Genomic DNA, 72,089 nt, shown 5'->3' with positions numbered 1-72,089 from the left:
GTCACAAAAGACCACATATTGTACGATTCTATTTGCAGGAAATGTCCAGAATAGGGCAGTCAAGAGATTAGAGCCAGAAAATGGATTAGTGTTTGCCTAGGGATTGGAAGGGGTTGGGAGAAATGGAGACTGACTACTAATGAGTATGGGATTTCTTTTAGGATGATAAAAATGTTCTAAAATTGATTGTGGTGATGGTTGCACAACTCTGTGAATATACTAGAAACCATTGAAGTGTATTCATTAAGTTCATGAATTGTAAATTATGTGAATTATATCTCAAAAAGATGTTATGAAAAAGAAATAAAAACTTATTCTAACAGAAAAATAGGCTCAAATGGCTGTTTTGCTTTTCCTCACCTGGTCAATAATCAATTGAATGGCCACACCCCTGTGTCCTGTATCAAGTCACACTGTTGATTGAAGACAATTTTAAAATTTATATATATATATATATAAAATCATCATATTGTACACTTTAAACTTACACAATGTCTTATGTCAACTGTCTCTCAGTAAAGCTGGAACAAAAATAAATTCCAGAGTGGGGGGATTACTGGATTTTTTCAGTGGTAAACTATGCATTGCTTAGAGAACGTCTTTCTGGGTTATTTGATTATGTGGGATTTGTGCCTTTCACTTTCTTTGAGCTATTTTTTCAAACTCTGTAACTTGTAGAAAACTAATAAGGCAAATAATTCTTGCTCATGGAAATGCAAATTTTGTATGGTGGAAAGTAATTTATTACTGCCCTCTGGTCATTTACCAGTTTTGTCATTTTTGCATTTATTAGTAAATTCATGTCAACTTTCCTGATGGGCTTATATATATGTCTGGTCTTTGATTCTCCTTTGAACTGGTAATATCTTTCTGGTTCTCTCATTAATTACCGAGTTAAGTAAAATCTTTGACAAATGTTTTTACACCTGTATGAGAGTCATGAATTTACTATTTAAAAATTATCCTTTAACAGCAGTTATATGACTACACGCAATTGCCAAAACTCATCAGATTGTACACTTAAAATGGCTGCATTTTATTTTATGTAGACTATACCCCAATAAAGCTGGAGATACACTGACTTCAGAGAAATCCTGTGGAAAGATGAATTGTTCAGGGCTTGCCTTGGCATCTCTATAGCATTTGCTGGCTATTAAAACAGCTGGTTGTCATGACTCTGGCCTCTGCAATATTTTCCCCTGCTTCTGAACATTCCTCGTTAGTAGTCTCTTCATGTGACCTGACTTCCATCACGCATTCCTTTAATATCAGAATTATTCAAGATCTCTCTTAGGTCATTTTCTTACTCTAGACCCTTTCCCTGGATGATCTCATTCCTTCTTCAATATATTGAAGTTGACTATTCTCAAACTCAAATGAAGTCATCCTGCTAGTAATGGATGCTAACTGAGGATTTTTATGTTCCGTATACTCTCCTATGAATTTTATAGGAGATTATGGAATTAACTCACCATGACCTGAATAACTCAAAGGAACATCTATCATTCACTGCCACTTTATCAGTGAGGAATCTGAGACCTAGAATGTTTAAGTAGCCCCTTTAAAGTCACAGAGCAAATGACTGAGGAAGTCTCAGTTTAAATACAGGTAGTTTTGTGCCCAGATGTCTAACCACTATGCCATACTGCGTCCCTTCACCTTTCCTGGAATCCCAACCTACTCTTGTACTATTTTCAAGTATCTTTAACATAGCTGTTATCTTGGTTTTATTTAAATTCAGCTAAATTAGTCAACTATAGAAATACAAAACTTCTGTAATATTTCCCAATTGTAGAATGTATCTTTTTCCAGTGAAAAAAATTATTTTCCAAAGGATGGCTTATTTCTGTGGCAACAGATTTTTTTTCATTGAAGTATAGAAATAAACTATCAAACCAAGTTCTTGATCTTTGTTTAGTTACCCAGACTCTTTCTCTATTGTATTTTGTACAAATTAACTTACAGAAATATAACGATCATGGTTGTAGACACATCATTTACACTGACCCCAATTTCAATCATGTTTTGCTCCTTAATCCAACAGGATGATAAAAACTGTAACTTTTATGACAATGAGGATTTTATGAACTGTTACTAATTATTTGTGTCAGAAGTGCATTATGCACTAAAATTTCCAGGGAAATACAAATTAGACCCTACTACTTAACACTTGTACAGTGTAGTATGATAGTTCCTTTTATTGCATTCAGAAGCTTCATGTCACCTAGCTTCCATGTCTCAGTGCCATCTGTTGAGGTTTTTGCAGAATTATGTAGTGAACACTTCAGGCCAGAAGAACTAAGCAAAAGTTCTGGCACTACCATTTCCTCGATATTGGAAGGAGGCAAATTATTTAGCATATCTCAGCTTGGTGTTGTTACGAAACCAAGCTTGAGTCTGCTCACCTGATGTGCGGCGAAGCCGATCTACTGACACCACAACTGTGGTGAAGAAAAGTACAGCATTTATTTCAAGGCACCAAGCAAGGTCGCTTGTGCTCAAAAGACCTGAAGTCCCCAAATGGCTTTTAGGGAAGGGTTTTTAAAGACAGTATGAGGAAGAGGGTCACAAAGTGTGTGATCAGCTCATGCACATTTGATTCTCTGATTTGTTGATGGTGAGGTAACAGAGTGATGTTTCAGGAATCTCAATCATCAAACTTATGGTTCCAACTGGTCTGGGGTCTACATGCTGGTGGTCAGCATGCAGTTAACTTCTTCCACCTGGTGGGGGGTTTTAGTGTCTGCAAAACAACTCAAGGATATGGCTCAGGGTATTATCTACAGCCGTTGAGGAGAAACTAAAAGTCCTTGACTTTGTTTTATGGCTGAACTATTATTATTTTGCCTTGCTTGACTGTTTTCTTTTGTTTCTGCATTTTTTCACTTTTCGGATGAAAGTTTTCTTTTTGGAACTCAGGGAAGGCCTAGAAGGCTAATGCTTTTTTACAAACAAGAGGCGGGGGTACATGAGATGGGGGTGTCTCTCCCTGGTGCCCTGCAGGGTCCTGCTGGGTTTCAGTGTCATAACTATTGACTAGGAACTTTATCTTTTCTGTTCTTTCACTGGAGTCAAGATTAGGAGCAGGTGACATTCAGACATGAAAGCTGTAAAGGGCAGCCACTAATTTAGGTATTCGAACCAGTCCTCTCTGTTATTTTTTAACTGAGTGAGACTGATGGAAATATAATTTAACAAATAGGGACAATGGGAGGAATTTTGTATATCATCAAATTGCAAATTATTAAGACAACTAATATTATTGACTTTCTACTCTGCCAAGCCCTTTTGTCTTGAGTGTTTTAGATATACTTTCTCATTTAAACCTTAGAAAAAGTTTTTGAAAACTTACCACTAACTCCATTTTGAACTCTGAGAGAGGTGATATATAGTAGTGTTGAGCATGTAGATTCTGGAATCATACTTCCTGAGTTCAAATCCTGGATATGCCATGTACAGCTGTGTGACCATATCCAAATTACTCACCCTTCAGATTCTTCATCTGTGAGATTTTAATAATTATAACTTATAAAGTTTTAATGAGAATCAAATAAATTAATACATGAAAAGTGCTTAGGACAGAGTCTGGCATGAAGTACCCAGTCAAGTTATCCATTTATTATTATTATTATTATTTATTAATTAATGAATTCACTGTGTCACAGAGAAGTGAAATGACTTGTCACTTTGTTGGCACTTGGTTAGAACATGTTTTAAACCCAGATTCACTGATTCCAAGTATGTATTATTTCCATAATCTCATAATTCATTGTTGTTATCTTACAGTGGTATTTACTATATATAGTATAGTGGGAAGAAAATGTAGAAATGGATGAGTTTGTTTTTAGCATTACCCTTTTTCTGACCCCCCAAAAGTGTTCCAAATAGTTAAAAGAATGAAAATGTTTCATGGGCTGAAACAGTTGGAAAATGCTGCTCATGAAGAGAAATGTCTATTGTGCTAAGAATTGGTAAAATGACTTAATGACCTTATATGAGATTTAAATCATGTGGTGCAAGGATGGAACCCAATGACAGCTTATTTTGTGTGCTCTACATGCAGCGTGCATGTTTACTGCATACCTTGATTAAATTAAAAGCATATGAGTAACCCAGAATATTTGGTTACTAGGATTCCTGAACCCACAGTGGTGATGATTCATCCAGATTCTGCATCTTAGTACTTTCTCCTGAAACAATATATTTCACCCTCCTACAAGAGGTCTAGTATCCAGGGGAAACATTTTCTTTAGTATGTCACGGGCTTGACTGGAGGAGAGAATTACACAGGTTAAGAACTGACTGTCTTTGAAGGTGGTATGAATAGAAAATTAGCATTGCTGACTGAATGTTAGGAGAATGTAGGGGCAACAAAGAAACATGAGGGAAGGAAACTTCCATTAATAAAAAAGATATTATCTTCTATGATAATATACCTCATAATCCTCTTAGAAAGACAGGAGTTTGGTGGAAAGAATAAGATAGTCAGAATACTCACAGTAAATTCAGTACCAAGGGATGGAGATATGACATCCAAGAGAAGTACATGCTGAATATTTTCAGATTTGTTTCCAGGCAACATGATAATGTGTAATGTAAGCACAGCTTCATCAGATCTGATGAAAATATTCAATTCCTTGCCACCCTTTCTATGAACAAAATATATCTCCAGATAGATATTTATCTCTAAATTAAATTCTTTGCCCCCCCCCCTTTCCATGAACAAGATCTTGGATCTATGTCTTCACAAATGTGGCATCTCAAATGACCTTCTTTGAAGGAGAGTAGGTCAGCATTTAGTTAGTTAGAGTGAGCCTCGGTGATGGAGTGTAGAAATTGATCCTTCATAGGGTGGGCTATGGGTGTTAAGGGGAGATTGGACTTTGTATATTTCAAGTGGCTTCAGGGTAGCAGTTGTCTCTAATGGACCCACTGGACTTCTTCTAGTGAATGTGATTGATGTGGCATTTAGATGCTTGTATATTTGGGAGCTTTCAGAACAAATCAGCATGACCGGTTGCCAACCTGACTTTGGAGATTTCATCAATAATTACATTCTTATGAAGGGCTGATGCTTCCTATACAACTGGGCAATTGCATCATCAAATCTAGTGCTCATTAATATATTTGACTTGCCAAATATGTCGGAGGGATTTCTTGAAGCATAACTGAATAATTACACGTTGGAATTTGGCTTGTGGTGTTTCCATTTCTCTAGTCATTGGTAATAATCCACTCTCTGGGCTATAAGGCACTGCCCACAGGTAGGAGGTACTAAAAATGATATAAGCAATAGGCTCACTTGAAGTGGTAACTAAAGAGGGTGAGCACTGCTGATGGAATAAATAAGCCACAGTCATTCTATATTGTAGGTGCATGTTTTTAATGAAATTTAGATCTTTGGAAAGCTCTATTTATATTTGCTATATCACATTAGATATTTTCCTAGGCATTTTCAGATTATTTTCCCTAGGGATTTCTGTTTGGCTCACAGTTTTTGCCATTTTTCAACTCCAGAGAGTTAGCCATCGTTAGGAGGTTGGTATGATTCTTCCTAAACTTTGCTCTGTAGATAATCACACGTGTGCACACACACATACACACATACACATGTACTGTTTTGTTTTCACATAAATGGGCCCATGCCTTACCCACTGTTCTGATATTTGCTTTCCTCACTAACATATTTTGGACATATTTCCATTTCAATGTATGTGTGTTTATAGTATAATCTGATAGATGCATAGTACTGCATTGCAGGGAGATACACATTTTAAAACAGGGCTCATTTTACTTAGAGTTAGAAAAATACATTTTGAGCCAACTGATGCAAAAGTATCAATATAATATAAGAAAACAACACTGTTTCACATAATCAAGAACAGGGGAACAGTGCTGTGGTCCTAAGAGCAAGCTGGATGCAAGGACTTGAGTAATATTGTACTCCACACTCATGGCTTTTATCTTCTTCATAATCCTCTCCCCACCCCATTTCCCTGCAGAATGGCTCACTTTGACTATATAGCCCACAGGGCAGAAAGTACTTATAATAATAGAACTCAAATATGCATACTATAATTGCACATGCACAGACTTTGACTTTTTACTCTCAGTTATGATTCTAAATTCCAAAGGAAAGCTCCAGTTTGGGCCAAGTGGGGCCACCCCTGGTCCAATCAACTTAGATGAAGGAGGGTACCGTCACTGTGTGAAGTGGCTGCTAGAATTCTTTTGCTATTTCCAGGTAGATGAGTAAAGAATTGGTCCTAGGAAATAAAATGATGGACAAGCGACTCAGCGAGAGATTAATATAATATTTATTTATCCAATTCACAATTGTTAGGCATTTAGGTTCAAATATTTTTTATTATAAATAATGCTACAATAAGTATCTGTAAATATAACTTTGCACATTTATGTAACTCAATATTTAAGATAAGTTTTGGAAATTGAAATAATAAGTCAATGGCATGCATATTTTACAATTTTATAGTGACAAAGTTTAGACCAGTTTAGATTCCCATCAATAGTAAATGAATATGAATTAGGGGGTTTCTCTGCAAGCTCATCAATATCGAGCATTATCAATCTTCAAAAAGTGTTTGCCTACTTAGGTGGTAAAGATATCTTGGTAAAAGTAAAATAAATCTTGTTTTAATCAAATGTTGTTAGCTATTAAACATTGTGAAGTTTATGTATTTCAGTGCTGAAATAGGGTCTCTCAATATAAAAGTATTTAAAGTCAGCCCTTCCATCTATTCAACTCTCCTGCTTTATATCCCAGTGGAATCAGCCTACACTTCCCAAGACTGAATTTCCTTGGAAACCATGACTAATTCCTAATTTGGAAGCTTACACACTAAACATAGCAGCCCCTCTTCTATCAGCACTCCTCCCGCCCTAAGCTTTGCTAACTCCCTTGTACATTTACCTTTCTCATTAAATTGTTTGCTCCTTTTAAGACAGAAATTACATTTCATTCACCTTTATAACTTTTTCAAACCCAGTGTCTAGCCCAATGACAATATGTATTTGTTATGTAAACTGATTGCCTACGTGCCTCGGGCTGGTGGACTTTCAGGAGATCTGGGTCTTTACTTTGGCCACTGTACCAAGCTCTATGGCAGGCTTCTTCTCAGGACCATAGTTTTCCTACACACACAATCACAAAGTTCAACTAGATAATCACCAAAGTTTTTTTTTTTTTTTTAACCTAAGATTCTATAATAATACTTTGCTTTTTTAATTACATGCAAAAATTTTCTGTATTTACAAAATAACAGAATTTATGTAATATGTTGTCTAACCTCAAATTTCCATCTAACAAATCTACAGAATTTAATTCAAAGGTGTATTACTTACAAAATGGAATATTTTAGTTAGTTGTCACTCTCTGCAGTGTGTTAGCCCCATCTAGTGAATGGTTAATGAATTCTCAAAAGCCAGTAGCATGTGAACATTTTTAAAGCTGCTGCTGAATCATTTGTCATCTTGTTTCCAGTCTTCGAGCCTTTGCTATTTCAGATCTAACTAAGGTTGGAAGAGGAATTGATTGTGAGAATAGTTTGGGAAATGTTTCAATGCCTTTGTAGAACAGATTTATTTTAAGACTGAAGCAATATAAAGAGTTGTAATCTATTTCTCAATCCCCAACTTCCTTTCAATGCTGGTTTTAATTTTTACCAGATAAATAAATGTACATAGTTTAAATAGTTGTATAATTGTATAAGATTAGATACAGAAAACAGAAATTGCCTGCTGCTTTTTCCCTAAAGCAATTGCACATACCTAATTTTAGTTGATTTTTAATATTTACTTCCATGCCTTAAATAACATATTTATTGCGACTCCTCGATTTTTTTTGTTTTTGCATTAGAGAAGAAGAGGAGTTAACTCTCTTTCCTTTCCGAGGACATATCACATATGCCAAAACAGATAATATATGCTGAGACAATTAACCCTGGATAATTTTCCTTTTCTGCTCACCTTTTTTTCCCAGGAGTAGTCATGTTTTATCATTTGCATGGTTTTCTATGTATTTGTCACAAATTCAGCCTCAAATGTGTTGCCTATTAAAAATCAAGGCTGTGGACACATTATTTTATTTATTCTATCTTCCTGAAAAGGACTTTCCCGGGGCCTTCGGACTTGCTCAACCTGGTTTGGTTTCTTCTTCTTGCCCATGTTGGGGCTCCTGTTTCCTGTATCATATGTTTCCTCTCTCTTGCTTAACTCATATTTTGATGAAACATACCCCTCAAGTGCCTGGGAAATGTATTTTTGAGACTTTGTGTGGTGGATATAGTGAATTGTCATTCAGCATTAATTTTTAACTTTTTTTGGTGTGGCTTCAGTCTGGAAAGCTAGAAACTACATTGCCCAAATTTCCTCATAGTAGGGTCCCAGAAGCGCTGTAGTTTGTGCCAGTGAGATATTCACACATGTTCTGAAGGTGTAAGTGAGGAAGGTGCCAGGCTTTGCTGGCAAGCATCCCTGTGGACAGGTGTCTTTTGATCATGGAAGCTCCTCAGTGTGCTGGCTTTTGGGTACCAGAGGAATCAGCAGTCTCTTTGGTGCCCTGGATTGGCCGCAAAGCTCTCAAACTCACTCCTGAATGCCCAACCTAGAGTCTGTTTCCTCAGTCATTTAACACACCCTGCAATATGGCTTAAAACTAACTGGGGTGGATTCTGCTTTTTGCATTGTACCTTCAATAATAAATCTTACATGTACTAGCTTGGTTAGATATAGAATTCTAAATTTGCAATAATCTTTGTTTACATTTCTAGTGTTTCTGCTATGAAATATAAAGTCATCTTAGTCCCTGATCTAAAAAAGAGTATGTGACTTTTTCTCCCCTTTCTCTGGAAGCTAAGGGAAATTATTCTTTGTCTCTAGTGTTTTGAAAATTCAAGATAATATAACCAAGGTTGTCTATTTCCATCCATCATGTGTGCTCTTGTTAGGTCCTTTCAATGTGGAAACTTATGTCTTTATTTGCTGGAAAATCTCTTAATTGCTTTAGTAATTATTTTCTTTCTCTGGTGTTCCTCTGTTCTTTTATTTTGGAACTGCTATTTTTTTTTTTTTTTTTTGGTTATTGAACTCTTTGGACTGGTCCTCTAACTTAGTTTTATCTTTTTCTCTCTCATTTTCCATCTCCCCTTTAAAATTTTTCTTCATAGGAGACACCCTAAATTTTACCTTGTAACTCACGTTATTAAGATTTTTAAAATGTCTATTATGTTTTTTAATTTTAAGAGCACTTTTTAAAAATGATCACATCGTTCCATTTTGATAGCATCCTGTTCTAATTTTATTACTATAATATTTTCTTTTCTCTTTAATATATACATATGATCTCTGCACAGTCCCTGTTGCACTTAAATTGCTTTTCTTCTGCCTTTTGATTTTGCCTCGATCTTTTAGTAGCGGTTTCCCTTATGTGTCTGGTAATCTTTGGTGGCTGCTCGTAAGTAACGCCGAGGAGCTTAAAGGTCACACTGAGAATACGGTTGGGTTTGTCCACTGTGAGCGTCGCCGCAGGATGCTCTCTGGCAGGGCTGCTTAGCCACAATGTGTATATTCCTCAAAGCAGAAGCTTCCTATTTCCCTCTTAGAGGGCAAAGGCCTAAGCGTCAGCGTTCTGGGATATACAAGAAGCAAGTGGGTCAGAGTTCCAGTACCCTGCATGTGTTCTGAAATAAGGAGATTAAAACAGCAACCCTGTCCTGAAAGACCCCATGTGTTCCCTAATACACAGGAACTCTCTATTTTACTATTGCAAAGGGTAAAACTTTAGTTTTTGCTTCTGTGAGGGAAGGAATCTGGAGATTGGTTTCTTAAGCAGACTTTCAATTAACCCTCCTTATTAATCACTCCTTTTCACCCCAACTTCCAGAAAAATTGGCTGCCAATTCCAGAGCTCTTTGGTGATTCTGTAGTGTAAATTGAGTTGCTTCTTGGATTTCCTCATTGTAGTTTAAGATTTTACTTTCTCAAATGCGCCTGCTTTTCAATTTCCAAAAGATTCGTTGCTGCTTTGTCCCCTCTCTTGTCCTCTCCTACCTTGTGGATTTGTCATTTAAAACAACTTCCTTTTTGTAGGGATTTGGGAAGGAGAAAATAGATGTGTGTCTTTTTTTTTTTTTTAAAGATTTATTTATTATTAATTAATTTAATTTTTTTTGGCTATGTCAGGTCTTAGTTGCAGCACGTGGGATCTTCGTTGAAGCATGCGGGATCTTTTGTTGCCGTGTGCGGGCTCTTCGTTGTGGTATGTGGGCTTCTCTCTAGTTGTGGCGTGCGGGTTTTCTCTTCTCTAGTTGCGGTGCACAGGCTCCAGGGCACGTGGGCTCTGTAGTTTGCGGCAAGTGGGCCCTAGTTGAGGTGCGCAAGCTCAGTAGTTGTGGCACACGGGCTTAGTTGAACCGTGGCATGTGGAATCTTAGTTCCCTGACCAAGGATCGAACCCGTGTCCCCTACATTGTAAGGAGGATTCTTTACCACTGGACCACTAGGAAAGTCCCTAGACGTGTGTCCTTAATACTGCATGATCCTTTGATTTAAGTTATACTAATATGATTCTTGAGACAGTACATCATTTCATAGATGAATGTATACGTATCCATGTGTGTATAGGCATGTGCATGCACATATGTATATTTAGGTGATCAATTGTGATCTTGGATGTCAGTGAACACAGATGGGGGAAGTAGTTTGGGGAAAGGGGTTTATTATGCTGAGTAGTGAAAATAAAATAAACACTAGGGAACAAGAAGAAATATATCTACTCCCTGTCCTAGCTACTCTCTTTTAGGGGCTTAAGCAGTTTTGAAAGAAAAAAAAATTTTTTTTTAATTTCCACAATGGCACATTTTTGTAAGTTAGTCCTTTGAAGTATTTAAGTACTGAACCTATACAAATTTACTAAAGGAATAATTTATTAAATAATACTCAGGTTGTTTTGAAAGTTAGTGTTGGAACTTCCCTGGTGGCACAGAGGTTAAGAATCTGCCTGCCAATGCAGGGGACACGGGTTCGATCTCTGATCTGGGAAGATCCCACATGCTGCAGAGCAACTAAGCCTGTAAGCCACAACTACTGAGCCCACGTGCCACAACTACTGAAGCCCGCACGCCCTAAAGCCCATGCTATGCAACAAGAGAAGCCACCGTAATGGGAAGCCCACGCACCGCAATGAAGAGTAGCCCCCGCTCGCTGCAACTAAAAAAAAAGAAAGTTAGTGTAGCTTCTTAGAAACAGACTAGACATCAAGGTGAATCTACTACAAAGAAACTGTATTTAGGCAGAAATTCTAAGTGGGAAAATTAAAATCATTATCTATTTAAGTCTGGTCATAAGAATATTTCTATATTAAACATATAGATAGGGATCTTGTGGATCTAGGGAACAAGTAGAATTACGGAGGACAAAATGTGGCCATAGTAGAGAAAAATCATACATTTATTCATCCATTCACATATTCAACAAATATACATTGACACTTATACTAGACATGGGAGATGTGGCAGTAAACTAAACTCTCCAAGAACTTACTTTCTAGAGGGTCATGACAAACAACAAGCACAGACTTATTTATGCAGGAAATGCAGGAATAAAGAAGGTGCATCAGGGGTGGCCAGGTGATTATTATTACTCAGAAATTGAAAAGAGGTGTTGGAGAGAGCCTTGCAGCTCTATGGGGGAAGGGGATTCTGGAAGAAAGACACTTTTGTTTGTAAGCCAACTGAAACTAGCTCCAGCAAAGCAAAACAAAACAAATAAACAGACAAAAAAACTCCAATCCTACTCAAAACTAGGCACTTCAAAGATTAAGTGGGACACAGTGAAAGTCCATTGATATCATCAGACCTCTCTGCCCATCTCTTGAGCTTGTTCTTTTCCTTAGCTCTGTTCTTTTTATGCTGTTTTCCTTTTTGGGCAGGTCTTCTCTGTGTGGCAATAGGATAGTCACTGGTAGGTCAATATGTAAAACATCCTCACTAGGTGTAGTAACCTAGAGAAAAGAACACAACCCTCTTTGGACCACAATCTATGTCAATCCCCCAGAAGGATTCTGGCTGGCTTGTTTAGGTCTGGTGTCCGTCTCTGGACCAGTCATGTTCCTGACATAGTAATGTACTCAGATTTGCCAGCCTGAGTAACATATATATTCCTATAATGGTGAAAGTTGAAAGATATCTGATTGACAGCTAAAATCTTTTAGAGTTAGTGGAGGACCCATTCTTAAAAGTTCCCAAAATTAAGAGATGCAAGGAAGGATTAAAAAAAATCATATAGATAATCAATTTAAGTATGGAAACATTAGAAGAGAATTATTTGTGAGATCAACTTAAATTTTTTATACATATTTTTTTAAATGGCTGCTACCAGGGTAATTAAAATAGGATTGACTGTATTGACTCCTTAGGAAGTGACTTTAGCCTAAGAGGCAATGCTAGGAAAAGATTACATTCAGAAAAATAATATAATGGAGGACTGCATGGACCTGGTCCTGGTCTTAATTACAAGGGAGATGGGAAAAGAAGTGATTATGAGGTTTTTACCATGTGAAGCTTTACTAGATTAAGATTTGTGGTGGAGGCCCTAGGAGAGAATTAAAAGTGCAGTTGGTGCACTGGAACATGTCTGAAACAGGATAGGCTAGATTATGCTGCAACAATAAACAGCCCAATTATGATTAGCTGAAACTAGGATGATTACTTTCTTTCTCAAGCTATATGTTTGTCATAGGCCAGCATGTGAGCTCTGCTCATAGTGGTCACTCAGAGACCCTGGCAGACAGAGTAGCCTTCACCTTGAATCTTTCCAGTCACCCTGGCAGAAATAAAGGTAGCTCTAGATGGTTTCACGTACATAATTATATGCTCTGGTCTGAGAGGGACACATGTCACTTTTGCCTACAACTCATTGGCTAGAACTAGTCTCATGACCTCATCCTTCCTCAAAGGGACCACAAAGTACAATCCTTCTATGTGCCTGGAAAGAAAAAACCTGGAAGATTTTGGTAAACATCATGAACTACTAACACAATAAGTACTTATGGTTCTTATTCATTGGAAACCATGCCAAAGGACTATGGGGTAGAAGGAATAGTTTCAGCAGAAAGAAGAAAAAAACCTTGACATCTAGTATAATCACTGGGTAGAACAAAAATTTGTGGAAAACACTAAAGACATCATATTAAGCAAGGCACATGAATTTCAGTGTTAACACTTTTTAAAATATTAAATTCTAAAAATGTTTTAGAAATTATTCAGACTGGATACTAGAAATTACTTATGCTAGGATAAATTTGTATATGATATATTTTGGAGAAATTTTAACTCTACAAACAATTTGTGATAAATAACTCCTGAATTCTGGATTGAATTTATTTTCCAGATATCAAAAAATAAATTAAATATAATTCAGAATAAAATATTCTTAGAATGTTCTTAAACTGAATAAATATTAATAAATGATAATCAATTTTTAAACTTTCATTTGCTTATAAATTAAAATGAATGAATTGAAACTGTATCAGTTGTAAGATAAGAGGCTTCTGCAGTATTCTTTCTGTGGCATCTCCTATTTTCTAATAAGATTCCATTCTTATCACTTTAAACCACTATTGCCATTGACTTCAGTAGGGATTACAGACAAGTGAAGGGCAGACAATTTGCTCTAAGGTGTGCAGTTTGTGGTAATATGGAGTAGATCATATCTCTTTGAACACCTTACATTTGCTGAGCACCAGATCCAGGGCACTTCTTGGGCTTATTCCTGCAAAATTCAACCTAGTTTAGTATGCTGGGAGCCCACTGCAGACATAGAATAAAGAAAGAGGAGTGGATAAGCATTGATTATCAGGAGGTCCAGCATTAGTTAGGTCTGAGTGGTTGAAGGGTTCACAATCCTGTTTGTATTTTCTGCATGATCATTTAAAATAATTTGGTATAAACAATGTGTTGTAGATGTGTACAAGTTAACTAAAGTCTCTAGTGGAAAGCTTATTAATTAGTATTTGAAGAACCCTAAACAAAAATCAATCTTTTGTTATTCATGATTTGGGCTTCTAACACACAATCTGCTGCTTCTCAGTATCCTTCACTAATATTCCTCTTCCTGGTTTCTAAACTGTTTAGAATGCTCTGGGGCTCTGTACTCAGATCTCCTATTTTCTCTCTCTGGGGTGATTTCATTCAAGCCCATGGCTTAAAATAAGAGCCACATTGCTGCCCTTTCATCTCTATCAAACTCAAGGTATATATCCAAATGATCTAAATGTTTATGTGTTAGTTCCACCTGGCTATTAAATAAGTATTTAAAACTTAACATGTCTAAAACGGGCTGTAATTTCTTTCTCCTCCCCTCACAATGAAGAAGTCTTTCCCATTATTTAGCCCAGACCCAAAATGTTGGGTCATCTTTGATTCTCTACATCAAATCTATCTGTAGATCTGTTATCTGTTGGCTTTTCCATTGAAATTGATGTTGAGACTTATCTACTCTATTACGGCCAACCTTGGTGAAGCCACCATCATCTCTTATCTGACTCACTATATAGTATGTCTCCTTCTCCAGCAACAGCTTCACTGACTCCACTGTTGGTGGCCTCAAGTCTATCCTTCATCCTCAAAGCCTCACAGCAGCCAGAGTGATACCGTCAATCCTCTGCTCAAAACAAACATATTTGCAATATATCATAAGTCCTGATAGCATATGTTTTATGTAAATGAAAACCACAGCCACATACAATATAGCATTATATGCTTTACAAGGAGTGATCTATCCAACCCCTTATAGTGGTGAGGAAGGGGATGTGAGTGAAGGGTGGGAATGAAAGAGAAAGTAAAACAGAAGTGGGATCTTACATAGACCCACCAGGAAAATGTTACATGACCTAAGATATATATTAACTCATTTTGGTACTTGATATTCAAAAGAGAAAATCAATCAATCAATAAAATATTGTATTTTTGAGTGACTAGTCTGTGACATTTAAGATTTTACTTGAAAACATTTTACCCAAGTAGGCAAATGTTAGCTTTGCTGTTTTTCTTAACCTCCAAATCTAATTGCTCTCTTTCAAACCAGATGTCCATTGACCCATGTCCATGTCCATTGGAATAAGCCAGTGGAGAGATGTTTTTGCAACTCTTTCTCACAATTAAAACTTTTGGAATCTCACATATTAGCTACATGCCAGATATAGAAGCTTACCCCTTTCCCATTCAATTTTGCTTAAATACTAAAAATTTTAAAGGTCAGCATGTACTTTCAATAAATTAGAGTATAATAGTAGAATATTACATTGAAAAAAATTAAGTTTTAAAACCTTGCTGCTTACAGCCTTTGAAGAAACTATTGGCACAGAATGAAATACTGGATATTACTATGTGTAAGTATTGTATCAGTTAATCCAAGTGAGAAAAAGATAAAGTGCTATTAGCGTACCACCCATGCAGCTAATATAAGAGCTAAATTCTTAAATTCTGCAATAAAAATGTATAAAAACTTTAGCCTATGTATTTAGGGCAGGGAAAGGTGCATTTTAGTCATTTTAGAAATTGCTAAGTATTATCATCACAAAATGCTATTAAGACATCGAATCCATTTTGTTTCAAAGTAAATGTGGGAGCTGGAGTTATTGGCTTCAAGGGGAAATTAAATCCCCTTTTCTATCAGCAATTTGGTATCTATTAAAGAGATGTTTCTGTGTTTATAGGCACTCCTATGCCTATTACCTTACGAGTGGAACTTTAATAAATAAAAGTTCATGAGTTGAAGGAGATTTCACAGGCTATTAGGCTTTTAAAAGGGAAGTTTGACTCATGTAGGTTAAGGCTCCTAGCTTGCTAAATGTGGCTTAGCTTAAGATGAACCTGATCTGTGACAATCTTGTGCTTCATTGTGGGATATTGTATACAAATTGAAGATAACTTCAGGACGGAAAACACTAGCTGTCATTTATTGAGTACCTAGTATGTGATAGCTGTGATATTAGGCACTTAATTCTACCATCATTTAAAATTTATATGTATATCGCTATTTTACAGAAGAACCTGGTGCTTGGAGAGTTTTAGGGTGTTTCTCAATTTCAAACTGTTAGAAAAAACTGAGGTGAAGTTTGAACTCAGGTGTTTTTGGTGCTCCAGTAAATCACTAAATCATCCACACTTGCATCTCTGGACATTCTAATTTACCTTTGTTGGACACATAAGATTTTATCTTGCACAAAAGTAGCCATGGAATGAAAGTGAAGGGCTGAGACAAAGATCATATCACAGATGCCAAACATTTAAATAAAAGTGAAAAGTTTAGTTTGTCATTTGAATATTTTGTCAGTATTGTTTATAAATATTCAGACATTTCCAAGTGCCTTATGTGGTAGAATATAGACAAACATGAATGCTGGACTGAATTTAGTATTTTTGTTCAGTTATATTTTATTGTGTTATATAACCTAAGATACATATTAATAAGTAATTTTTTTTAACAAATATGTTAGCTTTTTTTTTTTAATTTTTATTTATTTATTTATATTTATTTTTGGCTGTGTTGGGTCTTCATTTCTGTGCGAGGGCTTTCTCTAGTTGTGGCGAGCGGGGGCCACTCTTCATCGCGGTGCGCGGGCCTCTCACTGTCGCAGCCTCTCTTGTTGCGGAGCGCAAGCTCCAGACGCGCAGGCTCAGTAGTTGTGGCTCACAGGCCTAGTTGCTCCGCGGCATGTGGGATCTTCCCAGACCAGGGCTCGAACCCGTGTCCCCTGCATTGGCAGGCAGACTCTCAACCACTGCGCCACCAGGGAAGCCCTAATAAGTAATTTTGACATGCATATTAACTAACTTTATTGTAGTAATCATTTTGCAACATATACACATATCAAATCATTGTGCTGCACACTTTAAACTTACACAATACTATATGTCAACTATATCTCAGTAAAACTGGAAAAATAGTTTTGACTGACAAAACAAATGAATATTAATTTTATAATTTTGTTTCTTTACTGAACTATGAACACATAAAAGAGACTCTTGCTAGCTTTGCTTTTTCTGAGTAAAGATAATGCCTAATTTGTACAGTTTATGGAGTGATACAGCCTTATATAAAATCCAATTATTGTGAGTCTCCAGAAGAATGGGAAATACATTGTGTTCGTAAAAGTTATCTTCCAACCAAAATATAAAGAAAGTCTCTATTACACTAGACAATGCTCTAAAGTTAGTCTACCGAGAAGAAAAAGGAGGAAGGCCATCAGCCACAAAGATGCTGGTGGCGACAGGAAAGGAGGAAATGGCCCAGAGAAGCAGGGAAGGGTTAATCAGGCAATTTGACCAAGGAAAACAGGATGGTCAGAACTCACAATGATCCAGTTAGAAATGGGGTTGCAGGGAGGGAGAACAAGGGAGAAATCTAGAGTCTCGGGGAGTTTGGAAGGGATTGGGGCTGTAGGTGCACGGCTACGTGTAACACTGTAACAAAAAAGGGCTAGAGAATAGAATTGAGTTTACTACTCATTGTGAAATCCAAGTTGGAAGTGCGATAAGTTGAAAGTGTGATGCTTCCTAGAGTCTGGTTAAAAAAAAAAAAAATACATGGTTGCTATGGCCTGTTAGAAGGTAGCAGTATGATTACTGACATTATGTTTGTAACATAGTAGAATTGCACTATGACTCATAGAATTAGTCGAGGAGATACGTATAAACTGCTCTCAAGGCTTACTTGTGTGTATTCTCTGTGTGTGCTAATAGAATTCATTCTCATAATTCTTCAAAGATGGAAAAGAACAGAATGAAGTGAAACTCGTATTTTAGAATGTTTCTGATCGTATTAAGTAGAAGAGATTAATTTGGTGAGGGAGCTGAGCTTTCAAGAGCTCCCCAGAAGGGGAAGTCTAGGAGCAAGACTGTTTTGCTTTAACAGTACCAGTACATTCTTGCTGGAGGGAACCACATGCAACTCAGTGGCTAAGAGTCAAGGGGGAAGTAGTTGCTTACACAGCCTTGGACTCATGCAGAATGAGATTTTCCTTTCTGGGCTCCTCTCTGCAGCAAGCGGTTCCTGGGATACATCTTTTAACCCAAATCTTCTCTTCCATTATGGTCCACAACAAAGACTTAAATGCCTCCTTTTTCTGGACGTTGGTTGAGCGTCTGGTCACTTGCTTTAATCCCTTTTCTGCTTTGAGCACTTGGGACTGGAAGTGAAAGTCAAAGAATCCAATGTTTTAATTTTTTATCATGTTCTGAATGACAGAGGGAAGAACCCTAGGAGGTATTTAGGTAAGGTTCAGATTTGTGGGTGAATGCTCACATGATAAGTGACAAAAGTGTCCTGGCAACAACACGGGGTTGGGCATTGGGAGGTCTGGTCCTGCTGTCACTTGCTGTTCAGTCTTGGATCAGGAAGAACTGTATCCGGGACTCTCCTTGCTTATTTGCACAATAACTGGGCTCACACAGCACAAGTGATTATTCACATATCTAAAATTGTAAATATATTACAATAAAGCAAAGATCCTTATAGCAACCACAATAGATGATAAAGATTTTTTGCTAGCATAGATATTTTACTCTAGAAATTCTAAACAATATAAGGTAGTCTTTCTTAACAAAATACATATAATATTTTAATGATCTTTTAGGAATCAACCCCACAAAGATGACCTTCCTTCTTGCAATCATGATCAGGTAAAAATTCTGATAAGACCTACCAATGAAAAAGAGATAATTACAACATAGAATAAAATTAAAAAAATTACTTTGAAGGTGTGACATGAAATTCCAAGAAATCGAGCAAAAATTCAAAGGAATAATATATCACAGTTGTTCCCATATTGTCTGTGGACCATGTGCATCAGAATCTCCTGGGGTAGCTGGAGGAAGAAAGTGAGTCCAAATGCAGATTCCTAGGTCCTAGATCAGAATCATTGAGCCAAGACCTCTGAGAGTGGAACCCAAGAATCTGCATTTTCACAAGCCTTGGAGATGATCCTTATGGTCTCTAATGTTTGATTGTCAATGCATTCGGCTTTGAGATTAATCTACCCTAGTTGCATATGTTTCTTTTCTTTCCTTCCAGTATTATTGAGATACAGTTGACATATAGCACTGTATAAGTTTAAGGGGTACAGCATAATGATTTGACTTACATACATCATGAAATGATCACCACAATATGTTTAATGAACGTCATCATCTCAAATAGATACAAAATTAAAGAAGTAGAAAAAAAATTTTCCTTGTGATGAGAACTCTTAGGATCTACTCTCAACTTTCATATACCATGTTCAACAGCGTTAATTATATTAATCATGCTGTATATTACATCACTAGCACTTATTGGTCAATGTATTTGGCTTTGAGATTAATCTACCCCAGTTCCATACATTTCTGTGTATTAATTGCATACATTTAGAATGCAATATGGTGAGAGAAGGCTCTCATTCTTAAAAAAAAGAAAAAAAGAAAGGAATGAGCATCTTTAGTTTACCTCCTGTGAAGAATTTTAATTTGATCTTAAAAAGAGTGATTACTTTTTGCAGGTAAACAGAATTAGAATGACATCTTGGCTGTATAACACTGATGTATTATGCATATATGTATTTCCTATGTAGTTCAATAAATACAGAGGAAAGAAAATGGCTTTGGAGGCAAACAAAGGATTCAGAATTCCTCTTAGTGTCTTAGTTTTTTCCCCCTGCAAAACAGAACAATTAATAACAGCTTGAGAGTTTTGTAAATGTTAACTGAAATGGTATATGTGAAATTCCTAGTCTAGTGCCAACACATAGCAGACATTAATAATGCTAGCTATCCTTATCTTATTATGCTTTGTATTCAATGATAACATCAATGAAATAGTATTAGCCACAGAGAGCAGTTTTTTGTCTGCCCAATGCACACAGGTGGGCATTTTTGGATCTGTAGCTATAGTGACTACCTGAGGACCGTGCTGCTATTTGCATCATTTATTTGGTTTTCAACATTCCACAGATATTTAACCAAACCTATATATCCCATGTCAGGTTGATATCTTTCCCCCACCTTGATTTCCTTATAATCATATCACATTTCCCATTGTCATATTGTCTGAAATTATGCGTCAGAGCTATATAAACTTTAGACTCTTTTCTGCTAGAATCACCCACACTATTAAAAAAATTGTTTGGGTTATCTGATTGTATGTCTTATTATTAATACTTTAAAAATGTTATGTCTAGGATTTCAGCTTTACTGATCTTTACTTTGCTGTAATTATTATTTGATTGACTTGTAGGTGGATGTAATAGCAATGCTTAGAAACAAGGATATTTTCGTTTAGAGTGTGCTAATGTCTTATATTCAATATGTATACAATCAAATCTCAGTCAACAGAAATCAGCATGTACCTTATGTACATTATCATAAGTCGCAGACAAGGCTCAAGAGATTCTGCGTTTGTCCTTTCTCACTGCCCTTTCTCTCTCTCAATCAGTAAGGGCTACAGCCATTCAATATTTTCAATTAAGTTTTTCAACAACAAAAAATGAAACAAAAGCAATTTTCAAATTTATCTTTGGTCAATGCAAGAATATACAAAACTAAAATGAACCATCTTGAATCATCTTTCACACTCCCTCTGTAATTTCATTAACAATTTTAAGAAATGTTTCAATAAAATTTTAAATAATAGAGAATCTAGTTATGCATAGTGTAAGTTGTTATTCATATAAAGTATCAATCTTTGGTATTTATCTGTTATTATTATCAAACATCCATCATTCTGGAAGATTTCAGGATTAATTAATAATAAATCAATTCTCAGATGAGAGAAGGCAATTTGAGCGTTTAACAAAAGCTGATGTGATCCTGACTCAAGATTTGTCCTAACAATCACAGCATTTCTGAAATGTTCTAATTAGATGTATGTCTGTATAAATCCCTTTAAAGTAAGCACATACAATTGTTATTTTTATTCTATTTGGAGATACAAAGGGTTTTACCTGGGGTGCCAATTTTCTGCATCCTTGGCTTCCTTAGAATTATTGCTTTGTTGTTAAAATGTGCCTCATTGATAAAAGACTCTTTCAAGTTCATAGGGAAAAAAAGCCTGTCCAATTCCGTTTGAAAACTTTAACAGATATTTTCCAATTTAAAGAAATTGACTTTTTGAGCCTAATTCAGTTGGGCAAAATATAAGAATTTAAAAGTGGAATCCAATTATCTCTAACTTGTTCACTTTGCTGAAGAGTTTTAAATTGGAAAATTTTTGAGCTTTTTCAGAAGGCACATTTAAGCTTTCTGATGACAATAAATGCAAAATAAAAATAAGTTAAAAAGGAAAACCTTGATAGATTAATCGTATCTCCTTTACAATTGAGGTCTTCTATATATACAAAACTAGTCTCTGGTCCTGACATAGTCATTTATAATATCTTTCAGTCTGTGATTTTTTTTTTTCCTGTTTATTACAAATACAATAATCCATTAACAGAATTCTGTCACTAGGTGGCTCCATTTAGCTTTTTAAAAGCAGTCTTCTATGAATACCTCTGTTTTTGGAGCATTTCTTTTTCCTTACTTTATCTTGTATTATTATTATTTTTTTGCCTTTGTATCACATACAGTCTGTGTAGCTTGGTTGCAAACCATTAGCTGTATGAAATTAGAGCCTATGTGCAATGTGCTGCCAACTCCTCTGTGGAGTCAACAAATAATGAAAGGTGACAGATGACAATTCTACAGGACTATGGTTATTGGCAGGATGCCATTGCTCAGTGCCTGGAACCTTAGCAAAATTATTTCCAGCCTTATTTTCTCACTTCAGAGCTCCATTTGAGCATCAAGTCAGAGTCCCTGTAATGAAAGAAAGTCCCAAAAATTTATGGAAAGAAGGATGGATTTCTTTTTAAGTCCCTGAGAAGTTCCTGATCTGAGAGGAATGGTGTAATCCAGTGGAAAATGGCCCAGACTAGGAGTTGGAACCCGTGAAGTCTTGTTTGGGTTTTGGAAGGTAGTTAATTCAACTATCTTCCCTGAATTTCAGTTTCCCCATCAATAAAATGGAGGGGTTGGACTAAATGATTTTTGTAATTTCTTCTAGTTTTAAGATTTTAAGATATCTGATATGCCCAAAGGGATTCCTTAAGCAGCAGTGGTCTTGTTACGTAGATACTATTTTCTTTCTTAGGTCATAAACTCCTGAGGAAGGGGAAATGTCATAATTACTATAGCTCCAGTGCCCAAAACTGTGCCTGGCACATAGAAGAAACTCAATATATACATTTAATTGAATAAATAAACTGCCTAGAAGTACTGAATGATGGAGATGACAGGGAAGTGTTGGCTCTCCAAAGTCCTACTGCATCTTATTCTCTCTTTGACTGGGTCTGGCCTCCACTTTCTATTGTTAAAGTTACAGGTGTCCATTGATGAAGGCAAGTCACTTGAGAATGCATTTGTTCTTTCTGGCAAGAAAGTGAAATTTTCTAGGCTTTCTCTGTTAACATCAGTTTGTTATTTAGATGGAATGGTTGCCATTGTAGATGTTTTAGAAGGCAAAGCCCATCTATAGCAATATATTTAAAGTTCTAGAGCATGGCAATGATAGTCTATGGACAGAGGACACTACTTAAGTCTGTTGACTCTGAAGCTGTAGGGCGCAACATGAAGGAAGGGGTCTCGAAAACAAGGTCCTAAGTGAAAGTGAGGTATTGAGAGAAGGGTTGAAAATTGGTAGAGAAGTGAAAGGATGCTTAGTGAATTTTAATAGAATGGTCAAATAGGGCATAGATAAATGCAAAAGATTCAGCATGCACAGAAGAAAGTATTGTTAAAATAGCAATTTTGTGAGGAGTGTAAGAACCTTGACAGCATGCATTTAAGGCTAAATTGAGCCAAATATCTAATTCTGAAACCATCTGAAGGGGACTTCTTGATAACAACAAAATGATTAAGTCAGAATCTTCAAACTCTATGGAAAGAGAACAATGTACCATTCACAATACAATTATCTTAAAATATATATACAAGAAGTTAAAATGCTATCCAATGTGGTTCTGATATTTTTCAATTACTGTCATATCTCAGTCATTAGCTATCTGGAAATGGAAGTGTTTATGTGACATTGCAACCTTCTACTTGGTCTCTGTCTGAGATTCTCTGTGTTCTACTATGTTATAGTGAATTGGAATGGTTTTATCCTGCTTGATATTTCATGAAGAGGAAAAATTTCCACTAGGTTTGATGCCCCAGATGCTTAGGAGTCTATAGCTTTTACTGGAAAACACTAACCAATATTCTGTTGTAACCTATATGGGAAAAGAATCTGAAAAAGAATAGATATACGTATATGTATAACTGAATCACTTTGCTGTGCACCTGAAACTATCACAACATTGTAAATCAACTAGACTCCAATATAAAATAAAAATTAAAAAAAACCTTGTTGACTGCAGCGGCCCCACAAGGACTCACCATTGAACAATGCTCCCTGAAATGTAGGTCATGATGGAAGTATAATAAAAGGTACTGTTAAGGGTATTGATAATTTTTTAATGGGAAAATATTCATGCTTTGACAGAATTCTGGGAATTTTGCTTAAATATATCTCAATATAGAGCATTTGGGAAATTTTAATCTTGTGTCAACCAAGTATCTTCTTTTGATGCAAAGATATTTCTCTTTGACTCATGCTATTTTTATATGTCTTCTGACTGAAGTGCTTTGCTATGGTTGGAGAGGATAGCACAGAAGACACCCCCCCACCCCCCTTAATGATGAGGAATAAACGGTTTTTGTCCTATTTGTAAAACTGTGTTGTCAATATGCAACAAAATAGGAAATGTATGTACTATATAATGTTAATATAAAATATAGAGCATACAATTGTATCTATGATACTATAAACATGTAAAAGTTGAATATGCCACAAGGATAGGAAGTAGATGATGTGGACAAAATTTTAACTTTGTTCGTTTGCTTGGGACTATGAGTGATTTTCTACTTGGATTTCTGTTATTTCAATATAATCTTTATGATAGTTATTTAAAGCCATAGTCTCATCTTAAAGGCAGGAAATTTTATGGAGCATAATACTTTATTGCATTAACTGATAAACACGTTATTCTCATATCATAACATTTAAGGGGTACTCAAGGTTTACCCCATTTCCATTTCTTCTCTGAAGAGAAGAAACTTTGATATGGCACAATGGAAACAATGAAGTAAAGGGTAGAGCTTCAGTGAAGGTGAATGTGAGATGCTGATAGAACTGGAGAGGGATAAGTTCTCTCTTGACTCAACTTCCCATTGTCTATTGTGGACCATCATCTCATCCATTGGCTGTGAAATGAGCGGTTTGAAATAATTTTCAAATTGGACTTAGTAACTTAGACTTTGGAATTCATGCATGATTTGAATGCCTGGGTTCAGATGAAAGAAGGCAAGAAGAAGCTATGTCCAGCTTCTAGAGTAGGTGATTAGCGAAGGGCAGGAGTAAATGAGTCTCTGGGTTTGTTATATGACTCAGTCTAGTTCACCCGGGCAGGGAGTAGTATGGGAATCTTTCTCTCTCTCTCTTTCTCATTCACACAACTACCCACTCACATGCTAAACGCACATTTCGGTAATCCAGCCAGAGTGGCAGTGGTTATAAAGTTCCCTAATCAAGGACTTGGAGATTTGGGATCCCAGCCATCTTTTACCATTACCTTCCTATTGAAATGGAATCTTCTTATGCATATTACACTGATCTTTTTGATCCCTCTTACACATTGCAGAACTCCCCTTAATAGTGATACTTTTGACTGCAATGAAGCTACCACATATGTTTACTATAATTATATGAGAAGTGACAAACATCTTACTATAAAAACAGTTAAGCTACTTGATTTTTTTCTAAAGAGAATTATTAGAAAAACAGCATAACATGGAAAGGGCAAAGGACTGGGAGATAGGAAAGGCTGATTCTAGTCTAATCACTGTTATGACCAGCATGACCACTTTCACTTGAATGACTCAAGCTCTCTCATGGACTAGTTGATCTCTAGGTAGGGTGATCACACAGGCTCTTTTGCCTGAGACAGTCCTGGTTTACACCTGTTATCCCAATGTAATTATTAATAGCACCCTTTTCACTTTCAAAAGTGCCCTGGTTTGAATGATAAAGTACATGGTTACCTTATCTCTAAAGGTCCTTTCAACTTGACTATTCTTTGATGTTGCCTGGAGATGAGATGTGGAATCAATTGTCCGAGAGCAAGTCATTGAAATTCTAGTTCTTTATTTTGAGCAGTGGTGAGAGATGAAGGTATTGAGTTTGATATGGCCCAGATCATGAAGGCCTGATATTCAAAGACTTTTAATTTTATCCTGAAGTCTATGGGGATATATTTTAATCAGGAAAGAAACTGAGACATCACTTTGGCTGCATTTTAGAGAATGAATTTTAAGAGACTGTTGCTGGAAATAGCAACCTTGTTAAGAGATTATTACAATAGTTCAATAAGAAATTATGGAGGTCTTAACCAAGATTATGACAGTAGAGGAAAGAAAAATACTAATTAAAGAGATATTCAGATGGTAATATCTGTAGGATATGGGGTATGGTGACTGAATAGGGTGATTATGGGATAGGCTACAGTCTAGGGTGCCCTCCCCCTGATCCTAACTATTTGTTAAATGATTGGATGAATAGTGATACCATTCATGGAAAGGGAAACCATCAGAGTTCTGAACTAAAGATTTGATGAGCTCATTGCTAGAGTTGTGGAATCTGGTACATTTGTGGGACATAAAATGGAAATATCCAGTAGACATTTAGATATAGGATAAGAACATTAGAATACTGGATTCTGGTTTGGTGATGTAGATTTGGGAGTGATTAACACATTCAAAGAGCCTGGAAAACATCCAAGGGAATATGGAGTGAGACAAAATTGAACCAATGAAAGAAACATGGGGTCCCCTAGCATGAAAGGAAAGAGCAAATAAAGAGAAATACCTGAACAGGAGACTGATAAGGAGGTCCAGAGAAGTAGGAAAAAAATCCATGAGAATGATGTCATATAACCACAGAAGTTAAAGACGCCTTTTTTAGAGCACAATTTAGAGCTTCAATTTAGTAGTGCTCAAAATGTTTGGTCTCAGGATTCCTTCTTCTTAAAAATCTTTGAGGATCCCAAAGAATTTGTAGACTACAGCTATTGATGTTTATTATATTAGACATAACATTGAGAAAGTTGAAAACATTTATCAATTATCTAACCACAACAATAATAGATTCATTTAATGTTAACAAAGTACATGATTTCTGTGAAAATAACTACATTTTCAAAAAAATTTCAGTGAGATGAGTCAAATTGTTTTATACAAATCTCTTTAATGTACAGATTAATATAAGGCAGATGAATTCTCGTATCTGCTTTTGCATTTATTCTGCTGCAATATGTTGTTTGAGTTCAGGTATATGAAGAAAACCTGGCCACACATAGATATTTTGCTGGAGAAGAGTTGAGTATTTTCATAGCTTTTTATGATAATTGTAAATATTCTTCTTTGATATTACACCAGAACTTGACTGGTGATAGTTTCCTGAAGGTTAGTTACAATGTGACATCTAAAACCATACCAAATAACTTCTTGTACTGTATTGCATTAAAATTCCTTGGTCTATCTTGAACTTTAAAAGAATCTTTAACTTTGCATCAGTTTGTATCATCTTTGTAGGTCATTTGGAAAATACTAGCTTACTAGTTATGTAGATCTTTCAAATGTTGACATATTTTGATATATAATATTTAAAAATTACGTTTATCAATATCACTGCTGTTCTCATTAGAAAAGTACTGGGAAGCTGTCAAGTGCATGGTGGCAGATACCAGTTTTCCAATATTCTGATTTTCTCTTGAAAGCTCAAATTTTATCATTGGCAAAACATGCTGTCAGTTGTCTTCATTGAAGAAACAGGTTCACTACATTTGTTTTCAACAAAATGTCTGACAAATACTCAAATCCAAATCACCATGGTCTACCTGTTAGTTGTTTTTTCAAGTAAAAATTGTGTTCCATGAATAAAACAGCTAATCCAGAAGCTTACAATTCAATTGCACAAGAGTTTTCCTTTAGTATCCAGGAAAGGATACCAAATTGCTTAATATGCACTTTCTATTTTGTCATATAGAATGTTAAAGTCGCATGTGCTCTAGAGTTGGGATTTAATAAAATTAATATTTCTTACTATTTCACGAAGGGTGTTATTCAGTGAAATGACTTGATTTTGTATTAACTGTATGTTGTAGTGAAAAACTGTGGTACAGTTTGGGGCCTCTGCCTTGGTTGGTGATAAGGTGCTGATGGTTCCATCAACATTGATTTTACACAATCAGTACAAATATGAACACAGTGAAAAGTGCCAAAAATGTTTTCATAATATTGTGAAAATAGTTTTGATTTTGCAGATGCTCAGAATGGGTCTTGGAACCCCAGGGGTGCTCAGACCACACACTGAGAACCACTGTCTTTAAATGAACTCTGAGAAGGCTACACCATCGAATGCTGGAGAAAAGTTAAAAACAAAACAAAACAAAATACTACCTAAAATCAACTAAAGGGCTCCACTTGATTTTGCAACAAGGGCCTCATGGACAGTTTTCTTGAGAAAAGTTCTAGGGTTCATGTTTTCCAGATTAATGTATCTTCATTAAGTACCACGTGAAGTGATGTAAAGAAAAAATATACTTTCTCCCACTTCAATGAATGTATTGTATCCATTTTAAATAGAAATGCTTAAATGTATGAAGGTATTAATTATGGTGGTCATCAAACCTGGAAGAGCATATCAATTTCTCTGACTAGGAACTAAATGTCTTTTCCTTCTTTGAATTATGGATCTAGCGTGTAGAACAATTTGGCATGCCATTTATAACAACCGGGGGTAAAAAGCAAATCCCAAGAAAGGGATAGTCAGAAACTCTATACCCAGTGGCTACAATGTACAGAAGTCACATGCAATGGTTCAATATATTAAGAACCTACTTTAAAATGATTTGAATAAAAGGATATAAGGTTATTTGGCAGATTGTAGGACATATGGGCCTTTTTACACATATGAAGGGCAGGCAGTGTGTTAAGAAAGTGACATTTCTTGAGCATCTTCTCTGGGCCTTTCTCTGAGTCAGAAATATTATTCATCTCATCTTATATAAAAGATGAACCCTTTCAAAGCCCTTAAAGCCAGGTACTATTAACTCTTCCATAAAGACCATTAACCCTATCTAACCCCATAAACTTTATCTTAAACTCTATCTAAAAGTGAATTTCATCTAGGTTAAACAACTTGCAAAGTTAATGAGATTTTGTTTCTTGATTAATGTTATCTGAGTGAAATCAATTTCTTTATGAAGTATGATTTCTTCTTCACTCAAAATAGTTGTTAAGCTTTGGATTCTATATACAGCATACTGTTCTATAACTGGATTACATACTGTTCTATAACTGGATTACATTGTTCCAATTTATAAAGCACTTTTGCAAATGTAATTGTAGGGAAACGGAGGTTATGTCAGGTAACCTTTCCATCATCTCACAGGTATTGAGCCCTGACTCAGCAGCTCCAGAAGCCAAGGGATCTGCAATGTCATGAGATGTTTAGTAAGTTACTAAAGACAGTAACTTTGCTGTCCTCGGGTTAATATTTCTAGTATTCACTCATAAGGCAATAGTGATTCCTATATTGTTACACCCAATCAGTACTGAATAGATTCGGATATGTGTATCAGCATTTATCTTATCATCTGGTATCTGTCTGATTTACTTCTAATTTTTGTTTGGCTTTAGACTGGATATTATGTTTCATTTCATTATGGAACGTTTCCCATCAATGTTAAATAAATGCTCTCAGGGTTATATAACATCAAAATTCAATGATGCTTGGCAGCATTAACCCTCTGTTAGCCTTTATGATATCTAAAAATAACTGCTTACCTTTACTGTTGCCAGCAACTAAAGTGTCATCTAGGTGTTTACATTAAATTTTTGCTTTTGGATTAACCTTCAATCCTTTTTTTCCTCTGCATGACCTAGTGTTTCCTTTAAGTCCAGGTTTTTTTCTAAAATCACTTTCCTACATGGAACATTATCATATTGGTTTCTTTTTTTCAACTTCATTTCCAGCTTTTCCAATCAGTCCAACATGATTTTGAGACATGTCTATTTTTGCCTTGTCTCCTTCCATTCATTTACCTGTTAGCTATGCCTCCTTTCATGTTTATGTTTCAATGAGCCCATGATCATCTTACTCTTCTGTAGCCAAATTCATATCTTCAAACAGATACCACAGCATATGCCAACAAATATATAGCATTTTCGGAGGAATGGAGTATAAAGAGAAAGTGATTGGCATTTCAGGCAGCTGGGGAGGAGTGAACGAAGTCACAGAGACAGGAAAGTCTGGGACAGGTACAGAGACTGGGAATTCATTTAAAATTTGATGAAGTATATGTGATTGAAATTAGTATAATATTCTGAAAGAGAATCTTTAACCTTAGTTTTTTTTTTTGTATTTTCCCCTTTGCTTATCAAATATTTACAGGCAATCAGTTATAGGGCATTTGGGTCTTCAAGAAAGCAGAACACATAAATTTAAATAGCATGTTTTGATTATTTATTCTCATACTGAAAAATGAACACCCACATACACATGCGCCAGATAATTTCTTCCCAAAATATTCATCTGTCTTTCTTGGAGTATAAAGAAGTAAAAAAATGAAATACCACAAATATAAGATAGATGGATAAACTTTAGCCATATAAAAGTACAGGAGAGAGGACTTCCCTGGTGGCGCAGTGGTTAAGAATCCGCCTGCCAATGCAGGGGACACGGGTTCGAGCCCTGGTCCACGAAGATCCCACATGCCGTGGAGCAACTAAGCCCATGGGCCACAACTACTGAGCCTGCGCTCTAGAGCCCATGAGCCACAACTATTGAGCCCAAGTGCCACAGCTACTGAAGCCCGCATGCCTAGAGCCAGTGCTCCACAACAAGAGAAGCCACCGCAATGAGAAGCCCGCGCACCGTAACAAAGAGTAGCCCCCGCTCACCACAACTAGAAAAAACCCGCGTGCAGCAATGAAGACCCAATGCAGCCAAATAAATAAATAAGTAAGTAAATTGAAAAAAACCCTTACATTAAAAAAAGAAAAGTACAGGAGAAAATATTTGAGAAATCAATGCAGTTTATAAACTGTATGTTCTTGATGTGAGTTTGCTTCATTAAGAGCGGAAGAAAAAATAAGTGCATTAGCATTGTTCAAGCCCTAATTAAAACCCTGTTGAGAATTTAAATGTGGGCTCCACAATATTCAAATATTGTGCACTGTGGCACCTTAGAAGTAGTCTAAGGAAGTACTTTCCGGAATAAAAGATTGCTTGATGTTGAAATAATTTCTGCTAAAGGCAATGATTAAGATAGCTAGGATTCTATATTGAACCACTGATGAACAGTGGAGGGTAGAAATAAGAATTTAAAATAGTGTCAGTAGGTTTCTTTAATTTTTACATTTATGGCTGTAACAAAAAGTACACGAAAATGGAACTATGATGACATGCAGTAGCCATTTATTACAAAAGAAAATGAGACAAAAATTACTTTGTGTAAGGTTGCTCTTGAAAATTCTTGTTATTCATAAACTGTCACTTTAAATAAGGGACTGATTCCATAAAGTGAGGAGACTATTACTCGTAAAGCATTAAGACACACAGCTAAATGTCAATCAGTCACCACAAATTTTCACCTTTATCTAGAGTTTGACACATGTTGACAATTTCTTTTATTGCAATTCAATTCACAAGTCAAGATACTGACCAGAAAATGTTTTAGGTCAATAATATTGAATATTTTATTATAAAAGGAAAATGTTTTCCACAACAATCCTAGATGGGGAAAGGAATGATATTTCTTTACTAATGTGAAAAATTTCGTGAATGATTATAGACTCTGGATTAATAGCACCAGATAGGAACCATCAAAATTGAATTTAGCACTTTTTCATTTCATGTCCAATATACCTGTGAAATTTTAAATCAAAGGTAAAAATGTTCTGTAATCATTGCTCAGATGACTTATTGTGGGGAAGAATTTTATCTACATGACAAACATCATTTGCTGAATACTTACTATGTGCTATTATGTTATATGCACAATATGATATTGCCGATCCTCAAAATAATCCTGCAAGGTAGGTATTATTATTTAAATTTTACATATAAGAATATTGAGACCGGGAACTTTCCAGAACGCTTGATGAAAAGGCGGAGGAGCGGCAGCTGCCCGAGCTGAGCACAGCAACGCGCTCCTTCCCGCTCCCCTACACCGGAATCAGCCCGCTCACCAGCTGTAGGAAATACTGAAAGAAACCACTTATTATGATGTTTTGGGGGTCAAACCCAATGCCACCCAAGAAGAATTGAAAAAGGCTTACAGGAAACTCGCCTTGAAGTACCACCCTGATAGGAATCCAAATGAAGGAGAGAAGTTTAAACAGATTTCTCAAGCTTACGAAGTGCTCTCAGATGCAAAGAAAAGGGAATTATATGACAAAGGAGAGCAGGCAATTAAAGAAGGTGGAGCTGGTGGTGGTTTTGGCTCCTCCATGGACCTCTTTGATATGTTTTTTGGAGGAAGAGGCAGGATGCAGAGAGAAAGAAGAGGTAAAAATGTTGTGCATCAACTCACAGTAACCTTAGAAGATTTATATAATGGTGCAACAAGAAAACTAGCTCTGCAAAAAAATGTGATTTGTGACAAATGTGAAGGCCGAGGTGGTAAGAAAGGAGTGGTAGTGCTGTCCCAATAGCCGAGGTACTGGAATGCAAATAAGAATTCATCAAATAGGACCTGGAATGGTTCAGCAAATTCAGTCTGTCTGGGTGCAGTGCCAGGGCCATGGGGAGTGGATCAGTCCTAAAGATAGACGTAAAAGCTGCAATGGAAGGAAGATAGTTTGAGAGAAGAAAATTCTAGAAGTTCATATTGACAAAGGCATGAAAGATGCCCAGAAGATAACATTCCATGGTGAAGGAGACCAAGAACCAGGACTGGAGCCAGGAGATATTATCATTGTTTTAGATTAGAAGGACCATGCTGTTTTTACTTGACGAGGAGAAGACCTTTTCATGTGTATGGACATACAGCTGGTTGAGGCATTGTGTGGCTTCCAAAAGCCAATATCTACTCTTGACAACCGAACTATAGTCATCACTTCTCATCCAGGTCAGATTGTCAAGCATGGAGATATCAAGTGTGTCCTAAATGAAGGCATGCTGATTTATCGTAGTCTATATGAAAAGGATCGCCTAATCATTGAATTTAAGGTAAACCTTCCTGAGAATGGCTTTCTCTCCCCTGATAAACTCTCTTTGCTGGAAAAACTCCTACCTGAGAGGAAGGAAGTAGAAGAGACTGATGAAATGGACCAGGTAGAACTAGTGGACTTTGATCCAAATCAGGAAAGATGGCGCCATTACAATGGAGAAGCATACGAGCATGATGAACATCATTCTCCGGGTGGTTCAGTGTCAGATCTCCTAATGGGGCCAGTGAATAACACTCACTGCCGGCATTTTATTTGCAGTAGTGATTGAGTGAAGGACTATAATCATAATATGCTCACTACTTTCTATTGTTTGTTTTAATATTCAACTATAGTAGTGTTTTAAAAGTTAAATGAAGAATAAACTCAAATATAAAAGCTCTGACTTTGCCCTGTATGTATGATGACTTCAGTGCACAAGATAAGTTTAATACTTGTAAAAACTCCTTAAAAAAATTTCCCCTAGCATTTGTTAGACCATACTTTGTAATTGATTCCAGCTATGTACATGGAATAGCTTAGACTGAAATGCCAGGTGTATGTACTGACTTCAGTGTATGACCCTTAATTGTTAAGCTATGAAGTTAAAACTGTATTTAACTGGCAGTCAAAGAATTTGTAGAAAAGTGTTGGTCTGTATAGTGGTATTAAGTGGGATTCATTGTGATGCCTCTGCATTTATTCTATTGCCTCAACTGTTACTTGAAGATGGCATGCTATATAATTTAATTTAGCCTGTGGTATCAGTGAAAGAAATGATACCTTTCTAAAGAAGGGGTTTATCATATAACATGCTGCTTCTTGAGGGCTTGCACTTGTAGAATTGCATTCCCTTCTGCTGTGCCATCTTTTTTTTAATATATCTAGCTATTGGTCCTGGTTACTTTTTTTTTTTTCTCCTTCTCTTTGGACCACAGTAAGCCTTGGAGTAGTGACTTCTGGAGCAGGGTAACTTAGAGGTTAGAGTGATGAGACCTTTACATGGAGAAGCAATTTGCATGTATGAGTTAGGAAGGTGTTTTGCAGGTATGTTATAGGCTTACTTTAAACCATTTAACTTATGCTCCAAAGTAACTGTAATTTAATGTCAATAGTATAGCAAATTATGAATAGCTTTAATTGTATGTTTAAAGTCATATGTTCACAAGCTTAAATCTGAATATCAGAATTCAAGCAATTCTTGAAATGTATGAATGTCTCCTTAATAGGCTGATGACAAAGCATGAAAAAAAAAAAAAAAAAGAATACTGAGACCCAAAGAGTTTCACTAACTTGTCCAGGTTAACACTAGTAGGACAGACAAAGCTGAGATTCACATCGAGTCTGGTGTGAAGTTTGCAGGCATGATTTCTTTTTTCCCTAAACCTCATACTGCCTTTTAAAGTTGGCTCTATAATTTAAAACCACTAATGTTTACAATTAAATCTATTAAACTCCATTAACTATATTCACAATTGGTTAAGATGTCTTTGCCTTGGAATTTAATCAATCACAAAAGGTATTTTTTATATTGAGTGGGAAAGTAAACAAGATTATTACTCAATTAAGCCATTATTACCCAGAAGCAACAAAGAGCAACTGCACTGTAAATTTCTTAAGGATTAACAGTGTCTTGACTGTCGTACATTAAATAACTATTTGAAGTTTGTGTACATATGTCTGTATAAGTGAAATTTCAAAGACCTTGTCCTATTACTTTACTGGAAAGAAGATAAGCTTAGGTACAGGTCAAAATTACATCATGGCTCCTAAGTAGGAAACAATAATGCAAAATATACTTGGAATTATTGACTAACTATATCCAAGAAAATCACACGTGGTAGGGCGTCTCATGCAACAGCAAGGTGGTGGGAAGGAATTATACATCCTGGAGGGAGCACAAACACCAAAGTATGTATAGGTTTCTACTTTGTAATTCATCTGGAGTTTTTTTCCTTAATCTTTGTATAACTTTCATCAGTGGTGAAGTAGAGGGCTATTGACTGAGGTAGTATGCTACACCAACTTAAAAAATATTTATAAAATCACTTCTTTTGGAAAACGTAGAAAAGATGTTTCCTGAAATGGAGAAACAAGCTCCTCTTATAAGGCTGATTAGCATATGTACAGAACTGTGGGTCAGACATGGGGAGACATTCTTTCTGTCCTTTCTAAAGCTCTGTTCTTCTGTGATGAAAGGCACACTGCATTTGGGAACTGAATAAAAATTCTAATTTTTCTTCACTTCAAGCTTTATTTTATTCAGTTTTGCCTTGTAGAGTTAGAGGGCAATGTGCCTGCTGTTATGAGCCTCATTTTCTACACAGAAGTGAATCCCTACATCATAATGTAAACAGTCACAGGTTCAATGGTATTTTATAAAGATGGGATATTAGCATAAGTGTGATAACACCAAAATTAATCAAGGCAGTTATAACTGAGACAAAATAGAGAGTGGAATTTCATTATGCAATGAGAATGGTGAAGGGCTTTTTCAAATAATAAAATATTTTAATTAACAAATGTCTCTGAAAGGAGACATTACTCTCCCACTCTGGCCTGAAATGATGGGAACATTATCAATGTCTTCATTTGTTTCCACTCTCAATACCAAATCAGTCACCAAGTTTTGCTGATTCTTCATAATATTTTCTTCTTTTCAATTCTCACCATGTATTAAGGTTTTAAACAACACAAATTTATCATCTTACAGTTGTGGATGTCAGAAGTCTGCAGTGGGTCTTACTGGGCTAAAATAGAGGTGTCAGAAGGGCTACGTTCCTTCTGGAGGCTCTAGGGAAGAGTCAGCTTTCTTTAATTTTCCCCTTTCTAGTGGCTGTTTAGAGTCTTTGGCTCATGGCTCATTCTTCTCTCTTAAAGCCAGCAAGTAAGATATTTAAATCTCTCTCCTGACCTTGATAGTCCTACCTCCTTTCACTTTTATAAGGAACCCTGTAGGGCGACCCAAATTATCCAGAATAATCTCCCTATCTCAAGATGTGTAATTTAAACATCTGCAAAGTTCTTTTTGCCACATAAGGTAACACATCCATTAGACATGGACATCATTGGGGGCCTTTATCCTACCTATCAGAGTCCCCCATCTGACCCCAAAATTTCACATTTTTACCACACGCAAAATGCATTCACTCTATTGCAACATCCCTAAAAGTCTCAACTCATTACAGCATCAACTCAAAGTTCAACATCTTATCTAAATTATCAGATGAGAAGTTCCAAAGCTCGTTACCTAAAGCATCTGAATCAGGTAGAGGTCTGTTTATGATGATTTAAGCATTCTCTAAGAAAGCATACTCTTTTCCTCAGTGCTCTTATCAGCAGTTGTTAACATTCATATTTCTACTAACAGTCTGTTCAAGGCAAACTAGGCTTTTAAAATCATGCTCCTCAGAATTCTTCCAGCTTCTTCCCATTGCTTAATTGTAAAGGCACTTCCACATTTGTAGGTACTTTCTACCGCAGCATCCCACTTCTGGATATCAACATCTATATTAGTTTCCTATTGTTGTCATAGCAAATTACTACTAATTTAGTGGATTAAAACAACACATCTTTATTATCTTACAGTCACCACTATTACTTTACCTCATAATCTTACTACATCCTTCTTAGATTACTGAATAAATGTTCTTCCAACTACTCTTTTTGCCTCTGCATTTTAAAAAAAAATTTTCACTGCCACCATCAACAAAAACAGCAGCAGTAATAATAAAAACTGTTGAAACTATTGGGAGCTCATAATGTGCCAGACAGCCTTCTAAGTGTTTTATAAAGATTTTCTAATCTGTTCCATACAATGGCCTTATATAGTACATAATATTCATATATCACTTTATAGTTAAAGAAATTGAAACAAAGCAAGATCAAGGAATTTGCCCAAATCATCTGCTTTGTAGGTGTGTGAAAGACAAAACGTTCCCTGCCTTATCAGAAAACAAAGGATGCTGAGGTCACCAAGCCATCAGTCACTACCACCAATGGTGCACCACCCCCAGCAGTGCACCCTGAGGGAAGGAACAGGATACTGGACCTAGATAGTTAAGGTGCATGTCAAAGGAATGATTTCAATGAGCCCAGACTCTTGTATCTTCCCTTATACATAGACAAGAAATAAATTCATTCACTCACGGTATCTGGTTTTCTTTAATTAACAATAATCTTTTGACGTTCCAACTACCTTGGTCTTTGTTGCAAAAACCCTATATATCCTGGCCTCTCCCTTACCTCTTTGGAGCAGTCCCTCAGAGCTATTTGAGAGGCTGTCTTCTGGGCTTAAGGTCTCAGAACATCCGCCAAATTTTAGGTTGTGCATTTTTTTCAGTCGACAGGTGGATGAATATCTAGTTCCCTACAAAAAGAATTGTCTTCCTGAAACACAGCTTTCAACTCTCAACTCAAATATTATTATTGCTTTCCTTTAAAATAAAATCCAAATTAAGCTATAATATTGACCAAATTTTGGTCATTACGCTCAACTCCAGTCCTATATAATTGCTGTTCTCTAAACATCCTACTCTTCCACCTCTGTGTTTTTGTCTTTTTGTATTTCTTACTTCGGAAGATACTCCTTAAGCTTTCTTTACCTTCAGTCTCCGTTTAAACCCCCTCTCCTTGTGACCTATTCTATCAGGTCCCACAACGGTTTATACCTCTACCATTCACTTGGCCAACAGCTATACCTATTTTGTGATTTAAAAAAATACACCATAGGTTTATTTCTTCCTTTTATTGCCATATAAATATTACAAGTCTTTTATTTTTCCCAATAGAGTATATATTTGTTAAGGATTAACAGAGTGTACTACCTAACAAACATTAAATTACCATTTGGAGTTGGTGTGTGCGTGTGTAGGTAAAAATTCAAAAACCTTGTTTTAGAATACAACCAAAGGATACAACATGACGGTTCTACAGCACTAAGTAATTTGTGTATTCATTTTCTGTAGTTTATTTTTATAGATGCCATACACTGAATCGTTGTAAGAGTCTTGTAAATTGAAGTTGACTGTTGCCATCTCTAACATTATTTTCTCCATCACAGAACTGTTCTGATTTGTCTTTCATAACAGCATGCAGTTCAGTAAAGCTCATAGGGTATCAATAGGAAAATAAAAATATGTTTGGCATTAGAGAAAGTCATTTAAATTAATCTTCCACAGAATATAACATGAAATTTCATTCAGTGCCCTTTAGAGCAGTGATTCTCTAATCATGGCCATGACCTTTCATTAAACGTTTTCTGCATTCACCAATAGCTGACATAATTCCATCAATGTATAAAGGTGATTTAAGAAAGAGAATAAATTGCGTATGTAAAGTCTGTAAGCTGATAAATGTTAGACTCCAAAGTGCGGGTTTGAACTTTTGTTCTTAATCTTTGTGTGAAAGAATAATATGCGCTAGAAGATACAAATTCATGTAATATTTCTTTCAAGGAACATACTTTTGTAGAGAGATACATGTTTACCTAAATTATTTAAAATATGTTATAGTTTTTTAAGCATTATTATACAGATACAAATAAATGATCCTCAGGGTTCCAGCAAGAAAGCAGAAGGGAATGAAAATTGGATATTCAAAAGAGTTTAATAAAGGATGATTCACAAAGTTGTGAGTGGTATGTAGAGAAAGGGCAAGGTAGAACTGTTACCACCTTTGGCTTAAAGAGACGGAGGGAGGAATTGGTCAGTGGAACTCAGAGGAGTTTTAAATTTAACTTTAAAGAAAATTTTCTCTTAATATTGACACAGATAGACTCCAGCAAAGCAGCTGGGGGAATAAATATACCGACTTCTCCTCCCCCTTCCCTCTGTTCTCCTACCATTATTTCATGTTGGCTGACCCCAACTGCATTCAGAGGCAAGAGAGTCCATCCAGGTGGCTCTGGTGCATAGGCACAGTAGAGAAGGAAGGGGAGCAGGTCTGGAGGAACATATGGAAGACAGTCTGCACAAATTCTACAAAAGCATAAAGGGAACAAATGATTAGTTGCTGCTGGATGATAGGAGAAAATAGGACCTTAAGAGATGAACAGTATTTTATCTAAGAAAAGGATGTTACGAGAATTACATGTAAAAGGAACTATGCAAGGAAAGACATCAGAGTGTATAAATATATAGAGTATTGGGGGATTCGAAGGGCTGTTACTGTAAAATTTCAAATGTTTGTATAAGTAACAGGATGGAGATCTGGCAATCCAAGATTTTGTTACTTTAGGAAAGACAACATACAAATTAACAACTTCACTTCCTACAGTTTTAAAGGTCTTTCATGGATGTAAATAAACCAGTTTAATTTTTTGGAAGATATAAGGTAAAGCAATGTTTCAGGTAACTTTTGTAGATTTATTTTATACAAAAATTTTCCCCCTGGTCTTAGAAATCATTTAAAACTGTCCTTTAAGATTCTTCTCATTGTTGCAGGGTTTTTTTTTTTTTTTTTTTTTAATCTGTTTTTCTGCTTCATCCCCAAATCTTCTTGTTCTGGGGAATTCTGGAGGTAGAGGAAAGATAGTTGGGAAGATTTTGTGTAGGAAGGGATAAGACAAAAGGGATATGAGAGGTGGGGAGGGAAAAGGAAGAGGATGAGGAGAAGGAGAAAAATGGAGAAGAAGAGAAGAAGGAGAGAGGAGACAAGGAGACCGAGACAGAAGAGGAAGAGAAGGAGGTGGAAGAGGTGCTGGTGCTTTGGAGTAAAAAGATCAGGACTTTGGAGTAAGGTACGTTTTAGGATCAAATCAGGAATTGCCATTTACCAGTTGTTTGACCTTGAAGAATTTTCATTATAAAAATGGAAAGCATGATAATCAAAATCCAAGATACTATGAAAAGTAAATGTGATTTCATATATGATAGGTCTGAGCATATGAAAGGCACTAGATAGCTGCTAATTTCCCTTCCCTTTACTTACTTTTTTTTTTTTTGAACCACCTCATGGAATTATTGATTCTGAATTTAGCCCTGACATTGTTACTGATCTGATGTGGAACACACTATAACATCCATGTCAATTGCAAAACCTGTAAGACACCCAGCATTTACAATTTAATTCAGGCTCCTTTTTTGTGTTTGAGTCTAAGGTTGAGGGAAATGAAACCCCAGCATCAGAATCAACAAAGGATCATTTTAAATATTAACAACCCCTAAGCTATCATCAAGTAGTTAATAGAGTTTACTACAAAAATTAAATTCAAGGAAGACAGAGGTTATTATTAAAAGGTACACTACCTTGTCTGAAAAAGAAAGAAAAACAAGCAAGAATGACTGATGTTTTGTAGAACACTTTGTGCTAAAGTTCACCATCTCAGGCTTCCCTGGTGGCACAGCGGTTAAGAATCTGCCTGCCAGTGCAGGGGACAAGGGTTCGAGCCCTGGTCAGGGAAGATCCCACATGCCACGGGGCAACTAAGCCAGTGCACCACAACTACTGAGCCTGCACTCTAGAGCCCGTGAGCCACAACTACTGAGCCCGTGTGCCACAACTACTGAAGCCCGTGCGCCTAGAGTCTGTGCTACACAAGAGAAGCCACTGCAATGAGAAGCCCGTGCACTGCAACGAAGAGTAGCCCCCACTCACTGCAACTAGACAAAAACCACATGCAGCAACAAAGACCCAACACAGCTCAAAATAAATAAATAAATAAATTAAAATAAATAAATAAATAAAAATAATTCTCTGTCTCAATTCATAAACCATGATGAACACAACATCAGTGGGCAGACCCTGATGACTCCTTGGATGATGTTCTGTAGTTGCTCTGGATACTGCCTTCTAAGGGCACACAAGGGAAAGAGTTGTAGTCCTACTGTGCTCTCACTTTCTTTTGAGCAGTTAGCTGAATTTTAAGTAGGGCACATTCAACGTGTTGTCATGATCTGGCGTTTTTGCAGTTCACCTGACTCACCAAAGACTGATTTTCTAAAGAAAAAGTGTCATTATAAAATATAGTCATTACCTCTATTTTCTTAGCTACCAATAGATTTTATGCAGTAAATACTTTATAATATATTTTTAGAGACACATTTTTTTTTGTAGATGAAATGTCTCAAATTTGATATTAAATTCATTTGGCTAGAAGCTGCACAAGGCAGTGTTATTTTTAAAGATGGTTAATTTTTAACTTTTCCTGCTGAGAAAAAAAGTACTTAAATATGTTTATAGTAGTTGTATTTTGCATCAAGTGTTTTAAATATACTATCAAATTTTTAATTTTGTGTAATAGACTATTTCTATGTGTGTTCTAAATACTATCTTCCTCTTTGAGAAATGATAGCTTTGTGTTAACTAAAAATACGGGCTATCTGGCTTGATTATTATTCTTTGTTTAATCAAGAAATGAATTTAAGGTATCCATGTCCTCTTACATTTAAATAATCACTGAGAAACTGACTAGACCTAAAAATTTAAATTATATTTTCCATGGCCTTATGCTTACATGTCCCCTCTCTTGGAGAGTGTCACAAACTAACAAGTCTGCTATTTGTGGGTCCATCATCTTAAAATGTTTGCAGGAAGATATGATTTTAACCCTATTTTATTGCTTTGGATTTTTATAAACATACTCCATGTTCATGTTTTGTGCCATTTGTAATGCCTTAAGCTTATTTAGGCATTTATAGTTTGAGAGAATACACTGAATACAAGTTGACTTCTAAACTGCCTTCATTCTAACAAAAAGACAAAGAACATACAGTAGAGAAGGTCAGTATTGCTATTCCATGTGAAGTGTTTTTCTAGTCAAAGTCATGTTTTTGAAATTAAATGCTACTTCAGGCTTCACAGCTCACCGGATATTTCTGTGAACAAAACAGGCAATTACAAGCTGCTATTAGGGCAGTGTAAGGCTGCATCAATACAACTTTTTAAGAGAAAGTGACACAGGTCAAAGACCCTGGTGGCAAATGCATGTTAGTGGTATTGACTTCTTGGTTAGTACTGTCCTATATAGATTTGAAATGAGTAACCCAGATGCAATAGACTATGACAAATTCTCAAGTCTCACAGACACCTCATTCCATAATTTGTGTCTGTCAACTCTGATGGTCCTTGATGTTTCTTTCATAAGAACCCTCTGATGTCAACGTAGTAGATAAGACTTTGAGAATTAGAGTATTAGGATGTAAGCTATTCAGGACCTGGGATGATGTGCTTGGAAGATGAAATACTTCAATTTCACAAGAATCATAAACTGGGACTCATAAACAGAAAGAGAACAGGTATAGATCAAGTCCAAATGAATAAACATCCATATAAAGAGGAAACAGGGAAAAACATGAGGGCTGCTGCCCTTCTTAGCCATTTGCTCTAAAGCTTCTGAAAACTTCATCTTTAATGAAGAATTTAAAATTCTATATAATTATTAAAATTGTAATATTTAACTAGATAATTATATATGGGTTTTATAGTGCAAGTCCAAAGTGGTTTGCTCCTGAAGAATGAAAAAAAATGTACACGTGTTGTTGAAGACCTAAACTAAAGTAGTGTTCACTTTATAAAATTCTCTACTTTAGAATTGTACTTACTTCTGATATATCTTCTTATTTTCTAAAATGCTCTTCAGATTCTTTTTCTGTGTTCTTCTTCCTCAGCTGACCCTTTGCATTATGTGATTTTCCATAATTTAAACTAATGCAATGGCTTGTTTAAAGGAGGCTATTTGTTATGAAACAATTCAAAAATACTTAAAAACATAATAAATGGTAGAATAAGCTTGATATACCCATCACCTATATCCAAAAATATTCTTAATATTTTGATATTTGTCATATATTTTATATATTCTATATATTGTATATGTGTATAAATTTTTTTACAGAATCATTTGATAATGCATTACAAAAATGGTGATAATTTATCCATAAATACTTTAACCACTCTCAACATAAAGTGATTCATTTATATAATCATACATTTATGATAGTTTAATAAAATATTTTCTTTGTACTATTATTTTAATATATTTGAGCCTCAGTATTATTTTAATCTAGTGCGATTTCTATATAGTCCTTGAATACTATGGCAATAAGGTACAGATGGTGACCTGTTAATATATGTGGGTTCCAGAAGAGTTTATTTAACTCAAATTATTTATATTCCTTAAAGCAAATAATTGTCACCCTTTAAGTCTCAGACATGAGAAACTGAAAGTAACAACTGAACTTGAGCTAGTCTATTACTTAACATTCAATGTACTTGGCAAGCTAGGATGAAAAGTGATTGAACTGAGGCACCATAGTTAGAATCCTGGCTCAGCCTTCTGTATATTAGGATGATAATAATAGCAGTGACCTCACCAAGCTTGCTCCAGCTTTAAGGCCTTGAAAATCCATTTATTCTGCCTAGAATGAACAAGATGATGATCATCGTGATGATGGTGGTGGTGATAGCTAACACTAAAATACTGTTTGCCATGTTCAAGTACTAATCAAATCTCCCCTTTTTATAAATTATTTAGTAATCATAACTCTGAGGTAGGTATTACTATTATTTCCATTTTATAGAAATTAATGAAGACATTAAATGACATTAATCACAGCTAGTATATGCTAGAACCAGTTTTCAAACACAAAAAGTATATATCCTGTATTTATTTATATTCTTTTCCCTTTACTGTTTCTCATAACTGAAAAAAGTCATTTTGCTGACTTTTTATCTTTCAAAGGTCAGCTAAAATATCACTGACTCAGTGACTTCCCTTATCAACCAGTCTGAACTGGCCTTGCTGTATCATCCTTTCCACTTCCATTACCACTGATTCCATTATCTTCTTTTTTTGATCCTTTATAGCACTCATCACTGTTTAAATCTATCTATCTACCTATCTATCTATCTATCTATCTATCTATCTACCTACCTACCTACCTATCTACTCCCCTGCTCCAGATTGTAAACTCCTTGAGCAAACAAAAATTCTCAGTCTTGTTCAGCATCCTATTTTCAGTACAAATGACTGGCACATTACAGATAGTTATTAAATAGATGTTCAAGAATTTATATAATTTATATAATTGAATAAGTAGTTATATTTGTAATTGGATTTTTGTGAGGATTGCATAGCATGGAACATTTAAACACCATGGAATTTAGAGTTAGCCAAAACTAGGTTTGAGTTTCAGCTCTATCACTCTCCAGATGCATGATATTTTACTAACTATTGAAATTCTTTAAGCTTATTTAACTCCTCAGAATATAAATAATAGTATCTACATTATACCATTGATTTGAGGCTTAAATACAATGGTATTTATAAACTGACAGTATCTTTTACTTAACAGTCACTCAAATGTTTGCTATACATATTATGCAAAGGTTTACTTGGAATGGGAAGAAGATGTAGCAGTGAAGATTATCTAAGACTGAGGTAGTATCAGATTAATAACAAGAAGAAAAAGCTTGGTATCAAACTAAGTCAGAACTAGAGTTGGAAGTTTATTCCATAACCAAACACTCTTATTAATATATGTTAGTTTCTAGAGGCCTAATAAATGCACCCCTTTATTCCTTTCTTGGGTTTGGTCCGATAAAGAGATACACATTGGTGATTACAACAGGAGGATGTAACCAAGATGGGGGTCCGATGTTTTCCTTATACTTCCCCAAAATTCCATTAGAAAACTTACCCTCTCACTTACAAAGCCCATTAGAAAACCTAACCCTCCATCCGATGCTGCAGAAGTTGCTTTGCAGTGTCAGGGACTGTCCTGGAAAATTATCATGTGGATGAGGAGAGACCGTGTGCCTCCTCCAGCTCAGCAGATATGAAAGAGAGAGAAAGAAGCAAGTCCTTTTCCTTTTTTAAAATTCACCAACCAGATCGATCAGGTCTCTGTTTAGGAGAAGGCCTGAGGTGAGAGAGGGAGGGGACAGAATTTCCATTCTAGTATTTCCAAGTGGTAGGTGAGAGTGGTTCTCTAAAACAATTGTCATCACCAACATTTATGTTGTAGTTAAGTGAACTATACTGTGGTTCATTACAAAGTGTTTGGCTTGTTTTTTTTTTTCTCAGCTAAGTTACTTGTCATCTTCACAAAATATTTAAAATAAATGAATCTGATAAATTATTTTTTAAGAAGAGAAAAGTACCTGATCAAGATGAATCTCCAGTCAATATTTTAGGTAATCAGGCTGATCGATAAGCAACACCCCTTCCAGAAAGTTTCCTGGGCAAAGCCTGTTGGTGCTTCACGTGTCACACATTACAGAGACAAAACTGGCTGCTGGAGTAGAACCAACACTAACTACTGAATCAATTTTTATCCTCAGTACAAGGAAATGGGATGATATGAAAATATTCTCCGTGAGATAAACATTTTCATTATTAATAGAAAACTCCCACATTTATAGACATCTCTAGAAACTCCAATGTGCTAACAGATAAGGACTTTCTGTTTAAAAGCATCTTCAACATTTTTATCATTAGAGTAAATGTGAATGGAGTGAACAGTATTGTCAGCAACCAATTACATGGAATGTTTAAGCGGTCCCTTGCCTCTTTGACTAATTAGACATGAGTTGTTAGCTCTTTTTATTATTTTTGAAAATGCTCACATTACTGTAGTAGAGTTTGCATAATTTATCCAGTTCCACACATTTGAAAACTCTCTCTGTACCAGCGGGGCATTGCTTGCTGCCAATTTGTTACTGATCCGTTACCATCTCAGGCTGAATTATCTTACAGAATGATCCATGTGCTTGAATAATGAATATTCTCATGAAAAAAGATTATCCATGTTTTAATTATTGATATTTATATTAAAACACTATATTAAATTTTAACAAAAATAAACATTATTAAAAATGTACACATTATTGATTTTTGTAAACTTGTCTCATATTAAAAGCAAAATTTTATCAGGGGCTCCTAGTTTGTGAGTCACCTTTTCCAAAAAGTATTTCAGAGACTTGACTATTTTCTATTTCTTTTGAGTAAAATTAAATTGTATCAACATAAGATTGCAGTGGTGTAAGTTGCATATGGGCAGTCTTTGTTTTGCACAATGCCGTGTTAACGGCAACCCTTACTTACTGGAATCATTTCTTCACTTTGTACAGGTCCTTGGTAACTGAGACATGCAAAACAAGGAAACAGTTCCAATATGCCTCAGTTTCAGTTTATACTGTGTTTCCCAGAATAAAGACTGACTGTAATTTTAACAGTGTAATCTTCTTTAAGTCAATAAGTTGGGCACAATCAAATGTTTCCTATTACTAAGCAATGGAAATATTTTTCATTGATGAATTCTCAAACTTGCTAACATATTAGATAGCACATCTAATATTTACAGTGAATAACATATATTTTCATTAACCTTGTTTTCTGAAAGTGAAAAATAATCAGGATTGGCATAGTGTTGTTACCTCATGTTACAATGGTCACCCTGGATTTTGACGTGTATTTGACATTGGGGATCTTTGGTTCTGTGCATATAATATGTGTGTTTCTTCTCTAAAATTCTTAAATTTGCCTTGAAAACAACCATAGAATATTTATCACCTCTGACCCATTCATAATTTTTTTAAAGTATATCCTAATTTCAGAAGGATAAAGGAAAAAACAATGAAAATTATAGTTTAAAAATAATTATTTAAAGATAGGTTTAAATAATAAAATCTTATCATTTTAAATTATAACTCAACTACTTTAATTTTTACACACAGTGTTACACAAGCATAATCTTTATATAGATACAATGGTATTATTTATATCATTTTAGAATTTAATAGGTTTTATGCATTTCCCATGTTTTGCAATGATCTTCATATTTTAGATTTTGATAATTTCACAACTTCCTATCTGGATCACAACTTGTTATTAATCTCTACTTCTGCCATTGCCATGAGAAAAACATACCTCAGCTAGCCTGCTGTTCAAGGAGGCCTGAGCAGACCTGAGTCCATCCAACAGCAAGAAGCCAAACCCAGTCAGACCTGCATCTTGAAGAAAAGCCACCCAGCTAAGTTCAGTCTAGATGAGCCACCGTCAGACAAAACTCTTCGTTGTTTTGCAATAATATTGATTGATACATTGTCAAAACAAGTATTTTTGGAAGTACTTTTTGTTTTTTTTAAGAATTACCAATGATATTCATTTCTTAAATACAGCATCTATACCATACATACTCCTCCTTCAATGTCTCAAAAGATAGTGTGAGATAGTGTCCTGTAATTGCTATTCAGTATGCTTAACCAAGAAAAATGTGCGGTGATATTAGCAAAACAACAAAACCCCAAAACCTCAATAAACTAGAAAAGAAAATATAGATAGACTTCATATAATTTATATATTTAGTCCCATAGACATTTGAAAATTCTTATTGCCAACCATTCTAAATAATATAGGTGTGTCATGATCTTAAGTGTAATTATTTTATACAATGATTCAACAACTAGTGTAGTGCTGGAGCCCATACCGGGTATTCAAAAAATGAACTGGCACTGAATTGATTCTTTTGTTTGAACCAAACCTTTAAAATAGTATTTTGTTTCCAGAAAAAAGATAAGAACTATATAAATTCAAAACAATACAATGGCAGTATTCTTAAGTTTCAGATGAGTCTAATCAAATGATACTTTGTTCTTGCATTTATATCTTGGCCACCTATGGCTAATGGTTTCTTAGGACCTCTCTAGTGGAAAAAAAAAATAGAAATAACCACAATAGTCACATTCTTTGCCCTTTCTAATTTTTCTTTAATATTACTTGTGGAATTATCCTTCTATGTATGAAACAAAAATCTGTGATTGTCACTCCTTTGCTTAAAAATCTTTAGTGCCCCTGTAGGCAGTGATATACAATGTAAGTCCTATTTATATAGCATGACATTTAGAAGTGTGTTCTTTCCCCCCTTTTCTTTTCAATCCAATCCTAATATATATCTCTCTTTTTCTACCCATCTAAACTCCCACCATAGAAAATACCTTTAAGCTTAGTTATATACTATTTTCTCTGTCTGAAGTTCCTTTTCCTCTTTTATCTACCAGGAAAACTTCTACCTATTTTTCAAAATGCAACACGAATATCACCTTCTCTGTGAGACTGACTCTCCTGTCCTCTACACAGAGGTAGTTCCTCTCTCGTTTGGGCACTCATAGATATTTGGGCATATTTCTATTATATTGTTTATTGTAGTATGTTTCCACTTTTTTGGTAATCCCCACTAGAATTTATATATTATTCAAGGATAATATTTTATTCTTTGTATATTTCTGGAGAATTACCAGAGTTCAACATAAAATAATTATTTCATAAATATTTTTGACAGGTTCAATAATTTAAGTAGATTACCTTGAGGTCAGCAATTACCAAAAGGCACTGTCTCTTACCTTGATAATTATTTGTGGTCATTATACAATTGTCACTTATAAGGATGCTGCTAAGAGTCTCAACAAATTGGTGTTATGATTCCATATGCTCGTCTACATAATAATCATTCAACATGAATGAGTCTTATTCCCTGTGGGGCTTATGTTAGTAATTATTAAAAATAATTTTAATAAATATTTCCATTATATTATTAATACTCACTACAGAAAATATGATAAATAATAAAAGCAGAAAAATTAAAAACCCCCAAAATAGCCCCTATTGAAAATTTTCTGCAGTTCATTTGTCTTTGGTTTTAATTCAAGCATGGCACCCAGACCTGTGCATATACTTTTTATAAAATTCTGTATTTTTGTTTTAAACAAAAACTCAAATAAAAAATAAAAATTTAAAATTTACTCATAATTGCTTTACCCAATATAGAGGTAAGCAAACACTCAACCTTTACCATGTGTCACTGTCTATTAATCTATATTTTGGCAAAAATGAGATCTTAAAATATATATTGAATTATAATCTGAATTTTTTTTTACTAAATAATACATTCATGAACTTATTTCCACATATTACACATAATTCTATAGCCCTGCTACTAAAAGTGTGGTCCAGGGACCAACAGCATGGGCATCACCTGGTTACTTGTTAGAAATACAGTATCTCAGGCACCTCCCCAGTCCTACTGAGTCAGAATCTGCATTTTAGTAAGATGCTTGAGTGATCACATACAAGTTAAAAATTGAGAGACCTTGTTATACAGCATTATTATTATTATTATTTATAAATTTATTTATTTATTTTTGGCTGCGTTGGTTCTCCGTTGGCTGCGCGTGGGCTTTCTCTAGTTGCGGCGAACGGGGGCTACTCTTCGTCGTGGTGCGCGGGCTTCTCATTGCGGTGGCTTCTCTTATTGTGGAGCATGGGCTCTAGGCACGAGAGCTTCAGTAGTCGTGGCACATGGGCTCTAGAGCACAGGCTCAGTAGTTGCGGCGCACGGGCTTGGTTGCTCCGCGGCATGTGGGATCTTCCCGGACCAGGGCTCAAACCCGTGTCCCCTGCATTGGCAGGTGGATTCTTAACCACTGCACCACCAGGGAAGCCCTACAGCATTATTTTTAATTGCCACATAAGTATTCATTTTGGATATATAGTAATTTATTTAACCACTACCCTGGTTACTTTTCTGCACGCTTGAAGCAAATAATAATTTCTTTGGTTATATAATCCCATTGAGTGACTATTACATAATTTTCCTGTTCCTCTAATCCCCAATTTATAGAGAGGTTTTTTTATTATCATATGTAATTCTAAGACAAACATCGTGTGTGTGCGTGCGTGGTGTGTGTGTGTATGTACAAGTTTTAGAGAAACTAAAAGAAACTCATGTTAACTAGAGCGGAGGTGGGGCAGAATGACACTGTAGTGGATATGAGGCAGTAGGATGGAAATGAGGTCATGCCCAGACTCCAGTCATTATTCTCATGACCTTAGGGAGCTGTTGAGTGGTTTTAAGCAGAGGAGTGTAATAATCTGATTTGCATCTTAAAATGATCAACCTGGTTGTAATGTAGTGAAGTAGATTTTAAAAGAGAGATGTTGGTAACTTGGGCAAGGTGATGACAATGGAGACAGAGGCGAAGGACAGATAGTTGAGAGGGAGAATCAGAATTTGGATGGGATTTTGGGGTGAGATGGAGGTGTCATGGATAGCTCCTAGATTTCTGGCTTGTGAGACTAGGCAAATTGTGGTACGATCTAGTGAAGGTTAGAAAATAAATAAATTTGGTTATGGAAGAAAGTGTTTATGAATTAACTTAATGTCATGTTGAAGTTGAAGTTCCTTGAAACAGCCAAGGGAAGCTCTTCATTTACAGTCCTTCCACTGCAATGAGTATTTAATAAATGTTATTATTTTCGTGTTTTCCCCCCTTTTGACCTTCTTTATAGAAGAAGGTTTACTTAATAATTTGCAAATACTCTCCATTAGTAAAACCTTGAGATATGTTCTTAAGAATTCTCATGCCCGCCAAGCTATTGTTACTCTTGATTAAATCTCTATATGGATGTCCAATTGATTTGGTATCCTCCTAAGGACACTTGTGTTCACTTGTATAAACTGTCTATTTTGTTGGATCTCTGATATAATACCTATTTTTCTTCTCATCAAAGACCTTGATATTTTCTTCTAGTCACTGACTTATGCTCTGTTTCAGCTCAGGTAATGCAGTGGGACGTATGGTGCTACTAATTAATCAAACTATAATTATTACTTCTGTTCAAAAACTCTGGGCTACAATACTTTACCCACCAGGGTAAAGAAAGTGGTCAGAGCTTAAAGATCAATGGTATCCAGAGTTAAAGTGTGTAAATTCTCCTGGATGTTGGAACTTTATGTGCTGGCTTGGTTTCACAGCTAAAATAAACCATAGATCCTCTAGTCCAAGCTCATCATGCCCCAAGATTTTTCCATCAGCTTATCATGAAGGCTGCTTTCTTCCTGGTGAAGCCTCCATATACTCTGACTTATATATCTGATAAAAGAAGAATAACAAAAGGAACTCTATCTCTAAATTAATAGAGTTCCTGGTACGTACTGTAATTGAATGATTGCAGTCAGATAAAACTGTAAGTTACTCTGCAAGTAAATTACAGAATTTCACATATCTCCAGTTTAAAATTTGCAGGCACAGTATTGAATGTGCAGAAAGAGGATCATCATATTAGCACTTCTAAAACACTAAGGATCAGTGATTAAAATAGTGGCTCAACATTATAAATATGATGGATACAATTATAAAATTTCCCTTTAGGGCCTTTCTTAGATAAGCAGTTTTGAGTATGAACAAATTCTTGTTATGTGAGAGTGAAGGAGCTGACTTTTTTTCATACAATGTATTGATCAAAGCCCTCATTGGATGACTTTTGATAGGAATTAACTGGAATAGCAGATAATAGCAAGGGGGTGGAAGTCTGACAGCCTGATTCTAGCTTCGAAGAACTAAACAAGGAGGTTGATACTTACTCTTCCATGGCCAATTACTGATGAATAAAGCATTATCACTTAAAAGGGACTAACTTAAGGTACAATCACAACAACTCCCATTACTGTACATCTCATTACGGCATAAAAAGAAAAGTTTTTACTTAAACAAAATAATAATATTTTTCTTTGAGATTCACATATAGGAAGTAATAGATTTCCTAAAATCCTAAATAAAATTCTGATCTTCAGAGGAATGTATTTGATATATCATAACTTTCTATAACATTCAAAAATCACTTTGAGAGACATGCAAGTTCCATATGCAATATGTAAAACTTGAGTTTATGTATTATTAAATTGGCTGAGAAGTTCTTGTCAATATGCCCCAGCTTTTACTTTTAAAAGAACTAAAGATAAAATTATAATGCTTTGGACTTTTAATTATAAAGGATGTGGAGTTTCAGTAATGTACATTCCAGTTTCATTGTGAAGTTGGCCCACTGATTCATTTTCTTATTAATGAGATACCATCCAATTACCTATACTATTCCTTTGAAAATAGGATTTTTAAGGTACTTTTCAAATATATAAGAACCAATATTCTCTGTGCTATTTTTTCTGCACTTCAGTTGACCCTGGATGACATACGCTTTTTCTTTCTTTAACAAAGTTATCCATTTTCCAAGACTTTGATAAGAAAAAGGCAGAACAACCCTTTTGTCATCTTGTTTCATTAGCAGCCAAATCAAATATGTTCATTGATATTTAGAGGGATAATTATATTTTAAAATAACACTTTCTTTTTAAACTAATGCTATTAACTTTAGGGCAAAGGTCTCATACACATACACGTATACACAGTCAGATAAGCCTGAATAACTGCATCTTTGGGGAAAAGGATGAATTACTGGAAATAAATACTGAATTTGGAGTTAGGGTACCTGGAGTCCAGTCCTGATTCTACCATCATCTGGTGGTACTTTGCAGCCTTATGAATATCACTTAATCTCTGATATTAGGTTCTCAATGTCAAAATAGAGATGGTATTTAGTTATCAGTTATCTTTCAGCTCTGATAATATATGTAACTGTGGTAGATTTAACACATTTCTCTGTATGTACATTGATTGATACACTGTACACAGTTATTGTTTGTATATATGTTTATAAATATAGACTTCAATAAAGAGAAACTCTTTTGTGTCCAAAAGAAAAATATAAAAAAACCCAAATGGGAAAATGAACAGTGAACATAAATAAGCAAGTCAAGGAAGAGAAAAGTTGGATGGTAAACAAGTGTACTGAAAATGAACATCTATACTCATTACAGAGAAATGCAAATGGAAAAATAATAAGTCAAGATAAAGAAAAATAAGTAGAAGGGGGATGAAGGGCAGAGACTATGACAGTTGAAATGCTACACACTGGCTCTTGCAAATATTAGATTTGCTAAAGTTTTTGATCAGCCACAATGGCTATTCTCATTCTGAATTACAGAAAAATATCTCTATTTTTGGATGTTTTACTGTCAACTTTTCTTTTTCTTAAACTTTAAACATTCATCATCTATCATGCCTACCATTGTCATTCTGATTTCTTTAAGGCAATTGTTTCTTTGGGTGTATTTCTCTTACAGTCTTAAGCTAGAATTTTACCAAAGCATAGCAGACAGGCTAAAGGACAGAATGAGGAACAGACTTCCTGGGTTCACATCTTCACTTGCCACTTAATACCTGTGTAACTTTGGTGCATTCTTGACATCTTTGTGTCACGATGTTCTTATTTGTAAAATGGAAATGGTAATACTAAAGATGCCTCATAAAGTTATGATTAGGATTAAGTGAGTTAAACATGACAAGTACTAAAAAAAGATTTGCTATATAATTAAAAAGCTCCTAGTAAAGGGACTATTGTTACTGAGAACATTGTGCAAAACTTGTTTCTCAGATTCAGAGAAAACTCTTGTTTGTGTTCCAAACCCTCAAAAACTCACATTTTCAAACTTTACACGTTTTCAGGTTCAACTATTTATTTAGATATATGTGAATATAATCAACTGTTATTTTTCAAGAGCTAATTGTATGTCAAATATTATGGTATATACTTTCACACATGCGTTAAATTAATTACACAAGGAGGCAGTTAGACTGAGGTGCCTCTAATGCCATGGTGGGCTACTTAAGCAAACTGAAATCTAAGCCTGTGACTGCCTCAAGTTTAAAAATTGAAACCTAAGGACAATCAATCACAAACGGTCAACTAGGCTTTAAACTGCAGCCAATCAATAATTTCCTTGCTTTGCTTCTGCCTTTGTCCTATAAAGTCTTTCCTGAGCCACAGTTGGTGGAATGCCAGTTTGGTGCTGCCTGTTTCGAATTGATTTTTGCTCAAAAAAACTCTTAAAAATGTTTAATGTGGCTCAGTTTATCTTTAAGACATGTTACCTCAGTGATCTCCAAAATAACTGTTATACCATATTGCTGATGAAAACATGGAGCCTCAAAAAGGTAAATTATTTCACAGTGTGTGATAAATATATTATCACTAAGCAGAATCAGAAAGAAGAGGAAAAGAACAACAAGAAAAGGAAAAGAAGGAGCAAGAGGAGGAACAGGAAACACTGGAAGGAGAAGGAGAAGGAGAGGAGGGGGAGGGGAAAGGAGAGGAGGGGGAGGGGAAGGGAGAGGAGGGGAGGATGACAAGAGGAAGAGGAAGAGACAGAAATGTCCGTTACCTAAATAGATGGATAAAACAGTAATAGAACAGAATGCATGTGCCTGCAGAAATACACATAATCATGTTGACTGATCTCTTCTTCATGCAGAAAAACAAGGCTCTTCTGCTGCCCAGTGATCCCATCACACAGTACCCTGCTTTCCCTGGGACTTTATTCCCTCTCAGAAAAGCTTTGTCCTGAGAAATGAAGTGAAATTAAAAGTGGCTTTAAAAAGCACTCTGTCTTCAATCAATTCAAAGAAAGTATGAGCTGAAACCTCCCTTACATTTAGTATCTGAGAAGAGAATAACGTTAATCTATGTCTTCCCTCAAGGTTTTCTTGCTTTTCTTAAAATTCAGTACACCTCTTGAAATGGAGCTATTCCACAACAGATTGATTTAATACAGTAGCTTTTTTCTTAATAGCCTTTTATTGGTCCATTTATTCTGAGACTGTTCAACAAAACTTTTACCTGCCTGTAATTTAGTGTGAATGTCATTTAGAGTAATTACATATCCAGCTGGCTGCCATTTAGGACCAGAAAATAGATTCATTTTTTTCCCCTGAATTTTCTGTAACATATGCAATACCAGTAAATAAAATGATTAAAATATCTACACAAAAGAAAATATCACTATATGATTTACTTAAATTGACAAAAATTTAATGGAAATATTATTCTGGCTGCCACTCCACCCTTATTACAACTCATTATGGTTAGCAAGTTTAGAGAATAGAGTTATTCTGTACAATATTTCCAATACAACTCCTGGAGGCATTTAAAACTAGCCTAGATGAAGTATTACAAAGTATATTGAAGAGGATGATTTTGCACAGGCACGGAGATTTATTTAGATTCAATATATCTTTTTATTTTCTATCATTGCTCCTAATTTTTAAAGGACAATAGTACAAATTATAATGTGCCTATTCTTTTCTTATTACATGATTTTTAGTTACCAAGAGCTGCATATTTAGGAAAGTGAGAGAGAGAAGAATGTGGATACATACCTTGAAATTAGACTACTTGTCTCTTAAGTAAGTTCTTGGGCAATTCCTAGTTCTCGAACTTTATGCCCTCTGCTCTTCGCCCTCCTCCCCAGTCCATTCAAATACAGCCTAAAGGAAAGCGGACAACTTCAAACCCAGGAATTAAGGCTCTACATTACATTACTAAGGGAATTTAGGTGAAAGGTGCAGAGGAGGGCAGACACACACGGTTGTCTCCCTTCAAAGTGGATACAGATAGTCCTCGCTTTCCACTGTAGCCCAGAACTATAAAAATGAATGTATATGTTGAAACCATGCAAAGCAATCTTAAGAAGCAACAGGAAAAATTATGATTTTTCTGTGATCTTTAAATATCTTTGTTACAACATTAAAGACTTTCTTACAATCTGTTATAAATTTATAGGGAATGAAAAAAATAGTGAAACTAATATTTACTTACTGCACTGTATTCTAAAACATTAGGAACATTGACAAAGTATGTGTTAAAAATGTATGAGGAATAGTTTGGACAGTTCTTGCCTTTTTCTTCTTGTTGAATAGCTTACAATATGGAACCTGCATCCCTTCTATGCCTTGACAAATTGTCATATTCCTTTCATACTTTGAATCAACTTCCAATATTTTATCTTTTGTGCTTGAATATTGTGAAATATGCCCATGAATACCTTTAATGTGGAGGTTGTTTTTCTTTTGCTTTTTGTTTTTGTTTTTGGCCACTGTCACCTCCTCTGGGAAATTTTCTTTTTCTTCTTTCCTTCCTTCTTTCTTTCTTTCTTTCTTTTTTGTGTCACAACCACTTTTCTCATTTAAGTTGATAAGTTTACCTTCACTAAGTTCCTCTAGCTTCATATCTGGAGTCTCTCTAATTGCAGTAATGTCAACATTCCCAAGATTAGTAACTCCATTTACTTTTAATTTATATTTTACTTTGGGTAAATTTTTGTTTCTTTGTTTCATTTTCATCTTTGTTCACCAACTCTCTCTTTGGATTATTCATTTTTGCATAGTTGTATGTATATGTATCACTAGGAGACAAAGAGGCAATGCAACAATATGCTTAGCTGTCTGTGCATGAACTGAATCCATATGTGCAATGACCAACCACCAAAGTGATCTGAAAGAAGTGATGTAATTGGTCAATAATTCTGATGCATATCTGTTACTTAAGCAGTGCTTTTTTGGACCAAAGATCTAGCAGCAAAGTTTGTACTTTATGCAACTGCAGTTAGCACACTATGATAATGAAAATTTAAACCATGTTATTGTGAGGACTGTGTTATGTATAAACAGTGGTAACTAAAATTCATGCATACTGGAATTGTGCAAATCAAGGACCAACTTGGTATATTGCTGCTATGCTTAAAATTGTCTCTGTCACCTTCATTCCTACAGTTATCTTTTATTGAATCTCTATTGTGTGCCAGGTGTTGCTTGGCTCTTGCCAAGATTTATTCCATTTAATTCTCACATGAATCTATATGTATGTAATATCTATTTTGCTGATGAGAAAACCGGGCTATAATTACTTAAGAGATTTTTCTGAGGCTCTTCAGAAAGTGGCACAGACAGCCAGAACGAGACCAATCTAATTTCAAAGCTGACTATAGCTTGAATTTCAATTCATTAATTTTTTTTTTACATTTGGTCAACCATTGTTTCCTATACCCTGAGCTTTCTTGAACCTTTTATAAATTCAACTAAAGCTTCTGAGATAATTCTTCTTGGGATAAGAAGTTTCACTTATTTGCCGTCTGTCTTGTGAAAAAGTATAGTAGTACTCTTCATAACCAATATCATTTATTAAGGTTCAAATGTAATTATGTTTTATTAAAGCTTACTGTAGTACTAGTCATTCTGATTCTCCAAGACAATGCTACAAAGAAATAGATGTGTTTTATATCACAAAACATCTAACTTGGACTATTATAAGGGAGTGATCAATGATTCTCTAGAATCTGAAGTCCACTGAAATTAAATTATTTGGTTCTATTCTGTGTACTGCCAGTGTAGAACACATAAGGGTACAGAACTCAGATGAACTTTGGTTTAATCAAGGCATTGAGTCACAATGGTGGTTCTGTCCTAAACAAAGCTTTCTCAGGCAGGAATTTCAATAATACACTTATTAGTTACATAATTCTAGCCAAGAAAATAGAGTATCAGAATTAATAGAACATTTCCATGTCTTATATCACCCTGTTTGTCTTTTTGTGTTGGTTCAACATTTACAAACAATACTATATATATACACACACACACACACATATACACATATATATTTTAGAAGTCCAAAATGAACTTCATATTAGCTAGGGCAAGCACATTTTTGCAACTCATGATATTTATTACTATATGTTATTTATTTTTTGGTAAATTCTGTTTAAATGTCAACTTTCATTTGAAACAATAAGAAAATGCTAAATGTATCAATATAATAATGTAAAACCAATCTGGAATGTTTTCTTACATCTAAGATTAAAAATATCCATCTTCCCTAACTGCTGGTTGCATTTCCTAGTACTGAATTAATATCTGTATGATTTAATTTAAGTTACTGAGGCTGTGCAGCCCCTCAGACCTAGTGGGGACCTCACAGGAATCCCTGGCACCCAACCAGTCACTGAGCTCACCCAGTGTGGTACGGTCAATGACAGTCTCAGAAAGAGCTGCCTCTGACTAAGTTACGGAGATGATAGAGGAATTTTGTTTCCTGGGTCATTGTTCTTGAAGAGGTTATTCTGGGGGATGAAGTGTATGAAATGAGATTCAACAAAAGAGAAAACTTAAGAATGCTTTTAAAACACTCAAACAAAATCTCTTAGTTTCTTAAAAGCAATCTAATCAATGTCTCTGAAGTGATTATATCACTGTATGGGAAGGTCTTCCCTGAAATATCCTTAGTTTTGTACTTAGAGTGCTATGTTAAACTGTCAACATATATCTCCTGATATTTGCTGTCACATTTAGTGGAACAAGGTAGTCACCTTATACCAAGTTAATGTGTTCTTTGATAATATGTCCAGTCATTTCAGAGCTTCCATATAGTATATGTCCCTGCAATTAAGTTGATTTCTTTGTTATAATCTATACCTGTTTTATTTCTATAAAATTGTAAGCCACCTTACCTTGAAGCACTATCATCATGAGGAATGAAGTGCTTGGGTAATTTCAAATCTTGAGTCCATAATAGGGTCTCTTAACCTGGGCAGAATGTGTGGGAGGTCTGTAGTTGCACTTCAGGGCACCTGGGTTCTCCCTGTAATTGCATACAGATTGCCCTGTGCCTTTATGCATGTTCCCAGAGAGAGCTTTCAGCTGGTTATCAAAAAGACTCAGAAGGACTGTTCCTACAGGCCTTAATTTTATTCTTGACCTTATTTTTTCTTTTACTCTTAGCAGCATAGTCCTCATCATTGATCCAATTGCTGGTCTTCCATAATCAACTCTGGCCACCATAGTCACCATAGTACTGTTCCCTCTGGTGACATTTGTAGGCTCTGCCCTAGAAATGCTGGCTCAGTCTTGCCTGGATCTCAGTTTCCATTTCCGCCTACTCCTTTGGCAGATCTTTGTTTGCATCCTGGCCTGCCCTCATGTGGGTCTAGACAATATTGCTTGGCTACAGGTTAAAAAACAAACAAACATACAAACAAACAAAAAACTTTGCTGTCAGCCTTAAGTTTTATATAGTTTGGCTATATTTGCAGTTGTTTTTTTTTTAAAAATACAAGCATATTTTGTATTTATATTTCAAAGTTCTTTAGGTCTTTAAAAGATAATTTAAAAGAAGAAATCTGAAAAGGAAGCAGAGAGAAAAAGTCTTCAAGTTAGGAGAAAAATATCCGTGTTTGTGCTCCTGGTAGAATGTGAGTGAACACCAGTGAGTTGCTCATTCTGCGTTATTGCCACATGAATAAAACTGAGCCTTTCTTCTGTTGATCAAGTGAGGGAGTTCGTGAGAGATGAAATTTCTGTTTAATTACCTTCCCCAAAACTAAAGCCTCCTAGAACTGATAAGAACTCTTAACTATATTTCTTCCCGTGGTAGTAGCTTTATTTTCAGAGCATTGGGATGTTTTCTTCAATCATTTTCCTTAAATATGTTGCATATTTAAAACCTCAGGCTGCAAATTTTCAGAAATGTTATCCCCACGGAGCTCCTCTCTGGTTAACTACCTCGTCCTTCTCATGTTCAAGACTCAAATTGTTTTTCAGTAAGATTGGCCAAATTGAAGTGATTTCAGTTTGCTAAATTGCTGTTGTTGATTGGTTCCTGATTTCAGCATAACTTCTCATTCCTATGGAAACAATACGCTCTTGCTATAATCCTTGTTCAATCTCTCAGCTACCCTGATGAAAAACTGCTGTGTTCTTCTGGATAACAAATCAGTGGGATTTCACTGTTATATCCTAGCAGGGGAAATTAGTTGCTCTCTTCTGCCCTTTTGGTTTTACCAGTTAGCAGAAATTTGCAAGGATCAAATAAATTAATTTCTCCAGTTCAAACAAAAATTTTCAAAGCTAACTTATTGAGAGATAATAGAAGGTATTTTTAAATGTCATGATTAAATCCATCAAAATATACATGGTGTTGTGTCAGACATTGTTCAGAATAGATTAATAGCAGTTTTCTACAACTTTATAAACTTAAAACCTTGCTGGGAGATAGGCATCTATTTTTTAACAGAAGGTATTTGTCTTGGTTTTTCTTCTACTATTTTGAACTATCTGTACTTTTGAAAATGTTGATCCTTCCCTGTGTTCAGAGTATTTTAAAATCTAAATGCTCCTTTCTTCCAGTTATGTATGAAAAGAAAGAAATTCCATCTCTTTCCATTCCATCTCTTAACTTGATTCTATTATTATAGTTTTAAAATTTAATAGGAACTACCATTATATGATTTAAAAATACCAGACTTGTGCTGAAGTTTTATGTCATACTTACTATAGAATTTAAAGTAATGAACTAGAGACATGACACTGAAAAATTCCTTTGGTAATTTTTCTTAATGAAAGATAAATTATTTTAATGCCTACCATTTTATTTATGACCAAAGAATAATATACAAGAATATCAGTTTTTAAAGTTTTTCTACTGGCCAGAAAGGACTGTCAAGCAGTATCACTCAACTGGCTTCTTTAAGCTGACTTTATGATTTATTATCAATGCAGAAAAGCAGGAGAGTTAGAGAACAGAATGCTCATATTTTACCACAAATCCTTTTAAATCTTTTTTTTTTTTTAACAGTAAAATGCCATTTTAATAAGGTTCAAAAACAAGAAATACAAAACAACATATCATTTAGGGATACATACATATATGGTGAAACCAATTTATTTTATTTTATTTTTTTAAATCCTCATCCTGCTTTACTGCTCTATGGCATTTAACATCTTTTTTTGAAACCAATTTTTTAAGCAAGGGAAAGATACACAAAATCCAGGTTAGCAGTGAGCTCTCAGAAAAGAGGATGATGGCACGAAATATACGTGGAGAAACAAAGATATTGACAGAGCTCTACACTGAAATAAGACAGTGGATTCAAGACTGTGTGTTCTATTATTGAGCTTAATATATCAGTTCTATTTCATATATTGTTTGTATTTATCAAATATTATATATAATTATTTTAATTAATGAAAGTAGGTTTAAAAACAGGGTATTTTAATTATGTCTCATCTGATTTTTGGTCCCCTACTCTACTTGGTCTATCAAATCTTGTTTGGGGCAAAAAACCAAAATTAAAACTAAAAGTTCTGTTCAAATTGTAATGTTATGGTTTTTAAATTGATTTGACCAGTCAAGCAAATGTGATGTTATTTTTTTCTTTTTTTCTCTTTATTAAGGTATAACGGACAAAAAATTGTATATACTTAAGGTATTACAGTTTATGTTTTATATACATACATATTGTGAAGTAATCATCACAAACTAATTAACATACCTGTCATTACATCTGCATTGTAAACACTGGCTATTTAGATATTTGGCTTCAAAGTATAACAGTTTCAGAAATGTCATGAGCATTGCTTCTAATGGAATCTAGTATACCAAATCTTTCCTAGTTTTTATCATCTTTTAAAATACACCCATGGAACTAGAACTAGAAGCGACTTTAAAGTTATCTCTACTTTATAAAGATTTTACAAATGGAGAAATTAAAACTCTGCAAGCACATGGTTCAAATTCTACTGTTAAAGACTAAAGTATCTTAACAGTAGCAGAGCCACTCACTGGATTAGTTTACTCTGTAGTAAACTGCTTCCTTTTGTGATAGATGTTTCATTTTATATATGTGGGTATATCCCAGCTTCTAATAAGTAAAGTAACATTGTGTGTAGGATACCACTAAAGAATTGAAAATGTCTACTTTGATGATAATAATTATCAATATAAAACCACAATAATTATTTTATCTCTTGAATCCATACTATATGCTTGGTGCTATCCTAAGTTCTTTCCATATATTCACTTACAGCTACTCTATGAAGCGGGTACTTCATAGAGTAGTAATAGGTAGTAATATACCAATTTTACAGATTAAAAACCTGAGCAAGTAACTTGCACTAGGTCATATGCATACTGAGGTGAATGTAGGATACAAACCCAGGTAGTCTGACACTAGAGTGCACTCTGCTAGCCACTGTGATAATGAAGTGAATTCCTAAGTCAGTTAAGATCTTCTGTATAATCTTAAGTAATTAAAATTACCAATGTTTTGGACTCATCTCTGGAGATTTTTCTTCAGTTGGTCTCTGAGCCTGGGTAGCAGTATTTTTAAAAACTCTTTTGAGGAGTTTAATGTACAGCCAGGATTATGGACCCCTGGGATGGAAAAACACTTCCTATTTTAGTACTGATCTCATTTTAATGTATTTGCTCTCTAGTTTCTCTGTTTTGCATTCCCTAGCCTTAAAGTTCAAAGTTCAATCTAAAAGTATATGTGAGTAGTTATGGAGACTATGAAAGATAATATGATAAATCCTAATGAAGATAATATTTAAAGGTTCATTTATGCAATGATGTTCTACTAATAATGTATATTAAAGTACAAATATAAATACATAATAATGTATGTAAAATACAAGTCACCATTATCCTGCAAAGTAAGTAGTTAGACTGAAATGAATAACTGATTCCAGCTTGGGCCTGAAATTTTCTCTTTTCTGAAATGCTTTTTGAATTAAAGTCATTGAGATCTAGCCTAATTGACTCTACACAACTGAATATCATCTACACTCCAGTTGACTTACTTTAAATTTAACTCTTATAGATATTATAGAATCAAGGATCCTAAGTAAATTGATGTTTCCTTGCCTTTTCACTGGTTGGCATGTTGTGACTCCAAAATTAGGATCTGGAAATTATTTTAGTCTGAACTTACTATTTTTAGTGCCACGATAAATGTCTATGACATTATCAAGTATAACTAATGATGATATAAGGAAAATGCAGGTTTAAACTCAGCAAGTGAGAGTAAGGAAATTTTAGATGTTGGAAAAATTTCAAAAAATGATTAGTAAAATTTGTCCCTTTTCAAACGTTTTTGAAGATACTTTTGTCAATTGTTTATAGTTCATTAATTCTGATTCTGTAATAAATTTATATATTTACCTATTACTAATCCAAATAGAAAATAGATATTCTGCAACTTTTAAATGTTTTTTTTTTCAGAAAAATAATAATAATTCCAAGTGTTAAGATAAATGAGTCTATGAATAGTTCTGTGTCTGCTGTGCTATCACAATGTGGAGCCCAAAACCTCTTGCCAAGCTTTGCTGCTTGCTATTGTAAGGTAGAAGCAAGTAAAATCTTTTTTTTTCTTTAAATATTTTCAAGCTACAACCCTTTAAAAATTGAATCACTTTTCTTCCTATAGCCAACATTCACTTCATCTTAACTAGCCAAAAAAATGAAAACATCTAAAGATGTTTCAAACTTTGTAAAAAGAAACAGCTTTTTCTAAGAAACTTATTATCTTAGTCATCATGAAAAAAATCCCAAAGATTTTCTATCAGTGCAAAAAAAAAAAACAAAAAACAAAAGACATCTTGATATTTTGATCTTTGGGAGGGGCCAGTGTTTGATGATTCTTGTTAATTCATAAATTCAGAAAATGTGGCTATCAATTTACATTCCCACCAACAGTGCAAGAGTGTTCCCTTTTCTCCACACCCTCTCCAGCATTGATTGTTTCTAGATTTTTTGATGATGGCCATTCTAACAGCCACTATGGAGAACAGTATGGAGGTTCCTTAAAAAACTAAAAATAGAACTACCATATGACCCAGCAATCCCACTACTGGGCATATACCCTGAGAAAACCATAATTCAAAAAGAGTCATGTACCACAATGTTCATTGCAGCTCTATTTACAATAGCCAGGACATGGAAGTAACCTAAGTGTCCATCAACAGATGAATGGATAAAGAAGATGTGGCACATATATACAATGGAATATTACTCAGCCATAAAAAGAATCGAAATTGAGTTATATGTAGTGAGATGGATGGACCTAGAGTCTGTCATACAGAGTGAAGTAAGTCAGAAAGAGAAAAACAAATACCATATGCTAACACATATATATGGAATCTAAGGAAAAAAAAAAAAGGTCATGAAGAACCTAGGGGTAAGACGGGGATAAAGACACAGACCTACTAGAAAATGGACTTGAGGATATGGGGAGGGGGAAGGGTAAACAGTGACAAAGTGAGAGAGTGGCATGGACATATATACGCTACCAAACGTAAAATAGATAGCTAGTGGGAAGCAGCCGCGTAGCACAGGGAGATCAGCTCGGTGCTTTGTGACCACCTAGAGGGGTGGGATAGGGAGGGTGGGAGGGAGTGAGACGCAAGAGGGAGGAGATATGGGTATATATGTATATGTATAACTGATTCACTTTGTTATAAAGCAGAAACTAACACACCACTGTAAAGCAATTATACTCCAATAAAGATGTTAAAAAAAAAAAAAGAAAATGTGGCTATCTTTAAATTTTAGTATTCATGTGCTTTTGGTATTTCATAGGTGCTTGAAACACACATCATTTATAAAGTAATTTTTTCACACTTAAAATTTTCACAGAGACCAAGAATATTTTACTGTGCTACTTTATAAGAAAAAAAAAAATAGGCCCTCTTACTCCTACTCTTGAGAAATGGTATAGAATCCACCAATTCTGACTTTGCGGCTTTTTGCTCCCTACAAAAATATAAAAGTGATTAAACAAAGGACTGTTATCTATTCATTGAAAAGAAAGGGTTGTTAAAATTCCTCATCATGAGGGGACTGTTCTTTAATAAGGAGACAGAAAAAAATGGCAATTAAATGCAACATGTAATCCCTGAAAAAAAATAGGCCCTCTTTATTCTGTTATATTTGGAATACACTCTATACTGACAAAATCAAGTTAATAATATATCAAAATGAAAACTGCATTCTGTTTTCATTTTATCTTAATGCCTTCATCTCATTGGCATAATCTGATTTCCTCCAGGTTTGCTAATGTTCCAAGTACCCCCAATTTAATGGTTGTAATTTCTATATAAACTAGCCCATGACTTTTTAATTTCGTATTTATAGTATGGTAAGTAATTTTAAAGGCGTGCTAGTGTGTTAAAGGCAATTTAGGGCATGATTACAGTTCAAAGTGTTGAAACTTGTCTTTCTGACAATTTCCAAGACGTTGAATATGATTTTGATTTGTTTATGTCTATATGGTTGTATTTACTTTATTATAGGAAGGGTTCCAAACTGACAGCTAATGAATTCAGTGAAAATACTGATGAGATTCTTTATTTGGAACTTTTAAGGATGCTCTTTGGTAAATTAACAGAGTTCTTCATTTTCCATTCAGATGTCATTATATAGAAAGTACAACATTAATTGTGACCTGTGGTTGGAAAATGAATTATTTGATTTATTCCAAGGGAGTTTACTTAATATGGCACTCCCTCTTTGCCTGAAAAATAATTTTAAGCACTCATTAGATGATATGTTTTGACACAATGTGTTAAACTTAAATGATTTCTTATAATACCAGTATTTTCTTCACATATGTTAAATCTTCTGGTAAACCAGTTTATCACTAATTCTGAAAACTTAATATTTATCAAGAAGTATAATGCCAACTTTATTAATTTAAACATTTATGTAAATTTTGAGCAAAGTGTATCAAATAAATTAAGCTTTCTAATGATTGACATATTAGTAGGGCCCTTGATAACATTTAAAAAATGTATTTAGAGTATTAGATTGGCAGTTCTAAATAATGAAGCTTTTATTTATTATTAGAAAATAAATGAGATCTTCCAGGGATATGGAACCATCATCAAAATTCTCTCTGAGGGCATTGAGGTGAAATTAAAACTCATAGGAAACAACTAGCTTCAATTTGGGGCAACTTTGAAAAGTTTGCTACTAATCTCCAGTTGTGTGATTTGGAAACTTGATCCCACCTGATCTAAATGCCAGCAAGTAAATATGACATATCTAGTTTGCAATTTATCCAAGAGAGAAAACTGTTAATTGTTAGAATGGATGGAATATGTATTCTAATCTTTCCAAAGGATAAAATTTATGATTTTATACAAATGCTTGAAGACACATTTTACTTTTAACTAAAATAAATTATTTCCATATTTATGTTTTTATTTGATTTTTTAAACTTCATATTTAAATTTGATTTCTTAAAATTTTTGAGATTCTCTGCTATTTCTTTTAATATAAGAGAAGCCAATCAAAAAGGTAAGCATAATAATTCTTGTCCTTGAGAGTGATATCTAACGTGGGCAGAGTGGGATTTAAAGGTACAGTGCTATAAACAGTGGGAACTTTGATTTTATAAAACTGTTTTTAGAGACATATATAATTTTTCCAGTGATGCTATATATAAGGCAATCTGCTGTAATAGACCATCAGAATTATATTGCAAGCAAATGTGGGTGGGTGTGTCTCTAGAATGTGTTTTACATAGAATTTGAACTTGACCATACAGACGTGAGAGAATATATAACTTTTAAAAAAGAGTTGTAGTTATTCTTGACACATGGCTATCCTGCTCATTAGAACTCATTCACCTATATAATTTGTTTAGTGATGGATTATAGTTTTTCTAAAGTTGGCCACATTGATGATTGGCTCTTGCAGTTTGTCTGTCTCTCTTTTATTTTTCTGTTTATCATTTCGTTTTTGGTAGTGTTGTTTTCATAATTTTACTCTGTGCTCACTGCTCCTTTTTTTTTTCAAATCCATTTAGTTTCTCAGGGACAAAAGCCATATCTTTTTTTTCCTCTTTGTTCCTTTATTGTCTAGAATAGTGAATACTCAATACATGCTTTGCGAATAAGTGGAAAAAAATATCATCTTACAACTTTACTTGAGATGTCATCTATAGAAAATAGATACAAGTTCAAGGTCAGTGAAGAAACCCTTTGTTTATATAAATATCCATTTTTTTATTATCTGGAAACCAAATGCTTGATTGAAATAAAGTGATTGTGAGCCTACTGTAGGTAGAAGAGTGTTATGGCAAAATAGCTTCCATGTATTTTATAGTCAAATTGAATAGATAAGTGTACAGTCTTTCTGTGCATGCACATAATCTTAGGTTTATAATGAACAGTCTCCAAATCAGCTTATCTTGACATGAAATCAAATAACTTAGATCCAAAATCATATGGGAAAAGAATAATACTAGATCTTAATCAGATAGTGGTCATATCAGACAGGAGGAGGATATTAATATCACCTGAATAAATCTGGAGCCAAAAATTTAGAAATAGATATACATGAAATTTAGAAATCATTTGACATCTTTTTACAGAAAAAGAAACTAAGTTTTAGTACTTGCTCAATATCATATAACTAATTTGTGTTAGATCTATGACTGATACTTTAGATCTCCTGTCTGGTCATCTGTTCACCATTTCCCCAATAAATAATTTTTGATGTACTGTGCTTTTAAATTTGTTTAGAACAAATACATGTTACAGCACATTATGAAAAGAAATGCTCCTCTGTGTGTGCATGTGTGTGTGTGTGTTTATATGTGTATGTAGTGATATTACTGTATTGTCAATAAAAGAGTTTAAGTTCTTTTACTTACGTGGTCATATATTCTATTTTTCCATTCTTTTTTTTTTTACTTAATATTCAATATAACCAAGAGCCAATTTACAAAATGGATGATCAAAATTAGGAGTATTATCCCATCCAGTTCACCTCATAAACGAATGCATCTGGCCCATAAAGTCAAGTAACCAATAATATTGGAGTCATTAGCACCAGATTGTTACCAAGTAAATTTACCAGGTTTAGAAATGCCAGATAAGGAAAGCTCTACTGGATTTAAATTCTTGCCTTTCAGATAGTTCTGTAGCTGTGACTCTTTTAGATACAGCTCAAGTGGGAGCAAAGTAAGGGGGATGGGAAAAAGTTACCATGGCTTTGCTGCTTAACATGAGTACATACATTACAGTTTTGAAAGGACAGGTTATTCAAATGTGTAGCATCTATCAGAATTAGAGGGAAATATGCATAATGAAAGGCAGAATTTGCTCCTAACTGTACAAATTATATAGAAGCCTGGCATATAATTTTGCATAATTTAAAAAGTTGATGAGGAAACTACCCATTAGGGTACCTCATTAATTCACCTAATGGTGTGGGATTATTACCTAAGGCATATTCTTAAGTGTTTTAATAAGTTTAATTTTCCATCATCCAAATGACTATTTTTTTAGTGCTTTCAGTATATGATAGTGTTAAAACCACACTGAAGTTTACTCAATGCTTCTTTCCATTCCTGACTTCTCCGTATTTCACGTCCACACACACTCAAGCTATAATTAAAGTGAAGTTAGAGGTTTCTTAGAGGAGAGGACTCTTCAGCTCACCATTGTTATCTGTCCTTATTACTTACCTGTTATGAGGCTGAAGGAGGAATTAAATGGTTCTGTGGCTTTTCAAGCTGTGAGAGCAAGGGTGTTGCTTCTTTTTATTTCAGTTTGTTACAGTTTTGACCATCACGTTTAAAGAGGATAACTGGATCATAGTCTATGTCATATATATTTCAAATAACTGTCTTATATAGATGACACACATGAAAAAGATAATTCACAGATAATCAAGAGCTGAAGCTACAATGTTGTACAATGCTACATGTCAGGAAATCAAATTTTGTCACCAAGGTATCCATTTGAGTTTTCATTAGATGAAATGAAAATAACTGGAAGAAAAGCTCAAGAATCTTAAAAAATTATGCCCTACAGAACATCAAACTGAAATCATATCAAAGGAAGTAGATCAATAAAAGGAGCCTTCCAACACAGTTCTGCAATAATAAATAGAAATTAATTACTCTAAGTTAAACTCAACTTTCAAATGTCCTCTATCACTGACAATACAAAGTAAGATTATTTTAGTATTTTGCAAGTTGTTTAAAATCTAGAATTTGATCCTCATAAGTACATTCTATTAATCTAACTCTCCCTTACTTTTATTTTCAACACATATCAAATAAGTTTGATAGAATAGATTTATCGACCAGATAAATAAACTCTTTTTCTTAAATGACAGTACCCAGAATTAATTTAAACAAGTGTTAAATTTCAGTGTGAAATCAATAGCCTCATCATCATCTGTGTTTGAGGGTGGGAGGGACCTTAGGAAGTTAAGGTAGTATAATAACTCCCAATTTTGCAGCTGAGAAATTATGCTTATAGAAGTAAAAAATGCCTTTTCTTTTACTCAATAGCTAAATATTAGGAAAATTGGATTCCTAATCATTTGTTTCTTATTTTAATCCTATCTATACTTCATAATTCTGCATCTTTAAAACAGAAATTGGTATTTTACAAATTAAAAGGATGAAACATTTTTGTTTTTCTTTTAATCATCTATTATTTTGGAAATTTTTACTAAGCCTTTTAATCACATAATTTAGAAATATGTTTGATAATATCTCTCTACATCCTTAACTCTTCAAATGGGCATGCTATTAGCACCATTGGTACTCACAGGTAAAAAACTTCTGCAGCTTCATGCATTTTTAAAAAACTTTTCAAAGAAACTCTGGAACTACAACTAGATAAAACTCAAATATTTAACAAACTGGAGACAGAGCCATTATTTGTTTAGTTTGGTTTTCTATCTTTTCCCTCCATCAAAAAAATCACCTGCCATTTAAAAATTTCTCACTATTCTATGTGAGAAATGATAAATTTCTTTTATTTGAAGAACCACATTGAAAAGCCTTTTATTACTTTCAGGTAACTACAGTTAGGTCATTACCTATAAAACTAAGGAAATAAAAGATAGTAATGTTTATTTGTTAATTCAGTAGTTCTGCCCTCAATTCTTACTTCAGGATAGGCAAGGCCACTCCACTAATAAACAGAAATTAAAATATAGGTTTTTGTTAAGCCAGACGCTGTGAAGGTTTCTGAGATTTAACCCTACTTGGAAGATAAGAAGTTAGTTGGCTATAGTTATATATATGGACTGTGGGCCAAAGAAAAAGAAGACAGTTCGTTACTCAATTACTCACAGTGAAAGCAGCATCCAGGGTATTACCTCATGTTGTTTCCCTGAGTCCCAATCCAGACAGGGTCATTTTGTGAGAGCCAGAACCTGTACATGAAGTAAAGTACATTATAGGTGGAGAACTTAGAAATTAAAAACAAAAAACAAAACAAAACAAAACAAAACACAACTCTGATCTCATATGGGGTTGCTGGTGACCTGCCCATCCTCCTCCCCAGAGAGAGAGAACCTTATCTTTACTCTGGAATAAATCTACTCTGGGGAGGGATGGAAGAGGTCTTTATCTTCAATAACTTGAACCATTTCTGGGGCCAGGGGGTGTCGCTAAGACTTATTGTCATGAAATGTTTGTTTCCTTATACAAACATCCTTAAATTGGAAGTAAGTGATTTTGCTTAGAGGACCAGAACTGCAGAAATGTAAGATATTCTTGGAAAATTGTCTTTATCTCCCAACAGCTGGTCTTGGGATTTTCTAAGTTCTGCATGAGTGTGTTCTCCTCTTAGGTAATGACTTTGCTTTTGTTGGTATCTGCATGAGAGGGTCCTGAAGCCTGACCTGCAGATTAAATACAAGCTCTGTGCTTGCTTCCCTTTCCAACCGTATGGCCCTGGAGACTCTTCACAATAAATAATTTTTTCTCTCTTTCCACTGTCACTCATTTCATGTTTGCCTTTTTTGCTAGAACACTACTGTTAGGTAAAGGATGTCTCCCTTTCTAGGTCAGCGGAAATTTCTTAACTTTAAGTCTCTCTTTTTTTCATTAACAAGTGAACATTCTTTGCAACCTAAGTGTGTGCATTTTTTTGTTCATTCATTTCTTTTATTAGCAATAACTCAGTGCTAGAAACCATATAATCACTGGATATACTGTAAAAAGATAAATACATTACAACCCATGGCCTGAAGAGGTTAGAGTCTAGTAGGGAAAGTCAAATTTGCAAATAAATGGCAATGTGTTTCAAGTATATGCTTGAAATCTATAGTGGTTGAGTCAAGTGAGGTGGATTCAAGTCTACCATATGGGTCAGGAAGTCTTCAAAAAGGAAATTAACCTCAAAAGATGAAAGGTGTTGGCCCTTTGTAGGGGAGCTGGGCATTATGAAGTAAAGGGCATTTCAGGCAGAACAGCAATGTGGTCAAAACATGGAGGCAAAACTAAATGTGACATTTGGAGAAGCATGAATAAGTGGGCATGCAGGAAAGCAGGATCTGAAGAGAAGTTAGAGAAGGAATTGTGCTAAAGAAATAGATATACATTACACTATGAGGGCCTTAAGTGCCATACTAAGGCATTTCTATTTCCTTCTTCTTTACAATGTTGTGCTAGTTTCAGGTATACAGCAAGTGATTCAGTTATACATACATATAAATACATATATTCTTTTTTTACATTCTCTTCCATTATAGGTTATTACAAGATATTGAGTATATACCTTGTGCTATACAGTAGGTCCTTGTTGGTTATCTATTTTATGTATAGTAGTGTGTATATTTTAATCCCAAACTCCTAATTGGACAGTAGTTTTAAAACTTACTTTCTCAATAGGAAAATTATTTTTTCAATGAAAATTATCTCAGTTAAAATTTAAAACTACTGCTATAGGTAATAATATGCTTAAAGTGGTGATGGAGGGGAACACTTCATAAGAGCTGCATTTCAGAAAGATTAGTCTAAGAGTAGAGTATTGACTGAATGAGTAAAACTATGGAGAGATAACTGTAATATTTCAAGTAAGAAATGAAGAGAGCCTAGATTAAGGGGATATTTGTGGGGATAGAAAATATAGATATAAAATATTAAGTATGACTAATTGGATATGGTGAGACAGGTTTTGGCATTGAGGGGACTACATGAGTGTTTATGCTATTCACTGAGACAAGTTTGGCTTTGGATTTGTTTACTTAGAATGACTGTGGTCCATCTGTAAGATGAATATAATAATAACACCTGTCTCTCAGAATTGTGGTGACAGTTAACTAACACATGGTAATACTACGTGATTGAAAGCTATTACTTTTATATAGTGATGTTATCACACTCAAGTAGAAATCTGCAGTTGGTAAATGAATAACTATATGTGATACTGGGAAGAGAGATTGTATTGCAATAAAGAATTGAGAACAATCTGCATATGGTGGACAAAGTCTTTCCTGTTTCTTTATAACTGGATTTCATTGCTTCTTTTTTTGAATTCTTAGAACAATTACTTGTCAAAGTCACTTACCTTAAATTATTTTCAAATGAAAGTTTTTGCTGGCAATGGTTGCAGCTAACTCATTTGTAGTCTGTGATTTGAATAAATTGCCCATTTAAAAATAGTGTTGAAAATGTTTGGGGGGAGCTTGTTGAGGGGCAGAGAGTATTTACTACTGGGTAAGGTCATGGTGTGGTGCAAAGAGTTCATAGCCAGCATAAATATGCCTAAATTCTATCCTAGCTTAGTCACTAATTGCCAAATAATGGCTATGGAATGACGTTCATTGCTTTCTTTACATTTTCTAGGTTTTAAGTTTTCTCATGTGCAAAATTAGGTGGGTAAAGCATATCATTTCTAAGGTTTCTTCCAGCTCAATCTAAAAAATCATAGTAGGAGGATGGAACTTTTTGTAAGTTGAAGCATGCAAGGGAAATGGTTTAGGGTGAGTGGAATGATGGATGGGATGTCAGAATTGTAGAAGGGAATGAGCTGATTGCAACATGCTCAAGCTAGGACATGGTGAGCACTTTGGCAGCAGTGACCTAAGATCAGACACTAAAGTTGAAACGGATACAAGGGAAATTAAATTTACAAGGTGAAGAACATTTCCAAAATTTAGGACAGGCATTAGGCTTTCTTTCAGTTTGGAGGACAATTAAGACCTGGCAGATGGGCCTGTAGAATTTTCTGGTATTTTCTCAAGACTCATAAGAAAACAGAGACTTTGAAACACCTTGCTCTTGATAAGTGATTTTTTTTCTTTCATTTGAAAATTAGCAAGGTTGTAGCAGGTAAGATTACACTCTTCAGTGTCTCTAATGCTATGATTTGAAAAATAAAGGGAAGAACTAGATAAAGGCATGAGGTGATTTACTGAAAATGGCATGAAAAACATCAACCATATGTTTTTGGAAAACAGAAACAAATCGCTTTGGTAAAGAACCTTTC

The 72,089-nt window shown here is 34.9% G+C and overlaps 1 pseudogene; it reads left to right on the top strand.

Moving 5' to 3' along the window:
• The first annotated feature begins 31,628 nt into the window (after nucleotides 1-31,628).
• On the top strand, nucleotides 31,629-32,654 carry LOC132351622 (dnaJ homolog subfamily A member 1-like; annotated as a pseudogene).
• The last annotated feature ends 39,435 nt before the right edge of the window (nucleotides 32,655-72,089 follow it).

This window comes from Balaenoptera ricei, chromosome 17 (assembly GCF_028023285.1).
Source record: "Balaenoptera ricei isolate mBalRic1 chromosome 17, mBalRic1.hap2, whole genome shotgun sequence".
Classification (NCBI taxonomy): domain Eukaryota; kingdom Metazoa; phylum Chordata; class Mammalia; order Artiodactyla; family Balaenopteridae; genus Balaenoptera; species Balaenoptera ricei.
This window is presented reverse-complemented; position numbering and strand designations above follow the sequence as displayed.